The sequence below is a fragment of the Oncorhynchus keta genome, chromosome 2 (assembly GCF_023373465.1).
Source record: "Oncorhynchus keta strain PuntledgeMale-10-30-2019 chromosome 2, Oket_V2, whole genome shotgun sequence".
Lineage (NCBI taxonomy): Eukaryota > Metazoa > Chordata > Actinopteri > Salmoniformes > Salmonidae > Oncorhynchus > Oncorhynchus keta.
In genome coordinates this window covers 74,022,029-74,094,117 of record NC_068422.1, presented here as the reverse complement: position 1 = coordinate 74,094,117, position 72,089 = coordinate 74,022,029, and the positions used below count along the sequence as shown (strand labels likewise).

The 72,089-nt window shown below is 44.4% G+C and overlaps 1 protein-coding gene across 2 annotated transcripts; it reads left to right on the top strand.

Moving 5' to 3' along the window:
* Positions 1 to 14,724: 14,724 nt before the first annotated feature.
* Positions 14,725 to 70,881, top strand: LOC118360028 (synaptotagmin-9-like). Of its 2 annotated transcripts, none has more exons than XR_008083400.1 (7): positions 14,725 to 14,872; positions 37,705 to 38,209; positions 41,142 to 41,700; positions 64,433 to 64,553; positions 64,801 to 64,972; positions 66,586 to 66,710; positions 68,444 to 68,458. XR_008083400.1 is itself a non-coding variant. In XM_035739069.2 (7 exons), exons 1-7 carry the CDS (start codon positions 14,725 to 14,727, stop codon positions 68,510 to 68,512), a joined length of 1,704 nt encoding a protein of 567 aa, XP_035594962.1. In that variant the 3' UTR covers positions 68,513 to 70,881. The 2 variants fall into 2 exon arrangements, 1 of the variants encoding a protein (XP_035594962.1); XM_035739069.2 differs by having other exon boundaries at positions 66,581 to 66,710; positions 68,444 to 70,881.
* The last annotated feature ends 1,208 nt before the right edge of the window (positions 70,882 to 72,089 follow it).

Here is a 72,089-nt window from a genome sequence, read left to right as displayed (position 1 = left end):
CCACATTCCCGTGTTCCCATCCCCTCCCTCTAGCAACCCCATTCTCCTGAAAATCTGATAACGAGGGTTTCATTTGGTGCTTCCACGTTCCCGTGTTCCCATCCTCTCCCTCTAGAAACCCCATTCTCTTGAAAATCTGATAACGAGGGTTTCATTTGGTGCTTCCACGTTCCTGTGTTCCCCTCCCTCTAGAAACCCCATTCTCCTGAAAATCTGATAACGAGGGTTTCATTTGGTGCTTCCACGTTCCCGTGTTCCCATCCCCTCCCTCTAGCAACCCCATTCTCCTGAAAATCTGATAACGAGGGTTTCATTTGAATTTTTTAAGGGGCCTAGTTTTTAGCAGAGAGCCGAGGAATTGTGTGTTGCTCGCTCTAACAAAACTACAGCATGAGAATGATGGGGGAGGGATTCTGTGTGTGTAACTGTGGCGGTAACACTGGGGCATATCCAAACACTTTCTTAGTGTTTAGTGTGGGTCCAGCAAACCCCGGTCTGTTATGAGGGTATTGTGTCTGGTAAATGGCCAGGAGAGGAGCTGGCCTGGGGGACTCATCGATTAAGCCTTACAATACAGTGGTGGTCATCTCAGAAAGGAAATGAGGCAGTTTTCACTCAAGGGACGTGCTCTGTTCACATCCATCTGAAGCCTGGGTTAATTTGAGCCTCTTCTCTGATTTCTCAGCTCTTGTATAGGGTAGTGAAATGCCTGTTGGATATTTCAAGATGGTTGTGTGTGTATAAGCATGGTACGATGCAATTAATATACACATTTCACAATAGATATCTTCATCATTTTGCTATACATTATTAATCAACTTGTTACACATCCATAGTGTATTGAGAGGTATGTATACTTGGTGTAGAAGTGTAAGCCTGATATACAATGGAGTAAACACATAAGCTACTGTGAATGGTGAAGGTTGCGAGATGAGAGAGTGTACCGATCTGACACATCTCAGGAAGATGGGATAACGAGTGGGCTACAGGAAAGCTCAGGCCATCCAGACGATTACCGAAAGATTACAGGATGCTCAGAGTGCTTTACTGTAGAACACAAGGGAGCCATTTTACATCTCTCAGTCTCCTGCTCGCTAAAAAGCCTAGCGCTGAAGATGTGAGTGACATGCAAACAGGTTAGATGAGACGTGAGGTGAGATGCTAGATGATGTTTTATAGAGACATAGTCATCAGTTTCCACCAATGGGGGAGCGACTCATACATGGAGGAATGACTCATACATGGAGGAATGACTCATACATGGAGGAATGACTCATACATGGAGGAATGACTCATACATGGAGGAATGACTCATACATGGAGGAATGTGATGGAGTGATGTTTGGTTTGCTGGAAGTAATAGAGGTTTCATTCAAGATATGAACTCTGAAGCGAAAAGGTTAGCTAAAGCTTTCAGGGATGCAGGTCTCTGTCATGTATATTAACTACAAACAATACAGCACAGTTATCACAAGCCAAATCAGTAACAAACAGGAAACAGCTCTTGATGAAGTCTCAAAGAGAAAGCACTGTCTTTCTTTAGGGCTGAGATACAGAGAGAGGTATCTGCCTACTCATTTGCTTCAGATGTAAATGAAATTCACGATTGTCTGACACATGAGTTCGGATTGCCTCAGAGAAGTGTTTGATGTGGTGTTTTACACAAGGGGATTCAGGCAAACACACAGAGAGGAGGAGGAAGTAGAGCCTGCTGTGCAATGCTCTCTCCTCTGGAGCAGATAGTAAAGTGTTCCTCGTTGCAGCTTCGCTACTCCTTCTCTCGGTCTCTCCAGGGAATACGTTGATGAAAATAAATATGTTTACGGCTAAAGCTCTTTGGTTGTGTGTGTGTATTCCCTGGGGTTCCCCCTTTAGTGTGCTGGCCTTCTGGAGGGAGAGAGCAGACGAGGCAGGTGGCGCCAACACACGCTTGTCAAAACACCCTCAGTGCGACTTCTTAGTCCTAAGCCACAACGCATGTTTCATAAATCCACAAGCACACATACATACATACACGTAAAGACAAACAAACACGCCTTTTGAAATGTATTGGCATATAAAAAGGGCTTTAGCACCTCGGAAGCTGGCATGTCCTGAAGCCTACTGTGTCTTTATCCTTTATCAATGTAACTGATAACAGATGTTTGACGCTGGCCCTATGCATGTGGCATAGAGTGAAGGCTCTGAGACCAGCAGGAATCAATGGTAGACTATATTTGTATGATTTTCCATTCTGAGCTTGGGAGATAGACAGGTGCGATGTCGGCCAGATACTCTGAATGGCGATTGGGAGCAAATCACTCAAATGAACTGCAATTACGGCACTGCCACTGCCAGGTGAAGGTCTCATCTCCCTAGGTAATCAGGAAAGAGGGGTTGTGGCGAAATGACCATAACGCCTCTAGCCAGTGGGCTCTAAGCATGGACATGGTCATGACCAGCTGTGGTCAATGGTTAATGACTGCCTGCTGCCAGATCAGTGGTCCCAGGCTAAGCAGAACAGGTTACCTGTGGAATTCTTCTCCACATATAATTCTTGTGATAGAGAACCTGGTGGTTGTGTAACACCAGCCTTTGTTTTAAGACATGGAGTTAAGAGGCTTGGGCACCGCTTGTGCTCTTCTGCTCCCAATAAACAGTAATGAATCATCTGAGTTATGAGATACAGAACCATCTCTCTCTCTTCTCACTCATCCCCCTCTCCCTCTATCCTCCCTGGATATTGCAGATTGGCAGAGGGTCTATGGGAGGCTTCTAATCATCCTCTCTTTTTTAGACTGAAAGAGAAGAGGAAAGCTCAGTCAAGCTCTGACCGACACATTTTCATGGCATCCAGAGATGCTTCTCTTAGTCTGCCATCCAAAACATTTACATTTCTCCATTTGACATTTCAGAATCCCCTCACTCTGTCCTACCCCTCACTCTGTCCTACTTCTGACAGTGATGGCTTAATTGTGTACTGCACAGAACAGTACAGCCATTTTGGATAAACTTTGTATTTGGAGGGATTTTTTTTATGTATAATTATCCTCTTTCTGCAATTTGCATTTATTTTGGGCACTCATGTTTATTTGATGCGGTGAGCACTTAAAACCATACAGACCAATTGCAACAGAAAAGAGCCAGAGGCACAATTCAGCCTAGCTTCCTAGCATAACACACCTTGAAACGCTTATCGTGCTCAATAGTGCTTAAACCCTATACACCACAGGCCCACAGGATACGAGAGAAGGAAATAGAAAAGGAGACAGATCCATAAAACAAGAGAAAAAGAAAGATCTATAAAACAATATCAAGCACTCATTACAGAACATCGCCATCGCAGAAGAATCAATCAGAAAGTGTTGAGAGATGGGCCTGGGGAGCCAGTCTATTGGATTAATGTTACAATAATCAAAACACATGGTCAAAACACTACAGAAAGAGCCATATATCCTGGTTGTATTGTGGCACTGATTAATTTTGATCTGTACATGTATGTAATTGATACAGTAGGCTGAGCTTTGATCTAAGCTGTAATCATATGATTACAGCTTAGATCATCACTTTCTATATTGGCTGGAGCCATACGCTTCCAGTGCCCAGAGGTATCTCATACAGTATGAGACTACAGTACGAATGTGGGTTTGAGGGTTATTCAGAAAAATACATTCCAGAGACTTTATCCTGTATTACTCCATTTCTTATACCTTCCCCATTGCTGGGGTGGGCTGGAGAGGGTTAAGGGTTGGAGTGAAGCGGTGATGAGGATGGGGATGCAGGCTGTGTGTGCCCAGGGGCTCTGTGATTGTGTGTGTGTGTGTGTGTGTGTGTGTGTGTGTGTGTGTGTGTGTGTGTGTGTGTGTGTGTGTGTGTGTGTGTGTGTGTGGTAAGGCTCTGTCGGTGCATTCCACCAGCCTTTTATCACTGTGATGCCCCATTGAGCTGCTTCTCAGCTACAGACTGTAACACACTGCCATTACTGGAGCAGGAGAGAGGGATGGAGAGTGAGAAATAGAGATATGGATACAGATGGGATTATGGGTAGGAAATAATTGAGGAGGAAAATGAGACAATGTGGATGATTGAGCCATAGAATAACTGGAGGGATGAAGGGAGAAGGTGCATAGGGATAGATTGAATAAAGAGGCAGGGTAGAGGAGGAAAGGTAGATATCGAGAGGAGCAAGAGTAGATATAGAGAGGAGGCAGGGTAGAGGAGTCAGGGTAGATATAGAGAGGAGGCAGGGTAGATATAGAGAGGAGGCAGGGTAGATATAGAGAGGAGGCAGAGTAGAGGAGGCAGGGTAGAGGAGTCAGGGTAGATATAGAGAGGAGGCAGAGTAGAGGAGGCAGGGTAGATATAGAGAGGAGGCAGAGTAGAGGAGGCAGGGTAGATATAGAGAGGAGGCAGAGTAGAGGAGGCAGGGTAGATATAGAGAGGAGGCAGAGTAGAGGAGGCAGGGTAGAGGAGTCAGGGTAGATATAGAGAGGGAGCAGGGTAGATATAGAGAGGAGGCAGAGTAGAGGAGGCAGGGTAGAGGAGCCAGGGTAGATATAGAGAGGAGGCAGGGTAGATATAGAGAGGAGGCAGGGTAGATATAGAGAGGAGGCAGAGTAGAGGAGGCAGGGTAGAGGAGTCAGGGTAGATATAGAGAGGAGGCAGGGTAGATATAGAGAGGAGGCAGAGTAGAGGAGGCAGGGTAGAGGAGTCAGGGTAGATATAGAGAGGAGGCAGGGTAGATATAGAGAGGAGGCAGAGTAGAGGAGGCAGGGTAGAGGAGTCAGGGTAGATATAGAGAGGAGGCAGGGTAGATATAGAGAGGAGGCAGAGTAGAGGAGGCAGGGTAGAGGAGTCAGGGAAGGCCCAACGTCCTGCCTTTATCCTAACACACTTACCACAGTACAATGAATGGGCAAGAAGATGGGGGGAGGCAAGAAGACCTAGAGAGGAACCAGGTTATGAGGGGTGGCCAGTCCTTTTCTGGCTGTACCGGGTGGAGATTATAACAGAACTTGGCCAAGATGTTCAAATGTTCATAAATGACCAGCATGGTCAAATAATAATAATCATAGTAGTTGTCGAGGGTGCAGCAAGTCAGCACCTCAGGAGTAAATGTCAGTTGGCTTGTCATAGCCGATCATTAAGAGTATCTCTACCGCTCCTGCTGTCTCTAGAAAGTTGAAAACAGCAGGTCTGGGACAGGTAGCACGTCCGGTGAACAGGTCAGGGTTCCATAGCCACAGGCAGAACAGTTGAAACTGGAGCAGCAGCACAGCCAGGTGGACTGGGGACAGCAAGGAGTCATCATGCCAGGTAGTCCTGAGGCATGGTCCTAGGGCTCAGGTCCTCCGAGAGAGAGAAAGAAAGAGAGAAAGAGAGAATTAGAGAGAGCATACTTAAATTCACACAGGACACCGGATAAGACAGGAGAAGTACTCCAGATAAAACAAACTGACCCTAGCCCCTCGACACATAAACTACTGCAGCATAAATACTGGAGGCTGAGACCGGAGGGGTCAGGAGACACTGTGGCCCCATCCGATGATACCCCCGGACAGGGCCAAACAGGAAGGATATAACCCCACCCACTTTGCCACAGCACAGCCCTCACACCACTAGAGGGATATCTTCAACCACCAACTTACCATCCTGAGACAAGGCTGAGTATAGCCCACAAAGATCTCCGCCACGGCACAACCCAAGGGGGTGCGCCAACCCAGACAGGAAGATCATGTCAGTGACTCAACCCACTCAAGTGACACACTCCTCCTAGGCATGGTATGAAAGAGCCCCAGTAAGCCAGTGACTAAGCCCCCCTGTAAAAGGGTTAGAGGCAGAGAATCCCAGTGGAGAGAGGGGAGCCGGCCAGGCAGAGACAGCAAGGGTGGTTCGTTGCTCCTGAGCCTTTCCGTTCACCTTCACACTCCTGGGCCAGACTACACTCAATCATATGACCCACTGAAGAGATGAGTCTTCAGTAAAGACTTAAAGGTTGAGACCGAGTCTGCGTCTCTCACATGGGTAAGCAGACCATTCCATAAAAATGGATCTCTATAGGAGAAAGCCCTGACTCCAGCTGTTTGCTTAGAAATTCTAGGGACAATGAGGAGGCCTGCGTCTTGTGACCGTAGCGTACGTGTAGGTATGTACAGCAGGACCAAATCGGAAAGAGAGGTAGGAGCAAGCCCATGTAATGCTTTGTAGGTTAGCAGTAGAACCTTGAAATCAGCCCTTGCTTTGACAGGAAGCCAGTGTAGGGAGGCTAGCACTGGAGTAATATGATCACATTTTTTGGTTCTAGGCAGGATTCTAGCAGCCGTATTTAGCACTAACTGAAGTTTATTTAGTGCTTTATCCGGGTAGCCGGAAAGTAGAGCTTTGCAGTAGTCTAACCTAGAAGTAACAAAAGCATGGATTCATTTTTCTGCATCATTTTTGGACAGAAAGTTTCTGATTTTTGCAATGTTACCTAGATGGAAAAAAGCTTTCCTTGAAACAGTCTTGATATGTTTGTCAAAAGAGAGAATACATCTCAATCAGGTAAATATAAATCATTAAGGTATGTGCTGAATATTTCATCATATACATTAATATTTAACATATTTACACAAACGTACATAGAGCTCTGTACGTTCTGTCTTTTCTATACAAATGTGTCCAAATCGGCTCGAACACAGATAACAGACAGAACAGGTAGAGGGCAGAACACACACAGTTCCCCTACCAAATCAACCCCCCCAAAACCAGACTTAAAGCAGACATGATATACAATGAGTAATATAATCCAATAGTTTAAAAAAATACAAAGGTATTATAAGACAAAACACATTTTTGAAGGCAACTAGTTGTATTTTAAAATAAAAAATATTCTTATTTTGAAATCTCTTTGAAAGTAATTGAAATAAATACCCTAAATAGTATTTGAATTTCTAGAGAGGAAATCACTTTAGACCATTGAGATGATCCCCACCTAGACACTCTTACTTCCTTTCTTTCTTTAACTGATGCCTTCTGTTTTGCCCTCGAGGCAACTATCCTCGGGCACAGATATCTCTCCCCCCGCCTCTCTCTCTCTCTCCATATCTCGGTCCTTCTGTAGCTCAGTTGGTAGAGTATGGCGCTTGTAACGCCAGGGTAGTGGGTTCGATTCCCGGGACCACCCATACGTAGAATGTATGCACACATGACTGTAAGTCGCTTTGGATAAAAGCGTCTGCTAAATGGCATATATTATTATTATTATTATTATATAGAGAGGAGTCAGGGTAGATATAGAGAGGAGGCAGGGTAGATATAGAGAGGAGGCGGGGTAGATATAGAGAGGAGGCAGGGTAGATATAGAGAGGAGGCAGGGTAGATATAGAGAGGAGGCAGAGTAGAGGAGGCAGGGTAGAGGAGGCAGGGTAGATATAGAGAGGGAGCAGGGTAGATATAGAGAGGAGGCAGAGTAGAGGAGGCAGGGTAGAGGAGCCAGGGTAGATATAGAGAGGAGGCAGGGTAGATATAGAGAGGAGGCAGAGTAGAGGAGGCAGGGTAGAGGAGGCAGGGTAGATGGAGGGAGGGTAGATATAGAGAGGAGGCAGGGGAGAGGAAGCAGGGTAGAGGAGGCAGGGGAGAGGAGGGTAGAGGGGGCAGGGTAGATGTAGAGAGGAGGCAGGGGAGAGGAGGCAGGGTAGATATAGAGAGGAAGCAGGGTAGAGGAGACAGGGGAGAGGAGGCAGGGTAGATATAGAGAGGAGGCAGGGGAGAGGAGGCAGGGTAGATATAGAGAGGAAGCAGGGTAGAGGAGGCAGGGGAGAGGAGGGTAGAGGAGGCAGGGTAGATATAGAGAGGAGGCAGGGTTGATATAGAGAGGAAGCAGGGTAGAGGAGGCAGGGTAGATATAGAGAGGAGGCAGGGGAGAGGAGGCAGGGTAGATATAGAGAGGAGGCAGAGTAGAGGAGGCAGGGTAGAGGAGGCAGGGTAGATGGAGGGAGGGTAGATATAGAGAGGAGGCAGGGGAGAGGAAGCAGGGTAGAGGAGGCAGGGGAGAGGAGGAACAGGGAGAGGGGGCAGGGTAGATATAGAGAGGAGGCAGGGGAGAGGAGGCAGGGTAGATATAGAGAGGAAGCAGGGTAGAGAGGAGACAGGAGGGAGAGGAGGCAGGGTAGATATAGAGAGGAGGCAGGGGAGATGGAGGCAGGGTAGATATAGAGAGGAAGCAGGGTATAGAGAGGAAGAGGAGGGTAGAGGAGGCAGGGTAGATATAGAGAGGAGGCAGGGGAGAGGAGGCAGGGTAGATATAGAGAGGAAGCAGGGTAGAGGAGGCAGGGTTGATATAGAGAGGAAGCAGGGTAGAGGAGACAGGGGAGAGGAGGCAGGGGAGAGGAGGCAGGGTAGATATAGAGCGGAAGCAGGGTAGAGGAGACAGGGGAGAGGAGGCAGGGTAGATATAGAGAGGAAGCAGGGTAGAGGAGGCAGGGGAGAGGAGGGTAGAGGAGGCAGGGTAGATATAGAGAGGAGGCAGGGTAGATAATGAGAGGAGGCAGGGAGAGGATGCAGGGTAGATATAGAGAGGAAGCAGGGTAGAGGAGGCAGGGGAGAGGAGGGTAGAGGAGGCAGGGTATATATAGAGAGGAGGGAGATATGGGAGTAAGGGATCATGTGCAGAATATGCTGTAGAGGAAAAGAGGAGGGGGAGGAAGAGAGGGTAATGGAAGATGGAAGGGAGAAGAGCTGGATGAGAGGAGGGAAAACAGAAAGTAAAGTGGGAAGAGGAGTGGGAATGGGAGGGTAATTCCCCACTTGAGCTACCCGATTTCCCTAAACCCAACCATCATATTGTCTGAACAATAAGGGAGGTTAAGTAGATTACTGTAACAGACATGCACATACACATATGTTCAGTGAAAGAGAGAGACAGAGACAGAGAGACACTATAGAAGAAGAGACAGACAGAGATTCACAGAGGCACAAGTGTCTCTTAGTTGCCATGGACACCAATAAAGCTGACTTGAGGCTGTGCAGAAATAATTTTTCACAATTCACACACACTAATAAACACATACACACAGCACCATTGCCACCACCCACTTTTCTCTTCAGCTTTCTCCCTTCCAACTGGGATGGTGGAGTTTAGACACAGAAAAATGCCTGTATGAGAAAGAGAAAATGGTATAGAACTGGTGTGCTTCTAACAGAATGACTTTGGTAATCGGTGCACAGTTTTCTGGTGTTGTTGTGTGATAAGTATGCATTGTAGGATAAAACTGTTCTTTATTGAATGCAGGTGTGAAAGCACAGCACGCAATTCGAGAAGCGGAGGAGGATGAAAGTGGGAACGTGAACATACTGGTTACAGTTGACTGTGAGTCGTGCATGTCTTTGATGGCATGAGTTCAGACTCGAAATTGAGCTCATGATAATCCTTGATGCTTCTACAACTGGATTGGCGTCCACCTGTGGATGAGTTCCAGAGTTATTCTGTGGAGATGGGAGAACCTTCTAGAATGACAACCATCTCTGCAGCACTCCACCAATCAGGAGTTTATGTCAGAGTGGACAGACGGAAGCCATTCCTCAGTAAAAAGCACATGACAGCCCGCTTGGAGTTTGCCAAAAGGCACCTAAAGAACTCATATCATGTGAAACAAGCTTCTCAACTCTTTGGTCTGAATGCCGAGCGTCACGTCTGAAGGAAACCTGGCGCCATCTCTACGGTGAAGCATGATGGTGGCAGCATCATGCTGTGTGGATCTTTTTCAGTGGCGGGGACTGGGAGACGAGTCAGGATCGAGGGAAAGATGAATGGAGCAAAGTACAGTGAGATCCTTGATGAAAGACCGGCTTCAGAGTGCACAGGACCTCAGACTGGGGTGAAGGTTCACCTTCCAACAGGACAAAGACCTTGAGCACACAGTCAAGACAATGCAGGAATGGCTTCGGGACAAGTATCTGAATCTCCTTGAGTGGCCTAACCAGAGCCCGGACTTGAACCCGATCAAACATCTCTGGAGAGACCTGAAAATAGCTGTGCAGCATCACTCCCCATCCAACCTGTCAGAGATTGAGATGATCTGCAGAGAAGAATGGGAGAAACTCCCCAGATACAGGTTTTCCAAGCTTGTAGTGTCAAACCCAAGAAGACTCGAGGCTGCCAAAGGTAGCTTCATCTGTTACGAACCAGCTCGAAGCCCGTAACAAAAAGGGAGACAACGTGGCGTTAAGGAATAACAAAAATATATTTATTAACCGAGGTAAGCTATATATGTACAAATAAACCTATATACAAATGGTGTGTGTAGTCAATAATCAGTAGTGTAAGTGAGTGGTTGCATGTATAGAGGTGATAATGAGGAGTGTTGAAAGATGCCAAAGCACGCAAACAAACCAGTCACAAAAATGCCACAACCAAAATTCAACAGTGTGTCTGCATGGAGAGAGTCTCCTCAATGAATGGGAAAAAGGACTATTTAACCCAGGACACACCCGGGCCCAGGTGTGTCCCATTTCGCTGACGACCCTCCCAGCTCTGCCCACCGACACCAGAGCAAAGAGAAAGAATACGGCAGACAGAGTGGGAGGGTCGTCACACGACAAAGTACTGAGTAAAGTGTCTGAATACTTACGTACATTTTTTATAAAACATGTATAAGCCTGGGGTATTGTATGTAGATTGATGAGGGGAAAAAACAATTTAATACATTTTAAAATAAGTCTGTAACGTTACAAAATGTGGAAAAAGTCAAAGGGTCTGAGTTCTTTCCAAATGCACTGTATATGACAATGTTCCATTGAAATGTTGGGGTGACAAGTGGCCTAGTGGTTAGAGTGCTGGACTAGTAACCAAAAGGTTGCAAGATCAAATCCCTGAACTGACAAGGTCGTTCTGTCATTATGCCCCTGAACAAGGCAGTTAACCCACTGTTTCTAGGCTACCATTGAAAATAAGAATTTATTTTTAACTGACTTGCCCAGATAAATAGAGGTAAAATAAATATATATTAAAATAGACTTGGATCATGGGAATAACCAAACCCTGGTTCCTATTCAAATGAATTATACGAAACAAAGATTTCACTAGATGCCTATTACATACATTTTTTTGCCCTTTGGTGCAATTTTCACTCTTCGTACAAAACTCAAAACAGATCATCAAAAAGGCAGTTGTTTTAAAACTCTGAGCACAATTTCAATTGACAAAGTACAATACACAAAATCATACAGTTACTTTTTTTACCTAGAAATACATGTTTGACATCCCAATACATGTTAATCGAAACTAAATGCTTTTCACAATGCAGTGATCACATTACTTTTGATATGATGATCTTCTCTTTTGTTAAAATACATTTTACTATTACTTAAACCGACTGCTTTTAATTGCTGATCACTTAAACGTTTGGTAAACCTGTAGATTTTTACAGGTAAACTGGTTTGTCTAATACAGATTTTAGAAACTACATAATGAAAATGTCTGTAAAGTAGGGGGGTTATACTGATTTACTAAAATTGCATTGGCCATCTCGTCCAAAAAGCTATACTATTGACTCATCTGTCCATATAACATTCTTCCAAGTGTCTTGATGATCATCCAGGTGCTTCCAGGTGCTTTTTTTTTGAAAACTTGAGTTAACTTTTTGGACGAGATGGAACCATTATGTCTGGTGAAAACCAAACACTGCATTACACAGTAAGAACTTCATACCAACGGTCAAGTATGTGTGGTGGTTTGGAGACGCTTTTCTGCCTTAGGACCTTCACGACTTAAGAATTATGCTCTGTATCAGTGAATTATACAGGAGAATGTCAAGCCATCCGTCTGTGAGCTGAAGCGCAATCAAGACGACATGAAAATTGTTAAAAAGCAACAAATTGGACGTTTTGGAATGGCCTTGTCAAAATCCAGATCTAATTACAATTCTGATGTTGTTGTGGGACTTGAAACGAGCAGTTCATGCTTAAAAACCTCAAAATGCCCGTTTTAAAGCAGTGCGGCATGCATTTCTGGAAGGCACAAAATGTGACATATTGTGACCCCAATGGCCTGAGCCTGATCTAATAGCCCAACCTCCTGCATTTCTCACATGCCCCTGGTTGATGAATGGTTCAAGATGTGGCCCGTAACCCCATCCCCATCCTTTCAGTCAAAACCTCTCTTCACTCTCCCATCTCCTTGCTCCCCTCTCCCTTCTACTCCAGCCTCTTCTCTCCCCTCCACGGTGTTGTGGGAGACTGACCAACAACCACAGGAAGCATTTGGTTGCAGTCATTGCAGTTATAAGTGGCACACACTTTTTTTCCCCTATTTTTTTTATTTCACCTTTATTTAACCAGGTCGGCCAGTTGAGAACAAATTCTCATTTGCAACTGCGACCTGGCCAAGATAAAGCAAAGCAGTGCGACACAAACAACAACACAGAGTTACACATGGAATAAACAAACGTACAGTCAATAACACAGGGGAATTAGATGTTGCATAACTTTGTTAATTAAATAAGTAAAATATGTATCCATTTTTTGTTGTTATTTGTAAACTCAGGTTCCCTTTATTTAATATTAGGTTTTGGTTGAAGCTCTGATAACATTCAGTATAAACAAATATGCAAAAATAGAGAAAAATACTATAGGGAAAATAGGGAAAATACTTTTTCACAGCAATCTATACCATTTACGCAGCAGACATTTTTGACCTTTTGGTATGTGTCCCCAGTGGGAATCTAACCCACAACTCTGGTGGTGCTAATGCCATGCTCTCATCAACTGAGCCACGCACAAGATCACTACAATACATGTTTACAATGGAAAATGTATGATTGCCATCCCCATGAGAGTAACAGCCTCATTCAGGCCATGGATGAGATATGCAATGACTTAAATCCAGACCTACAGTATTTAGGCTTGGATTCACCATGCCAAAAGGTTTTTCCCCAGGTGCATGAACAATGAGGATATTTACTGTGACAACCTATGTCCAAATGCTCAATACAGGCTTGATACAAACGAATGCCTTAAAACACTAGGTTTCTTTAATTTGTTTCATTTGATGACATTGTAAAGAGGTCTTCAATGGTCACACCATTGACACACATGGGGTAGAAATATACATTTTATGTTTAGTCAATTTGAATGAGTAATGGAAGAATTTGTACTGTAATATAGCATATAACATCCAAAGTGCAATTTAACTTAAAAGTTTTGCTTTTGGATGAACTGGTTGTTAAAATAATGACATTGAGAAGATATCATTATGTTGTGTTTTGGTGATTAAACCAATGTACTCATTATATTTCACATTAAACATATATTTTGGATCCATGGTTGTTAAGTGAATATAGTACCAAAGCCACAAAATAATGTTAACGTGTCCAATGGTGCTAAGCTTTATTTAATGTGTTGCTCTTTATGAGGTAACCATGACCTCCGGGATGGAAAGGGTTTGCTCTCATTCGTTATGGAGTCTGATTCGACTCCTGTATAAGGCTCTATGGGGCTGGTAGCTTTAGCTCCATTGTCCTGCTTAAATAACTATTTGGTGAACAGGCTGTTTTCATTCATCTTTACAAAACTGTCTGGACAGGAATGTATTACATACACCTCAAGTCCCCTATAGTTCCATCTTTAGATCAAATACATATTCTGTACACACACACACACACACACACACACACACACACACACACACACACACACACACACACACACACACACACACACACACACACACACACACACACACACACACACACACACACACACACACACACACACACACACACACACACTGAAATGGACTGAGAAATTATTAAATTGACTGCACAATAAAAGAGGTGCTTACTGATCAATTGTGCAAATCTACAATATAATTTGTTATCAACCAGCCTCACCATGCAGCCCTTAATGGCATTTGACATACTGTATATCCCAAGATAAATAGGTAGAACAACAGTCCTACCTGGCCACTATTATGTTGCACTCTCTCTAACATGTCCAAAGTTATAAACAGAACAGCATAGAATATAACTGAGAAAATCAATAAAAAAATAAATGCAGTAGCAGAAAACATGCACAGTCAACACCCCTAATTAGTTCGTTCTCAGGGCCAGTTGAATGGAAAGCCAGTTGGGCGTCAGTCTTTACGTGCATTTAGATGCCAGCCCAGGGGTCTCGGCGCAAAGAGAGCATTGGGGGTTTAGTGTTGACGGCGCGGTTACTCAGCGGAGCGCTTTGAACGGTGGAGAGTCGGGATCGCGCTCGCTCATTGCGTTGATGGTGAGTCGAGAGACCGGCTGCGCGGCACCGGTCATTCACGCATCGAGAGAGCGCAGGCACTTTTTCAACACCAATTGAGTGTGGACAGCGCACGGCGCCTCATACCCTGTGAGTGGTCGGACATTCAACCTGTGGCTAAATTGTACGATAGAATACTTTTGATGGGGAAAACCCCACAATTGCATACTACACACTCGAAAGGGATGCCCGACGTTTGGAAAGAAATAAAGGAATATTATGTTTTTTTGACCTAGTACTTACCTGTTCCTCCTCCGCTACCCTGGTTGGTTTTTCAGACAGCCAGAGTGGTGCTGAGCTGCTGGGTGTTGGTGACTCCGCTTCGGGTGGAGTGGTGCGCTGCTACTGGGGCTTCAGTTGACTCTCTGCCGGGAGGATTAGTGTGATTCTGCGGGGGCTAGTCGACTCTCTGGTGGGCGGGGTGGTGTGGTGGTGCCATAGGAGCCCCTCCATTCAGAAGGATGCTGGTGGGAAATGCCTGGCGACAGAGAGGACGAGATTTGTCAAAAAGCACTAGAACTACTGTCTGATCTGTGCTCTAAAGGGGAAGTACAGAATGAGAACTGTCTGGATTTCATTTACCATTTCCGTGACCTCGCCAGACCACGCTACACGGACTCAGGTATTAATGCACCGGTCAATCGTATCCAATTAATCGGCCCTGAAAGCAGTGTGTATATGCAATGCATGTGCGCTTTTCAGTTTGAATTATACAAAGATGTAACTTTTTTTTAATGTGCTCTGAAATCTACATAACACTTTGATCTGAATATATTTTTCACACATTACGAGATAGGGTTCCATTTCTGCACAGAACTTGTTGCATGGAGATTAGGAGTGGGGGAATTATTTTATGCAGGATTTTGCAGGAACATTTGTTTGATAAAAAACAAAAGTCAGTTGGCTATTTTCAACCTGGCCAATAAATGTAGTGTGGGATATGTGCGCGCCATGGATCTTGTTATATGTGCCTTTATTTCTGGTGCACCTGAGGTGGATGGGGGATTGGGAGTGGAGGGTAGTGACTGGCGCGAGTTTGCGTAGTCCTTGGTCGCATTCATTGAAGCTTGAGCTAGCGTGATTCCCAATGCTATCTCATTTTTTGCATTGGCACATGCGATACAATACTCGGCCACACTAAAGATCTCAGCGGATTCGTTTTGTAATCCCAGACACATTCATCAAGGGTGAGCGGTGAGTGCATGCTTATGTGTGCTAGCCTCAGCAAGAGAGGGAGGCAGTGCTTATAGTGGAGCGAGAATTTTGGGGAACCTAGCACGCCGAGCAAGCGCGTCTGGAGACGAGGGATGAGTACATTCTTAGTAATACAGTATCACACTAACCCACGCGAACTGTTTGTGTGTGAGTGTGTGTGTTCCACTCTACACACTGATCCATGACTGCCTGTTGCAGACCCTGGTGATTACTAGAAGGTTCTCTGGAGGTTTCTGGAAGGCATAACATGTGACATTGTGACCCCAATGGCCTGAGCCTGATCTAATAGTCCAACCTTCTGCATTTCTCACATGCCCCTGTAACAGTATAACTTTACGTCCGTCCCCTCGCCCATACCCGGGCGCGAACCAGGGACCCTCTGCACACATCGACAACAGTCACCCTCGAAGCATCGTTACCCATCGCTCCACAAAAGAACTACTACTTCAAGGTCTCAGAGCAAGTGACGTAACCGATTGAAACGCTATTTAGCGCGCACCGCTAACTAAGCTAGCCGTTTCACATCCGTTACACCCCTGGTTGATGAATGGTTCAAGATGTGGCCAATAACCCCATCCTCATCCTTTCAGTCAAAACATCTTGTCACTCTCCCATCTCCTTGCTCCCCTCTCTCCTCCCCTTCCCCCTATACCCCCTCAACCTTCTACTCTCTGTCAGTCCCTGCTCCTCTCCCCTATGCACAATTATTTCTCCCTTCAGCACTATTCTCTGTGCACTCGCTCTTCTCTCTCCATTCTCCCCTCTCCCCTCTCCTCTCTGAATTGACAGCCAGGTGGAGTGTATGGTGGGGTTATTGAACTGCGATCAGAGGCAGGTTCCCATGAGTCCACAGTCCCTGGTTTTATTTAAATATCCAGCTGAGCCATGTCATCCTGTCCTGGATGACTGGCACCTCAATAAAACCAGAGAGAAATAAGGATGAAAGAGAGAGGAGAAAAAGATATAGGAAAATTGACAAGTCTTTTTGCATTTGTCTCTGGCATTCAAAGATAATATGTGACCCAAACGAAGAGGAGTGTGTGTGTGTGTGGAGGGTTAAAAACCAACCATGGCTAACACATTTGCAGTGTTTGTACAGGCCAAGCGACTCCTTCACACCAGATCAGGTCAAAATGAATGTCTGCACCTTACTCAATGTTATTGCCACTGTTGAAGCTTACTATTTTAAATCATCTGCAGAATGAAAAAAAATATATATAACTTACATCAGATCTCTCACCTTTACCAAAATAACTTCACAGACATCTGCCAGCTGTCTATACATTAATGTAGTGTTGAGCATGTTGCTAAGCACTCAGACCCATTATGCACAATGGTGTGATTCTGGGCTATATGTATAACATATGCCATGTTGAGTCCTCAGTAATAGCAACCCCGGGGGAAATGAAGCTACTCTATCTTAAGCCAGATCATGGCAATACAGAGAGTGGCTGGGGAAAGAGAGTTCCCCTGCTGTGCTCACCTTGTAGACTTGATAGACTGAGAGCAGGACTTGCAGCTACTCAACACTGTGTAAGTGTCTTTGCCACAGTATTATCAAACTCTACTTATAGATAATGTCTGGGATATATGCCTGTGAGGTTTTTGGTTGGCAGCAGCTCACTCACATTCACATACAGGAGCTAATCTACACTGAGTGTACAAAATGTTAAGAACACCTTCCTAATATTGAGTTACAAAGATATGTTGTCTTGCCCATTTACTCTCTGAATGGCACACATCCACAATCCCTGTCTCAATTGTCTCAAGGCTTAAAAATATTCCCCTTCAGCTACACTGATTGAAGTGGATTTAACAAGTGACATCAATAAGGATCATAGTTTTCACCTGGTCAGTCAATCTATGTCTTGGAAAGAGCAGGTGTTCCTAATGTTTTGTAAACTCAGTGTATTTTGACTGCTATTGCTGCTTATGACCTATTGAGGAGAGGTGTAGGTAATGTAGATGATTACATATCAGTTTTTTGAGGGGCACACTAATTAGTGCTTCCTAACTAATCTCTCACTAATTCAACATCAAACAATCTGTAAGGCACCTTAGAGCATCACAAAGGAATACTACTGTAGGTCCAAGGTAATGCTTAACAATTGGCAGTACCCCCCCCTCTCTTTCTGTTGGATGCTTTTGTTAGCTATCGGGTTCATTTGAGTCTTTTCAGATATACTATGAATCTCTACCTCAGGCATCCTGCCAAGTAAACCACCACTAGGCCTCTGGATCAATGTGCTCTCAGGCTATCACCCTCATCTCTGCGCTCAATAGCCACTGTCCAATCAGATGCCACAGTGTGATCTAAACACAACTCACCCCTGGTGTAGCATGTCTTTGGTTGGTTATGCCACACAGGTGACAGGTGTGTCTTTCCACATTTTGTCTTTAGACAGTTGTGCATAATTTTTTACTGTTACTGATGATTGCCAAACAGCTGTCTTCACTATCTTCACCACTGTGGAGGTACAGTATGTAAAAGGCTATGATAAGATTTCATTAAGATGTGGTCACTGAGATCCATAGAAACATGGTATCTCACAAACCCAAACCTTGTTTTAGACAAGATAACATCCCGAGTGTTCTCTTGCATAGCCCCGTCTGTGCTTAGTCATTTAGCATATATATATATATATATATATATATATATATTTTTTTTTTTTTATAACTCCCCCAGTGGATTAATTAGACAAATCATAATTTAATATGCCACAATTGATGTAAACCCACAGGGTTTCATAAACAAACAGGGCAGGAGAATGGGACAGCATATGGAAAAATATGGTGAACTACATGGTACAATACTGTATGATGCACAACAAAACAATGGGTCTGTTTTGTGAATGCCTCTAGAAAATCTGACCATTTTACTCCCATAAAGATAGCTAGGCAAAATGCCTCTGCAGGTGTGTCATTATGTGTAGTAGTGATACGTGCTGATTTACTCTGCAGTTCGGAAGGTGTACGTTAGTTAGGTGTCATGCATTGTGTTACATTGACCCTCCAAGTTCAAGGGGTGACAGCTGTACCCAAATTATGAATTCCCAATGACACTGATTAATCTCTTTGAAGATCTTTGGCGGCACTTCCACCTCTTCAGAAGAATTCCCAGAGAGTGATCTCATCATCACTTCACTTCCTGGGTTTTCTTTGGAGGCGAACTGCAAGATGAATCAGAAGGCACTTTGTGACTGGGAAACCTGTGCCAGTGTGAATAAGCACACTATTATTCATCACAACATCTTGAAATCTTAATCTTTTATTTGTGATATTTCAGGCTGCAGTGATATGGCCAAAACGTGCCTGCAACCGATGTTGCATGGAAACACAGTAAACCCTTAACAGTCTCTCTAGCTCATTCTGAATGTGAGCAGTACTGCGGGGCTCTGTAATTATGATGAAGCTGACACAAATTTCACATTCATAGGACTGACACTGCTTCCTACAAGACCGTTATGGGGACAACAAAGTGCAACGCATCAATAGCATCATCAACATACAACATACAAGTCATGCTCTAAAAGCTGTCACATTAAAATAGATTTACAGGATTACTTGCAGGATTTTCACAACGCTTCTCACACTGTATACATACATGTAGTATCTTAGTTTAAACCGTGTAGAGGATGAGGACCAACCTAGATATAGTTAGATTCTCCATTGGGCACAAGTCCATTCTCTCCTCAACTCCTCCTGACCTGGAAACCGATAAGTCGTTGCCATATGTAGGAGAATATAAGGACACAAGGCGAGACACAAATGCAGACACAGGAAGCAGATGGATTACTAAATAGGAGCTCAACCATGGGGTAGGCAAAAGGTAGGTCGGGGACAGGCAAGAGTTCATAAACCGGGACAGAGTCCAAAACAGTACCAGACGAAGGGCAGTCTCGAGGTCAGGCCAGGCAGGGTTTAGTAACCAGATCCGAGTTCAAACATTGCAAGGGGATGGGCAGGCTTGAAGACAGAACAGGTAGAGTGGTCAGGCAGTCAGGGTCGGAGTCAGAACAGGTAGAGTGGTCAGGCAGTCAGGGTCGGAGTCAGAACAGGTAGAGTGGTCAGGCAGTCAGGGTTGGAGTCAGAACAGGTAGAGTGGTCAGGCAGTCAGGGTCGGAGTCAGAACAGGTAGAGTGGTCAGGCAGTCAGGGTCGGAGTCAGAACAGGTAGAGTGGTCAGGCAGTCAGGGTCGGAGTCAGAACAGGTAGAGTGGTCGGGCAGTCAGGGTCGGAGTCAGAACAGGCAAGTGTCAAAACCAGGAGAACTACACACAAAAGAGACTGGGGAGAAAATAGGAGCAAGGAAAACTGCTGGTTGACTTAGCAAACAAGACAAACTGACACAGAGAGACAGGAAACACAGGGACATATACATCAAATCAAGTTTTATTTGTCACATACACATGGTTAATGCGAGTGTGGCGAAATGCTTGTGCTTCTAGTTCCGACAATGCAGTAATAACCAACAAGTAATCTAACTAACAATTCCAAAACTACTGTCTTATACACAGTGTAAGGGAATAAAGAATATGTACATAAAGATATATGAATGAGTGATGGTACAGAGCAGCATAGGCAAGATACAGTAGATGGTATCGAGTACAGTCTATACATATGAGATGAGTATGTAAACAAAGTGGCATAGTTAAAGTGGCTAGTGATACATGTATTACGTAAGGATACAGTAGATGATATAGAGTACAGTATATACGTATGCATATGAGATGAATAATGTAGGGTATGTAACATTATATTAGGTAGCATTGTTTAAAGTGGCTAGTGATATATTTTACATAATTTCCCATCAATTCCCATTATTAAAGTGGCTGGAGTTGAGTCAGTGTCAGTGTGTTGGCAGCAGCCACTCAGTGTTAGTGGTGGCTGTTTAACAGTCTGATGGCCTTGAGATAGTTTCTGTCTGTAGGCAGGGATCAACAAAATGGAGTCGTGGTCAGCTTTTCTGAAAGGAGGGCGGGGCAGGGCCTTATATGCGTTGCGGAAGTTAGAGTAACAATGATCCAAGATTTTTCCACCCCTGGTTGCGCAATCCATATGCTGATAAAATTTAGGGAGTCTTGTTTTCAGATTAGCCTTGTTAAAATCCCCAGCTACAATGAATGCAGCCTCCGGATAAATGGATTCCAGTTTGCAAAGAGTCAAATAAAGTTTGTTCAGAGCTATCGATGTGTCTGCTTTGGGGTGAATATATACGGCTGTGATTATATTCGAAGAGAATTCTCTTGGTAGATAATGCGGTCGACATTTGATTGTGAGGAATTCTAAATCAGGTAAACAGAAGGATTTGAGTTCCTGTATGTTTCTTTCATCACACCATGTCTCATTAGCCATAAGGCATACGCCCCCGCCCCCGCCCCTCTTCTTCTTACCGGAAAGATGTTTGTTTCTGTCGGCGCGATGCGTGGAGAAACCCGCTGGCTGCACCGCCTCCGATAGCGTCTCTCCAGTGAGCCAAGTTTCCGTGAAGCAAAGAACGTTACAGTCTCTGATGTCCCTCTGGAATGCTACCCTTGCTCGGATTTCATCAACCTTGTCAAGAGACTGGACATTGGCGAGAAGAATGCTAGGGAGTGGTGCACGATGTGCCCGTCTCCGGAGTCTGACCAGAAGACCGCCTCGTTTCCCTCTTGTACGGAGTTGTTTTTTTGGGTCGCCGCATGGGATCCATTCCGTTGACCTGGTTGAAAGGCAGGACACAGGATCCGCGTCGCGTAAATCATATTCTTGGTCGTACTGATGGTGAGTTGACGCTGATCTTATATTCAGTAGTTCTTCTCGACTGTATGTAATGAAACCTAAGATGACCTGGGGTACTAATGTAAGAAATAACATGTAAAAAAAAGCGAGGCGAAGCGAGCCGGCCAACTCTGTCGGCGCCAGGGATAATACGCGACACACGGAGGGGGTGGAGACAATCACAAGGACAGGTGAAACAGATCAGGGTGTGACAGGAGAATATCAATTTGTTAATAGGTGAACAAAGGAGTTTGCTCCTCTCCTCGATAGCTTCTTCCGGCCGAGAATTCTTACGTATATCCTACCGGATTCCTACCAGGAAGAGTTTTGTAATCTGCCACATCCCCTTTGAATCAACAGTTTTTTTCTCAGAGAAGAAATGCATGCACACATTTTAAAAGCCCCAATTTTAATCTATAAAATGTCTGGTACAGCTAGCAAAATGTGTTTGTACCACGTTATAAATAGTTTGCCTAATGACGCACTTGTGGAGGAGAATCTCATTTCATTCAAGCACATTTGTTTCCACTCAGTTACATTGACATTTTTCAAAAGGAGGCAGAAGAGAATGGAGGAGAGGATGCATCCTTGAACAATTCACAATTTCTTCAAAAATAAGTTGAAATTGAAAACATTGGTGTTCACATGTGTATTTCATTGATTTACAACTGCACAGGACCCCTTCAAAGTCCAAAAATGGCATGGACAAATGATTAAAAATTCAAACTGATTTGGTTGGAGGCAAGTGATTCTCAGCAAGTGTAAATTACCCCACCTGTGCCAACGGGGCAAAAATAGCCATTAACCCAGCCATTCAACCAGTTGAGTTGAGATCTAGTGACTGAGACATCCATGGCATATGGTTTACATCATTTTTATGCTCATCAAACCAAATTAACTCAGGATCCCCACTCGTGTGGAAGCTCATGCTTTCAAATCATTTGTATCCCCCATTTACTTAAGTGTTTCCATTATTTTGGCAGTTACCTGTATGCTGTGGTTAGTTGGTACGTAAAATACCTATCCAGGCATACGATCTGGCATGCGTCAGCAACCCCTGGGCAGAGGAGCGTGCCCTTTACCTGCAGCAACAGCTCTCCTTGGATGAGGAGAAGACGTTGGGCATCGGTAAAGGACCTGGCATAAACCATTCAAACCTCTTGTTACGCTCGTTAGATGAATTAGACCAAGGTGCAGCGTCGAAGGCGAACATCTTACTTTATTAAAAATGAACACCGAAAAATAACAAAATACCAAACAAACATAAAGTTCTGCAGACTACACAGCACTGCCTAAGTATGATCCCCAATCAGAGACAACGATAGACAGCTGCCTCTGATTGGGAACCATACCAGGCCAAACAAAGAAATAGGAAACTAGAATGCCCACCCAAATCACACCTCGACCTAACCAAATAGAGAAATAAAAAGGATCTCTAAGGTCAGGGCTTGACACCTCTAAACAGGTATTCTGTTCTCTATGAACATAGCCTTGGTTAGTACAAACCTTTATACTGAATACACGGTCTATGTCTATGGCATAAACATTAGAGTTTCCAATACTAAGGCTAAACATTTCAAATGGAATTATATTTTAAGAAGACATACTTGCCGTTTCTTATTTTATATTACCCTACAAGCATAAGGTTTTATCTTGAATTAGATATAGCTGGTATGTTTGTGGCAAACAATGAGTTCTGTGAGGAGAAATTAACAGAAATGTCCGACGTCGTCACACCATTTTAAACTCTTACAGAGGATCCATCACATACTTTAATCCCCCAAAATAGCTGTTAAATATCACCTGCACGCCAGGTGTATCTAAATATAGATGATTTTAGCATGACGAGGGGCTTAGAACCCAAGATGGGCCAATAGATTACCATAGAATGTCTCCCCACAACACATCATCTTGCTCTATTCTTCTCAGTCAAGGACAGTGGATTACAGCAGCGCCACCATCAGGACCATGGCCTCATATGGGACTCCAGAGGAGATAATTAAACAACTTCGGATAATTCCTAATTAAGTTTGTCACGCTCTCTTTATTTTTGTCATAAGGGAGGATGAGAAAAGTTCCTGGAAGCCATGTTTTTTCAATTAGTGCACAGTGATTTAATTAGTCTTATGCCGTTCCTTGTGGTGTGTCTTTAATGGCACACAGCTAGAGAAGCACACAGGCAAACTATGACTTATACGGTACATGACCAAAAATATGTGGACACCTGCTTGTCGAACATCTCACTCCAAAATCATGGGCATTAATATGGAGTTGGTCCCCACTTCGCTGCTGTAATAGGCTCCACTCTTCTGGGAAGGCTTTCCACTAGATATTTGAACATTGCTGCAGGGACTTGCTTTCATTCAGCCACAAGAGCATTAGTGAGGTCAGGCACTGATGTTTGGCGATAGGCCTGCCTCGCAGTCTGCGCTCCAATTCATCCCAAAGGTGTTCGATGGGGTTGAGGTCAAGGCTCTGTGCAGGCCAGTCAAGTTCTTCTACACCGACCTCGACAAACCATTTCTGTATGGACCTCGCTTTGTGCATTGTCATGCTGAAACAAGAAAGGGCCTTCCCCAAACTGTTGACGCAAAGTTGGAAGCACAGAATCGTCTAGAATGTCATTATGTGCTGCAGTGTTAAGATTTCCTTTCATTGGAACTAAGGGGCTTAGCCCGAAACATGAAAAACAGCGCCAAACCATTATTCCTCCTCCATCAAACTATGAATTGGGGCAGGTAGCGTACACCTGGCATCCGCCAAACCCAGATTTGTCCGTCAAACTGCCAGATGGGGAAGCGTGATTCATCACTCCAGAGAACGCGTATCCAATGCTCCAGCGTCCAATGGTGGCGAGTTAGAAATGTTGTGAAATTATATATACGTTTTTTATTTTTTTACTTGTCCTTTAGTTAACCAGGTAGACCAGTTGAGAACAAGTTCTCATTTATAACTGCGACCTGGCCAAGATAAAGCAAAGCAGTGCGACAAAAACAACACAGAGTTACACATGGGATAAACAAATGCACAGCCAATAACACAATAGAAAAAGTCTACGTACAGTGTGTGCAAATGTAGTAAGATTAGGGAGGTAAAGGCAATAAATAGGCCATAGAGGCGAAATAATTACAATTTAGCATTAACACTGGAGTGATAGATGTGCAGGTGATGATGTGCATGTAGAGATACTGTGGTGCAAAAGAGCAACCAAAAACAAATAAACAATATGGAGATGAGGTAGTTTGGTGTGCTATTTACAGATGGGCTGTATACAGGTAAGCTGCTCTGACAGCTGATGCTTAAAATTAGAGAGGGAGATATAAGTCTCCAGCTTCAGTGATTTTTGCCATTTGTTCCAGTCATTGGCAGCAGAGAACTGGAAGGAAAGGCGGCCAAAGGAGTTGTTGGCTTGGGGATCACCAGTGAAATATACATATCAAATCTTATTTGTCACATACACATGGTTAGCAGATGTCTTTGCGAGTGTAGCGAAATGATAGTGCTTCTAGTTCCGACCATGCAGTAATATCTAACAAGTAATCTAACCAAACAATTTCACAACAACTACCTTATACACACACGTGTAAAAGAATGAATAAGAATATGTACAGAAAAATATATGAATGAGCAATGGCCGAACGGCATAGGCAAGATGCAGTAGATGGTATAGAGTACAGTATATACATATGAGATGATTAATGTAGGGTATGTAAACATTATATAAAGTGGCTAGTGATACGTTTATTACATCAAGTTTCCATTATTAAAGTGGCTAGAGTTGAGTCAGTATTTTGGCAGCAGCCACTCAATGTTATTGATGGCTGTTTAACAGTCTGATGGCCTTGAGATAGAAGGTGTTTTTCAGTCTCTCTGTCCCCGCTTTGATGCACCTCTACCGACCTCGCCATCCGGATGATAGTGGGGTGAACAGGCAGTGGCTCGGGTGGTTGTTATCCTTGATCTTTTTGGCCTTCCTGTGACATCGGGTGGTGTAGGTGTCCTGGAGGTCAGGTAGTTTGCCCCTGGTGATGCGTTGTGCAGACCTCACTACCCTCTGGAGAGCCTTACTGCCGTACCAGGCGGTGATACAGCCCGCCAGGATGCTCTCGATTGTGCATCTGTAGAAGTTTGTGAGTGCTTTTGGTGACAAGCCAAATTTCTTCAGCCTCCTGAGGTTGAAGAGGCGCTGCTGCGCCTTCTTCACGATGCTGTCTGTGTGGGTGGACCAATTCAGTTTGTCTGTGATGTGTATGCCGAGGAACTTAAAACTTTCTACCCTCTCCACTACTGTTCCATCGATGTGGATAGGGGGTGTTCCCTCTGCTGTTTCCTGAAGTCCACAATCATCTCCTTTGTTTTGTTGACATTGAGTGTGAGGTTATTTTCCTGACACCACACTCCGAGGGCCCTCACCTCCTCCCTTTAGGCCTTCTTGTTGTTGTTGGTAATCAAGCTTACCACTTTAGTGTTGTCTGCAAACTTGATGATTGAGTTGGAGCTGTGCATGGCCACACAGTCATGGGTGAACAGGGAGTACAGGAGAGGGCTGAGAATGCACCCTTGTGGGGCCCCAGTGTTGAGGATCAGCCAGGTGGAGATGTTGTTACCTACCCTCACCACCTCGGGGCGGCCCGGAAATCCAGGACCCAGTTGCACAGGGCGGGGTCGAGCTTAATGACGAGTTTGGAGGGTACTATGGTGTTAAATGCTGAGCTGTAGTCGATGAACAGCATTCTCACATAGGTATTCCTCTTGTCCAGATGGGTTAGGGCAGTGTGCAGTGTGATTGCCATTGCATCGTCTGTGGACCTATTGGGGCGGTAAGCAAATTGGAGTGGGTCTAGGGTGTCAGGTAGGGTGGAGGTGATATGGTCATTGTCTAGTCTCTCAAAGCACTTCATGATGACGGAAGTGAGTGCTACGGGGTGGGGCGATAGTCATTTAGCTCAGTTACCTTTGCTTTCTTGGGAACAGGAACAATGGTGGCCCTCTTGAAGCATGTGGGAATAGCAGACTGGGATAAGGATTGATTGAATATGTCTGTAAACACACTAGTCAGCTGGTCTGCGCATGCTTTGAGGACACAGCTGGGGATGCCATCTGGGCCGACAGCCTTGCGAGGGTTAACACGTTTAAATGTTTTACTCACGTTGGCTGCATTGAAGGAGAGCCCGCAGGTTTTGTTAGCGGGCCGTGTCAGTGGCAATGTATTGTCCTCAAAGCGACCAAAGAGGTGTTTAGCTTGTCTGGGAGCAAGACATCGAGGTCCGTGACGGGGCTGGTTTCCTTTTGTAGTCCAACAAAATTGAGTCGTGGTCAGATTTTTTTAAAGGAGGGCAGGAGAGGGCTTTATATGCATCGCGGAAGTTAGAATAACAATAATCCAGAGTTTTGCCAGCCCGGGTCGCGCCTTCGATATGCTGATTTTTTTTTAGGGAGCCTTGTTTTCACATTAGCCTTGTTAAAATCCCCAGCGACAATAAATGCAGCCTCAGGATATGTGGTTTCCAGTTTACACAGTTTACATAGTTTACCTGCTGGAGCACGTGCTACAGGTGGGTGTTGCTATGGTAACCAGTGAGCTATGATAAGGCGGGGCTTTACCGAGCATAGACTTATAAATGACCTGGAGCCAGTGGGTTTGGCGACGAATATGTTGCGAGGGCCAGCCAACGAGAGCATACAAGTCACAATGGTGGGTAGTATATTGGGCTTTGGTGACAAAATGGATGGCACTGTGATAGACTACATCCAATTTGCTGAGTAGGGTGTAGAAGGCTATTTTATAAATGACATCGAAGTCAAGGATTGAGAGGATAGTCAGTTTTACAAGGGTATGTTTGGCAGTATGAGTGAAGGGAGGATTTGTTGCAAATTTTAAATTTTGGATTGGAGATGCTTAACAATCCCGATCGATATGACAACAGCCAGTGAAAGTGCAGGGCACCAAATTCAAAACAACAGAAATCTCATAATTAAAATTCCTCAAACATACATGTATTTTATACCATTTAAAGTTAATCTTGTTGTTAATCCCACCACAGTGTCTGATTTGAAGTAGGCTTTACAACGAAAGCACCACAAGCTATTATGTTAGGTCACCACCAAGCCACAGAAAAACACAGCCATTTTGCCAGCCAAAGATAGGACTCACAAAAAGCTCAAATAGAGATAGAATTAATCACTAACCTTTTATGATCTTCCTCAGATGACACTCAGAGGACTTCATGTTACACAATACATGTATGTTTTGTTTGATAAAGTTCATATTTATATAAAAAAATCTGAGTTTACATTGGCGCGTTACGTTCAGTAGTTCCAAAAACATCCAGTGATTTTGCATAACCACATCAAAAAATACTCATCATAAATGTTAATGAAAATACAAGTGTTACACATGGAATTATAGATATACCTCTCCTTAATGCAACCGCTGTGTCCGATTAAAAAAAAAAAAGCTTCACGGAAAAAGCATGCAATAATCTGAGAATGGCGCTCAGAATTTTTTTTCAATTATCCGCCATGTTGGAGTCAACAGAAATCAGAAATAACATTACAAATATTCCCTTACCTTTGATGATCCTCATCAGAATATACTTCCAGGAATCCTAGTTCCACAATAAATGTTTGATTTGTTTGATAATGTCCATTATTTATGTCCAAGTAGCTACTTTTGTTAGGGCGTTTAGTACACAAATCCAAACGCTCGTGCAGGTCCAGCCGAAAGTCGGACGAAAAGTTCAAAAAGTTATATTACAGGTCGTAGAAACATTTCAAACGATGTATGGAATCAATCTCTAGGATGTTTTTATCATAAAACTTCAATAACGTTCCAACCGGAGAATTCCATTGTCTGTAGAAAAGCCATGGAACGCAGGTCGCTCTCATGTGAAATGTGTGTGACCAGGACCTGGCTCTCTGCCAGACCACTGACTCAAAGAGCTCTCATCCGACCCCACATCACAGTAGAAACCTCATTCAAGTTTCTAAAGATGGTTGACATCTAGTGGAAGCTCTAGGAAGTGCAACTTGAACCATATCCCACTGTGTATTTGATAGGGCTCAGAAGGGTTCAAAAACGACAAACCTCAGATTTCCCACTTCCTGTTTGGATTTTTTTCTCAGGTTTTTGCCTGCATTTTTTTCTCTCAGGTTTTTGCCTGTTCTGTTACACTCACAGACATCATTCAAACAGTTTTAGAAACTTCAGAGTGTTTTCTATCCAAATGAACTAATAATATGCATATATTAGCAACTGGGACTGAGGAGCAGGCCATTTACTCTGGGCACCTCTGGGCACCTTATTCATCCAAGCCACTCAATACTGCCCCTGCAGCTTAATGTGAGTCTGGAAGGAGAGTTTACAGTCTAACCAAACAGCTAGGTATTTGTAATTGTCCACACATTCTAAGTCAGAACCGTCCAGAGTAGTGATGGCTGTGAGGCTGCGGGCAGTGATCGGTTGAAGAGCATGCATTTAGTTTTACTATCATTTAAAATCAGTTGGAGGCCATGGAATTAGTGTTGTATGGCATTGAAGCTCGGTTGGAGGTTTGTTAACCTCTTACCTCCACCCGACACGCAGGCGTCCCATCTAGACATCTGGAAATGCAAATGCGCTACGCTAAATGCTAATAGCACTCGTTAAAACTCAAACGTTCATTAAAATACACATGCAGGGTACTGAATTAAATCTACACTCGTTGTGAATCCAGCCAACAAGTCAGATTTTTAAAATGCTTTTCGGCGAAAGCATGATAAGCTATTATCTGATAGCATGCAACACCCCTAATGAACCGCAGGGGACAAAAACAAAATAATTAGCATAGTCGGCGCTACACAAAATGCAGAAATAAAATATAAAACATTCATTACCTTTCACCATCTTCTTTGTTGGCACTCCTAGATGTCCCATAAACATCACTATTGGGTCTTTTTTTCGATTAAATCGGTCCATATATAGCCTAGATATCGATCTATGAAGGCTGTGTGATCAAGGAAAAAAACAGCGTTTTATAACGCAACGTCATTTTTTAAAATAAAAAAAGTTGACGATAAACTTTCACAAAACACTTCGAAATACTTTTGTAATGCAACTTTAGGTATTAGTAAACGTTAATAATCGATCAAATTGATCACGAGGCGATGTATATTCTATAGCTGTACGTCTTGAAATAATATCCGGGTAAATCTCAACCAAAATATCCGGTCAGAGACCGGAAGAAATGGGTTGTCTCTTGTCCGTTTGACCAAGAAACAAATCCTAGGCAAATGACAAGACTGGTGACATCGTGTGGAAGCTGTAGGTATTGCAACCTCGGCTCCAGGTAATGTGGTTTCTATTCAACAATACATTCAAGTGGCGCATTGATATATTTTCCAGTTTTCAGTGATCAGATTTTCCTGCGCTTTTCGATGAAACGCATGTTCTGTTATAGTCAGAGCTGTGATTTAACCATTTTTAGAAACGTCTGAGTGTTTTCTATCCACACATACTAATCATATGCATATACTATATTCCTGGCATGAGTAGCAGGGCGCTGAAATGTTGCGCGATTTTTAACAGAATGTTCGAAAAAGTAGGGGGTAGGATCAACAGGTTAACTGACTTGCCTAGTTAAATAAAGGTAAAATAAAAAATAAAACCATACAGTCGGGAAGAACTACTGAATATAAGAGCAACGTCAACTCACCATCAGTACGACTGTAACGTTCTTCGTCGGGCGAAAGAGAGGAGGACCAAAATGCAGCATGATGATTATCCATTTTAATAGAATACTTTAACAATGAACAAAAACAATAAACCGACGAAATGAACGAAGACGAATCAGTCCCGTAACGTGAACACACACACAGGAAACAGGAAGAATCACCCACAACCCATAATACAAAACAAGCTACCTAAATATGGTTCCCAATCAGAGACAACGACTAACACCTGCCTCTGATTGATAACCATATCAGGCCAAACACATCGAAACATACAAACTAGACATACAACATAGAATGCCCACTCATATCACACCCTGACCATACATAACATAGCAACAAACAACGCAAGCTATTGCCAGGGCGTGACAACGACCAGGAATATGACTTTCGCGAAGCGGATCCTGTGTTCTGCCTTCCACCCAGGACAACGTAATGGATCCCAGCCTGCGACCCAAACCAACAACGTCATAAAAGAGACAAACGAAGCGGTCTTCTGGTCAGGCTCCGGAGACGGGCACATCACGCACCACTCCCTAGCATACTACTCACCAATGCCCAGTCTCTTGACAACAAGGTTGATGAAATCCGTGCAAGGGTAGCATTCCAGAGAGACATCAGAGACTGTAGTAACGTTCTTTGCTTCACGGAAACATGGCTCACTCGAGAGACGCTAACAGAATCGGTGCAGCCATCTGGTTTCTTCATGCATCGCGCCGACAGAAACAAACATCTTTCTGGTAAGAAGATGGGCGGGGGCATATGCCTTATGATTAACGAGATGTGGTGTGATCATAACAGCATGCAGGAACTCAAGTCCTTCTGTTCACCTGACTTAGAATTCCTCACAATCATGTGTCGGCCGCATTATCTACCAAGGGAATTATCTTTGATTATAATCACAGCCATATATATTCCCCCCCAAGCAGACACATCGATGGCCCTGAACTAACTTTAAGTTTCTGCAGGAGGTGCTGAGCTGTTGGCCGGGGCAGGGGTTTCCAGGTGGAAAACATGGCCAGCCGTGAAGAAATGCCTGTCGTAGATTTATCGGTGGTGACAGTGTTTCCTAGCCTCAGTGCAGTGGGCAGCTGACAGGAGGTGCTCTTATTCTCCATCGACTTTAGTGTCCCAAAACTTTTTTGGAATTAGTGCTACAGGAGGAAAATTTATTTTTGAAAAAGTTAGCCTTAGCTTTCCTAACTGACAGTGTGTATTGGTTCCTGACTTCCCTGAAAAGTTGCATATCGTGGGGGCTATTTGATGCTAATGTAGTACACCACAGGATTCTTTGTGCTGATCAAGGGCATTCAAGTCTAGGATGGACCAAGGGCTATATTTATATATTTAAAAGTTCTACATTTTTTGAATGGGGCATGCTTATTTAAGATGGTGAGGAAAACACTTTTAAAGAGCAACCTGGCATCCTCTACTGACGGGATGAGGTCAATATCCTTCCAGGATACCCGGCCAGGTCGATTAGAAAGGCCTGCTCGCTGAAGTGTTTAAGGGAGCATTTGACAGTGACGAGGGGTGGTCGTTTGACCGCAGACCCATCCGCAGACCCGTTATGGTTGAAGACAGCACGTGTATTTAGAGGGTACATTGGTCAGGATGATATCTATGAGGGTGCCCATGGCTACAGATTTAGGGTTGTACCTGGTAGGTTCCTTGATAATTTGTGTGAGATTGAGGGAGATTGAGCTTAGATTGTAGGATGGCTGGGGTGTTAAGCATATTCCAGTTTAGGTCACCTAACAGTACGAGTGTTGAAGATAGATGGGGGTGAAATCAATTCACATATGGTGTCCAGGGTACAGCTGGGGGCTGAGGGAGGTCTATAACAAGCGGCAACGGTGAGAGACTTATTTCTTGAAAGGTGTATTTTCAAAAGTAGAAGCTTGAATTATTTGGGCACAGACCTCGATAGTATGACAGAACTCTGCAGGCCATCGCTGCAATAGATTACAAATCTGCCACCTTGGCATATCTATCTTGTCGGAAAATGTTGTAGTTGTGGATGGATATTTCAGAATTTTTGGTGACCTTCCTAAATCAGGATTCAGACACGGCTAGGACATTAGGGTTGGCGGAGTGTGCTAAAGTAGTGAATAAAACAAAGTTAGGGGGGGGACTTCTGATGTTAACATGTATGAAACCTAGGCTCTAACAGTTACAGAAGTCAACAAATGAGATCGCCTTGGGAATAGGTGTGGTGCTGGGTGCAACAGGGCGTGAGTTAACCTCTACATCACCAGAGGAACAGAGGTGGAGTAGGATAAGGTTACGGCTAAAGGCTATAAGAACTGGTCGTCTAGTGCGTTGGAGACAGAGAATTAAAGGAGCAGAATTCTGTGTGTGGTAGAATAGATTCAGGGCATAATGTACAGACAAGGGTATGGTGGAAGGTAAGTACAGTGGAGGTAAAGCTGGGCATTGAGTGAAAATGAGAGCGGTTGCATCTCTGGAGGCACCAGTTAACCTGTCTAGGGTAGGGGAGATGCTCACGTCCCACCAGGCCAACATCCGGTGAAACGGCAGAGAGCTAACATTTTAAATACACCATTCATTGTATTATACATTCTTGTAAACATGTATCTTACATCATTTAAAAGATGAACGTCTTATTAATCCAGCCGCTGTGTCAGATTTCAAAAAGGTTTACTGCAAAAGCAAACATGCGATTTTCTGAGGACGGCGCCCCACACACACAAGTATTACTAGCATTTTTCAACCAAGCATTAGCGTTACGAAAGTCAGAAATAACAATAAAATAAATCACTTACCATTGAAGATCTTCCTCTGGTGGCAATGCCAAGTGTCTTAACTACACAGTGAATGTTCATTTTGTTTGATAAAATCAATTTTTATAGCCTAACACGAAACATTTGTAAACCGGTTGCGTCTTGATTTCCGTCTCATTCAACTTTGGACGAAGCGTTTGTGGTAATTACACACTAAACAAACGTTTATCCAGTCATGGTTGGTTTCATTGCAATCCTCTGGTTGTTACTAACACAACCATACATGATGGTTCTTTTCCCGGGACATATTGACCGAAACAAACCGTTTTGAAGACAGCAATCAATGACCTCATTGCGCACCAATGGTAGGACAGGTCAATCGTTGATTGACTGTATTTTGGCCCAATGACCACCGATCATCTTGAACTCTAGCTTGGAAGATAGCCAATGAGCTGAGGTAAACGGGAATATGTAATGGTTATACTGTCACGTCCTTACCTTTATTCCTTTGTTTTGTCTTTATTTAGTATGGTCAGGGCGTAAGTTGGGGTGGGCAGTCTGTTTGTTTTTCTATATTTTCTATTTTCAGTCTTTGTATGTCTGCACCAGATAGAACTGTTTCGGTTGTCACATTGTTGTTTTGTATTTTTGAAGTGTTCAGTTTCTTATTAAAAATATGATCACTAACCATGATCACTATCCTCTCCTTCTTCCACCGACGACAGCCGTTACATATATACTTTCGAAGACCAGCCTTTGTCGTAAACTCTGGCGTTAAAGAGGTTAATTCGCCATTGCAAATCCTACTTGACGGAGCCACGAGTGTTACGCATAGCAGTACATATTCAACAGCATTTTCAACAAGTTTATATATTTAAATTATGGCGAATAAATCAGGAAAAGCTAAAACAAAGTCTAGGTATACAGATTTAACCCAACTTATAGAGGAAATTTACCGAGACAGCGAGACAGAGTTTCTTCAGGAAGATTAATCTTTCAGCGAAGCTTGTCTTGCTAATTTTAACTCCCAGGCGGACGTTTCTGCACAGCGAGGATGCCATGCTGGATTGGTAAATTCTCATGCTAATGTCATTGTTTGAAATTAATATGAAATATTATTCATTTGAGATTTTTTTTTTGATTTTCTTATTTTATTTGCAATATATAAAGATATAATCTGTAATGAAATGTGTAAAGTACACATTGGCAATACTGTGTGTGTGTGATATATTTTTAAAATTAATTTTACATAAACTTGGAATGGAACAGCACTTCACCACAGTGATTATGTTCCCTGTACTCTATATATACAGTATATCTGTTTATTTTACGTGTTAATACAGGTCTCATACTTGAAAGTATTGTTACTGATTTTTAAAATCTTTCACAGTGGCAGTGATTCTGATTATGAGCCGCCAATGTCTAGGTGTCTATCTCCCTCTGAAGCTGGTTCATCCAGCCGGACCCCCGCTGTGTCCGGCTCCACACCTACCTGGCCATCTAGAGTTGGGAAGTCAGTGACAAAGAAGCGGAGGTGGGGAAGAGAGAAACCTGCAGACAGAGGGCCAAAGGGTCGTTGGCACTCTGTGTTAGAAGATGATGTGGAACCAAATCCACCAGTTTATAGACCCAAAAGGCGGCCAGGACCTCAACTAGACATGACTGCAAAGTACAGCCCCCTTCAACTTTTTCAACTGTTTTTCACCTCGTCAGTTATTGATTCCCTGGTGTCGAACACCAATAAGTACGGGGGCTAAGAAGCAGGCAGGAAAGAAAGAGGCATGGAAGACCTTTTTTGCTACTTTTCAATGGTCATTTACATGGGGCTGGTGAAGTTGAAAACTCTAAGGGACTACTGGAAAACGTCAGCTCTCTATCAACTGCTTTTCCCCATGACTGCCATGTCTTGTAAAAGGTTCCTGACTATCTCACGGGCGCTTCATATCAGTGACCCAGAAGTTGATGGGGAGAATGACAAGAAGAGAGGCACACCAAGGTTTGATAGGCTCTGTAAAATAAAACCACTCTACCCCAGCATCGTTGATGCCTGCAAGACTTATTTTCAGCCCGCCCAGAACCTGTCCATCGATGAGAGGATGGTAGCCACAAAGGCCAGAATCAGCCTCAAACAATTCATGCGTAACAAACCAACCAAATGGGGTTACAAGCTGATTGCTTTGGTTGATTCTGTGTGTGCCTACACTTGCAATTTTTTTGTTTATGAGGGGAAAAACAGTTTTGCTACCGGTAATGGACTGAGTTATGATTCCGTTACGGAGTTATTGGATTTTCAACTGCTGGGGAAGGGCTTCAAACTGTTTGTGGACAACTTCTACACAAGTCCTACCCTGTTTACAGAGCTGAGGAAGGGCTACAAACTGTTTGTGGACAACTTCTACACAAGCCCTACCCTGTTTACAGAGCTGAGGAAGCGGGAGGTGTCGGCTTGTGGCACCATTCGTACCAACAGGGTGGGATTTCCAAAGACAAAGGTGAACGACATGCCTAAGCGGGCTGAGCGGGGTACCATGCGATGGATCCGTGAAGATGGCCTGCTGTTTGTGAAGTGGATGGATACCAGAGAGGTGGTCATGTGCTCCAGTATCCCCAAGTCCTTCAGTGGAGATCACGTCGTCAGGCGTGTGAAGGATGGTGCCGGGTCATGGACCACAAAAAAATGTCCCCATTCCAGCTGCTGTGAAGGACTACAACAAGAGCATGGGAGGTGTGGACCTGTCAGATGCGCTGATAGGATACTACAATGTTCTTCACAAGACCATGAAATGGTACAAAACATTTTTCTATCATTTCATTGACATTGCTGTGGTGAATTCCTTCATCCTCCAGAAGGAAATGGCCAAGAGCTGTGGACATTTACATTACATTTAAGTCATTTAGCAGACGCTCTTATCCAGAGCGACTTACAAATTGGTGCATACACCTTATGACATCCAGTGGAACAGCCACTTGCATCTAAATCTTTTTAGATTTTGTCCAGTGGACAGCCCCCCATCTCACAGCAAGCCTTCAGGGAGCTGCTCATCCAGGAGCTTGCTAGCTACAGCAAGTCCACTGCAGCACCTTCTGCTCCAACCAGTGGTGTTCACCTGCAGGCATGAATGTGCCAGAGGGCAAAAGGGGCACAGTAGGGAGACGTCGTTGTGCCCTTTGTCACAGGAAATGTCCCATCTCCTGCACCACCTGTTCAGTAAGCCTCTGCTTTACAGCAGAAAGAGACTGCTATGGGCCATGGCACCAGCAGCACAATATTGTGTAGAGGACTGAGGGTCTTCACAATATTGTAAATAGAAAATGTGTAAATAGTTACCCTTGTTATTTGTTTATTATTATTTTTTATATATTTTTTCATATATATATATATTTATATTTGGGGGGCTGTGTTAGAATAGCATTTATGTATTTTGTATATAGTTCTTTCCTTCAAACTGTACCAATTCGGCCACTTGGGTACTTATGGGTACATTTGTGTGGGACACCTGGGTGACTTCATGCTCAATGTCATGTAGCTCACTCATTGTTGAAGTTATCTGTCTACAACTTTGCTCAGCTATTGTTGCCATCTTATTTTCTTCATTCAAACCATCCCCAGCATCCTTTCTCTATGTTTGGCTGTTCTTGGTCATTTGAAAGATGATGCAGCAACAATAAAAAACAAAAAACGTATGTTTATTTCCTTGTATTGTCTTCTACCAGATATATTGTGTTATATTCTCCTACATTCAATTCACATTTCCACAAAATTCAGAGTGTTTCCTTTCAAATGATACCAAGAATATGCATATCCTTGCCTCTGGGCCAGAGCTACAGGCAGTTAGATTAGGGTATGTCTTTAGGCGGAAATTGAGAAGTACCCCAAAGCCAGGTGAGGTCTCAGCATGTGTGGAGGGTGCGACAAAGAGCTATCTATGGCATTTAGGGTGGGGCTGAGGCTCTATAGTGATATAAAACAATAATAACTAACCTAAACAGCAGTAGACAAGGCATATTGACATTAGGCAGAGGCATGAGTAACCGAGTGATCATAGAGCAATGAGCAGCAATAGGTGAGTTGGGGCCATTTGGTAGTCTCTGCTACGCTAGGCGAGCTGGAGACACGGAGATTCAGAAAGCTAGCGGGCCGTGGCCAGCAGATGGATCTTCGGCGACATTGCAACGGAAAAGCCTGTTGAGACCACCTTGAACGATTACGCCAGCAGACCAGTCGTGATGGATCGGCGAGGCTCTGTGTCGGCAATAAAGGGTCCAGGCCAATTGGCAAAAGAGCCTAATTGTAGCCTAATAAATAGCTGGTGGACCTTTTCGGCTAGCCTGGAGATGGGCCTAGCTTGAGGCTAGCTCAATGATAACTGGTGCTTGCTTCGGGACAGAGACGTTAGCCAGGAGTACCCACTCGGATTGCAGCTAGCTAGCTGCGATGATCCGGTATAAAGGTCCAGAGCTTGCAATAGGAATCCGGAGATGTGGTTGAGAAAAAGCAGTCAGATTTGCTCTGACTTGATATCACGCTGTGCAGACTGGCAGGTATTGACCGAGCTGAGGCTGGCTGGTGTCCGAGTTAACAGTGAAGACCGCTAGCAGTGGCTAACTGACTACTAACTAGTAGCTAGTTAGCTGGCTAGCTTCTAATCGGGGTTGCGGTTCTAAAATATAAAATAGCAGATCTGTACCACATTGGGTGAGACGGGTTGCAGGAGAGTATATTCAGTCCTTAGATGAAAGTGAGATTAAAATATATACTATATATATACGAAAAAATTAGAAAAACTATTATTTACACAGGACAAGACGGGAAAGGACAAAACAGACATCCGACTGCATCTTGGAAAATGTTGATGTGGTGATGATGATTAATTCTCTCCCAATCCTTTGTCTTGTACATGTGTCATTGAGCTTTGTTTGTCTCACTGTGCCTCTCAGCTCCTTATAACAGTAAAATGACCCTAATAACTGTCTCCCTTTCTTTCCTCCCTCTCTCCCTGTTTACCCCCCCTTCCTGCATTCTGTAGATGTGTCAGTGAGCCTGCTGTCCCTGGTGGTGACAGCCTGTGGCCTGGCCCTGTTCGGGGTCTCAATCTTCGTCTCCTGGAAGCTCTGCTGGATCCCATGGAGGGAGCGTGGCCCATCCCCCAGCATCAAGGCGCCCACCCATGGGCACCACGATTCCCCCATGGCACCTTTACAACCCTACGTCCCAGCCAGGGAGTCAGTCTACGCGGCCGTCGACCCCCCCGTCCCCGCCCTCGACCGCCGTGAGTCACATCGCTGCTCCATTGTCCCTGTGGCGTCTGGGACAGTGACGGGGCCGGTGACCCCCGTATCACCGCCCCCCATAGCGGCGATCATTCCCATCCCAGAGGCGGCCATGAAGATTAGCCACACATCTCCAGACATCCCCCTGGAAACCCAGAGTAAAGGCCGCGAGAACGGGATCCACACCAACCATCGTACGCAGAGGCAGACCACTGAGCCCTCACCCTACGTCCGGTCAATGTCTATACACACAGAGATTGGGTGAGTACTATATCACAGTCCTCTACTATGATGAAGTCGCTATTATGCTATGTACTGTGCTTGCATACTGTAGTACTTACTATACCAAGCTCCATTTACAATAAGACTGCTGCTAATACTGCTACTTTGCTTTCATAATACATAGTATTTAATTAGTTCACCACAATGGTTATCACAGTAGGAGTAAAGTTTTCAATACAGTACACCGCCAGTCCATGAGTATTACAGTCCACCAGGATTGGGGTTGATTCCACAAATCTATTATAAATTCAATTAAATTAAAGCCAAATTCCAGGTCAATCTTTCAATTCAGAGATAATTCCCATTCCTCTGAATTCCAATGTTAGGTTTAAATTCCAAGAATTCCACAAATTCTAATTCAAATTCAATTCCTTCAGGCCTTCAGGCTGATCATGTCACCGTTCAGACAGCCTAGCTATACTGGAAATATAGGATTACAGGTTCAAATTATTACAAATAAAATCTACAGTAAATTTGTTATACTATTTGTGTTCAGTCCTTTAACTGGGTAAATGTAAAAATATTGAATTCCAGTTAAATTCCAAAGATAATTTTTTTTTACAATTGCAATTCCATTCAAATTAAACAAGTACAGTCTAATTCCAATTCCATAACTTGAAGATTTTTTTTATATTTCAATGTAATTCAATGTCAATTCTCCACCATGAGTGAATTTATTAATTTAATTGGAATTTCTAGTTAAATTAGAATTTACCCCAACTGTACAAATATTTATACTGTCCTTCTGAAGTAACGACATCATAATTGTTTGCAACTTTGGTTTGCACAATATTTTCCACGAGTAAAATACACCCTTGAGAGCCCATTCACTGTTGTGTCGTCAAGTTTGCGGACGACACAACAGTGGTAGGCTTGATTACCAACAACGACGAGACGGCCTACAGGGAGGAGGTGAGGGCCCTCGGAGTGTGGTGTCAGGAAAATAACCTCACACTCAACGTCAACAAAACTAAGGAGATGATTTTGGACTTCAGGAAACAGCAGAGGGAACACCCCCCTATCCACATCGATGGAACAGTAGTGGAGAGGGTAGCAAGTTTTAAGTTCCTCGGCATACACATCACAGACAAACTGAATTGGTCCACTCACACAGACAGCATCGTGAAGAAGGCGCAGCAGCGCCTCTTCAACCTCAGGAGGCTGAAGAAATTTGGCTTGTCACCAAAACGCACTCACAAACTTCTACAGATGCACAATCGAGAGCATCCTGGCGGGCTGTATCACCGCCTGGTACGGCAACTGCTCCGCCCTCAACCGTAAGGCTCTCCAGAGGGTAGTGAGGTCTGCACAACGCATCACTGGGGGCAAACTACCTGCCCTCCAGGACACCTACACCACCCGATGTTACAGGAAGGCCATAAAGATCATCAAGGACAACAACCACCCGAGCCACTGCCTGTTCACCCCGCTATCATCCAGAAGGCGAGGTCAGTACAGGTGCATCAAAGCTGGGACAGAGAGACTGAAAAACAGCTTCTATCTCAAGGCCATCAGACTGTTAAACAGCCACCACTAACATTGAGTGACTGCTGCCAACACACTGACACTGACTCAACTCCAGCCACTTTAATAATGGGAATTGATGGGAAATTATGTAAATATATCACTAGCCACTTTAAACAAATCTACCTTATATAATGTTACTTACCCTACATTATTCATCTCATATGCATACGTATATACTGTACTCTATATCATCGACTGCATCCTTATGTAATACATGTATCACTAGCCACTTTAACTATGCCACTTTGTTTACATACCCATCTCATATGTATATACTGTACTCGAAACCATCTACTGTATCTTGCCTATGCTGCTCTGTACCATCACTCATTCATATATCCTTATGTACATATTCTTTATCCCCTTACACTGTGTATAAGACAGTAGTTTTGGAATTGTTAGTTAGATTATTAACTTGTTGGTTATTACTGCATTGTCGGAACTAGAAGCACAAGCATTTCGCTACACTCGCATTAACATCTGCTAACCATGTGTATGTGACAAATCAAATTTGATTTATTTGATTTGATTAATTAATTTGAAGAAAATGTCTCCAGATTCTTAATTTCACTTTCAGAACATTGTAAACTTCATCCACACTTAGGTAGAAACCATGACTCACTCCGGAACTGCAATCTGGGAGGTATTCCATTGATATTCCCATAGACAGCGATTTCAATGAGAAAATCTGCATGGATTCTCCTCAGGTTTTTGCCTGCCATATCAGTTCTGTTATACTCACAGACATTATTGTAACAGTTTTGGAAACTGTAGAGTGTTTTCTATCCAATACTACCAATGCATATGCATATCCTAGCTTCTGGGCCTGAGTAACAGGCAGTTTACTTTGGGCACCTCAGTCATCCAAACTTCCGAATACTGCCCCCTATCCCGAAGAAGTTAAAGCCCTGTGTGACACAAAAGAGGCAGTTGGGAAGTTCTAGCATTAACCAGGTTTAGAACATTGAACAGAAGCTCAGACATAGCAACCCAGCAGCTGTAGGGCAGCTATCCCACTGAGTCTTGTGGAGTCACGTCCTCTACAGAAAACAATGTTCTGTGAGTAATTCTAACCCCAGACACTCTTTGTATCAATGAGTTTCACTTTAGTTGTTTGTGTTTGTGTTTGAAGGAAAGTCTATCCACTACTCAGCATGTAACACTTACCCACAACTCATCCCTCTTGAAAAACCGAGTAGAGAGAATTTGTTATTTTTGTCAATTGTTGCTTGAGCCGTAATGTTCATATTTACAGAAATCCTTCATCTATATTATTCAGGTACTCTATTGTTGTATCAAATACACATTTTCTGTCTCTCTGTGTATCTCCTCTCACCTATGCTGACGATGGTAATGTGTCTCTTTCTGTCTGTCCTCTGCACAGGTCTAACTCAATTCGTAGATTATCCGTAAACAGGTCCAACCCGGACTTTAACGTGGCCCAGTTCCAGAGACAGGACTCTCTGACTGGGATGGGCCTGGGTCTGGGCCGTCTCAAACCAGAGCTTTACAAGCAGCGCTCCCTGGAAGGGGATGAGGGGGGCCGGCGGGGCGGAGGCTGTGGACGCCTACACTTCATTCTCAAGTTCGACTGTGACTTGGAGCAACTAATCGTCAAGATCCACAAGGCGCAGGATCTCCCCGCCAAGGATTTATTGGGCACCTCGGACCCCTACGTCAAGATCTACCTACTACCGGACCGGCAGACCAAGCACCAGACCAAGGTTCACCGCAAGACACTCAACCCTGTGTTCGATGAAGTATTCCTGTTTCCCGTGGAGTACGCTGAGCTGCCAACGCGCAAGCTGCACTTCAGTGTCTACGACTTTGATCGCTTCTCGCGCCATGATATCATCGGCCAGGTGGTGGTGGACAACTTCCTGGATCTGGTGGACTTCCCTGCAGAGACAAAGCTTTGCCGGGACATCCAGTACGTCTCCACGGTCAGTCAACTCATCCTGTTTGATCACTTCCTGTTTCCGGCTTTTAGGGGAATGTTTGTTCTGCTTAAACCCTGTTAGATTTACTAAGATAAATGGTAAATTATAGCTATAGCAGGATATTAATTTCAGATTAGCCATTTTTACAGTACTGTCCTCTGGTTGAATGCCTCATATACATTTTTTCAAGATGAGCCACAGTAAGCTGTCAGTGAGTCGCTTCATCTGAAATAGAGACAATAAGCTTTATTTTCGGCTGGCGTTAAGGCGGCTCTAGTGTCAAACCTGCATTAGTTTGCAATTTTGTCATGTAAAAACTGGATCACTGGCATTTTCCAGCCCTAACGCCGGGTTCGGCAATTTACCTGTCTTATACCAGCTCACTTGTGCTCTGATGAGAGGAGTGGAAATATTTTAGGTGTGTCCTTAAAAACATGATACAAAGTGCTCATTTCAGGCAGCACTGGTAGAGATATGTAAGACCAACCAAACGCTGGTTTTAGCATAAACGCAGTTGGTTATGGCATGAATTTTGACAGCAGAAACGCAGCCTATCCAGCCGTGACAGACAACCTAAACCTAATGTGCTTTTGGTGCCTGCATATACTTCGTATTTAGAAACAGAAAAAAACATGAATATATATATATTTGTTTCATTTTATTTGGTTAGAAACCAAACATAGCCCCACCTCGTCTCAAACGAGGCGTAGTCCTGCCCAATGCAATTGCGAAGTAGTCAAGACTCGATAAAGGCTTTGGCTCCTGAGACCGCTTGGAAAACAATCTTCATTACCAGAGCTTTATTCAAATATTAAGTTTGAGTGGATTCAAACAGTGAGCTGACATTTCCCTTTCATCTATGCATTGTAGGCAAGATCACATTATGTTAGCCATGCAGGTCCAGTTTGGACATGTTTTAAAAAACACAAATCATGTTATAGGCTGTGTCAATGCCCATCATGAGTCGAGAGATGAGAACCTTGGTGAATACCGGTGAACCTTGTATTCAGAAGTTATCTGTACCTTAAACAATTGCTTGTTTTCCGTTTAATATGTTCAAAACCCAAGCCCTCCCTTAGGCCGACTATAAGGTTCAACAGCAATATGTGTCTTTTATATCCTGGAGATTTTGCATTGATTTATTGTTGTTGTTTAAAAAAAATGATTGCTGGTTTTTCATTTCATTTTATTACAGCCAATCTTATTAGAATGATTCACCTGCGTGGTTTAATGGTTACAAGGTCCGTGGCGGCGTGCCTGCAATGCAACTTCTGGAGATGTGTGAATGGGACCTGATCTGTAAGATGGTTCCGATTATGTTCATAAAACATATACTTCTCCCAAATCAGCCTAACAGTGAATGGACATCCTCCCTTTCTCTTTATATTGGATCTTTGTCCAGCTACTGTGAAAAGTTATGATGTTCCGTAAAACCCTCCATAGTCTGCATTGTTTTAATACTATATGGCCATGGGGAGAAATGATGGTGCCTGTAAGTGTGACATTGTCACGGCTTCTATGAGTAGTGGGTGGAGAAGTCAGGCGCAGAGAGCAGGGTAGTTCACAAGATGTGGATTTTTATTTTCCAAAGACCCAGAGAGACGGTCGCACTACACACACAAGGGCGCGTCAAGACCCGGTCCAAATAACAGGACGAAACTGACCGCAAAAATAAATACCATAAAATAATCACATATCATAAACAGAAAAACAAGCTCGCACAAAAGCCGGCGGGCCTACTGGGTTTAAATAGCCCACAATCAAAACCTAAACACAAAACAGGTGCAACTAATCAGACACAACTAAATGAAACAGAAAAGGGGATCGGTGGAATCTAGTAGGTCGGCGACGACGATCACCGAGCGCCGCCCGAACAGGAAGAGGCACCATCTTCGGCGGGATTCGTGACAGACATAGCCTATTTAAAACAAGTTGTTATTTCGTTTTGTTTAGAATTTGATTATAATTTTTATTTTTTTAGGCCTTATCAAAAATTCATTTAATCTTGCTTATTGACAAAATGTGGCATATCCCTGCTTAGCCATAATGCAATTTACAGTAAACCTAGACCCTACCCTTAGAACAATGTGGACTGCATATGGGTTCAGGTTAATGTGTTTAGCAAAGATAGGTCTACATTTTGTTATTTAGTTTCTCGTATCCAAGCTATAACGGACTAACATTGAAATTGGAGTTGATTCCAAGGCAATACATAAAATACAGTAAATATTCAACTTGAAGCAATCACACATTTCACCAGGAGCACGTTCTGATTGGCCAGTGAGGGGCCATGCCTCGACACACCCATAACTTGTATATTGATCAAAACACAGCCCTTTCGCACCAACGCCAGCAAGTGATTGTGACAGTGATCACAGCAAAAATATTTTGGACACACAAGTGAACCTATAGTGCTACCGAATGCACTTAGATTTGCCATTGTGTTAGATTTGTTAAAATTGAGCCCAATTGTGTTTCATTTGTGAGAGAAAGAAGTCGGCAGGAGACATCTGATAGTGAAGACCGACCCAAGAAAGAGTGTCTTAACGTGGAGAAAACAGAAATGACTGCTAGCCAGCTCACTGAGCTGACAGTTGGGGAGGAATTAGAGGAGTGAGCTGGTGCGTGGAGCGAATGGATGTCCACTTTTTCAAAGAGGATTTCTCTTAGGATGACTTTGTTCTGTCTTATTGTAGTTCTGGTGCTGGTGAGAAGGACGTTTCTTCAACCTGGAGTATAGTATCAGATCATTGTCACGACACTGAGCATAATGAGAGACTCTGTTGTATTATCCTGACAGTTGTGGGGCAATATGAGGTTCATACTGTTGGGCAGATATGTCAGTACCTACAGTAGTCTTGAAATCCGACAAAGGAAAATAGGGGTCATTAACCCACATATCTAATTTCAGTTAGCCTACCCTTCATTATGTTTCTTCTCAGATTTTGCCTGCGCATACTGTATGTGACTGGTTACAGGATCCTAGGCATTTGACGCTAGTTCCTACTTCAAAAGGGAGCCGTTTGAAAAAAATGTAATGTCGGGAGAAATACAGGATTCTTCCAGGCTAGCCATGATTGGCTGAGATAGTGGAGGGGCTGGAAATGTCGAGAGATGAGTCCTTATTGTTGTGTCACATCACAAGCCTCTGTGTAAAAAAGGAATGGGTGTTCCCCTGGTCAGTAAATAGATAATATTTTCTACCATAGAGTTTTGGAACAATATAGGTTTGGACAACTGCAAAAGTGTTGCTAAAGCTCTCAACAACATTGCTGCCCTGAATTTCACTGGTGATATCAATAAAGCTCAGTGGCAGAAAGTTGTGAGAGACTACTTTCTGGAGGACAATGTCATGCTGACTCCCAGGTGTTACATTTGAATTATTAAAGAGATGGGTGGGGCTAAGGCTTAAGAGGGTGTGAATGATGCTGAATAGCCATAAACAAAGAGGAGCTCACTAGCAAATGTTAAAATAACATCAAAAACCTTTCTCAAAAGTGGGTAAACAAGTATATCAACTTTTCATAGCAGCATTACTTTCCCATTACTTTCTCCAATTATGGTGTGTGATACACCATTTTGAAGATCAAGTCTGTACTGTTATAAACTGTATAAAATAAACGTTTTAGTGAAAAATTACAATAAGCCTAGGATCATGTTGCCAGTCACATATAGTATGGTAAAGTGCAAGGTAATGATGGAGTATATGTTCCAGGGCTGTGCACAGAACAGACCTCTGGTGGGGCAGGTGCTCAAAGTGAAAAAAGGGCACCCCCTCCCCCCAACAAAAAACAAAACATGTACCGCAATGATCTGCCACACTCACAGTGGCAGAAAGGCAGGGGAGGGGACTTTTTTTCAAGTTTCTTAAGTTTATGAGAAATTATATAATTTGTATAGGCAGTTGATTTTATTTACAGTTACAATTGTATTTTTATTTAACCTTCATTTAACTAGGCAAGTCAGTAAATAAGTACAAATTCTTATTTACAATGACTGCTTGTGCAAACCCTAAACCGGACCACGCTAGGCCAATTCTGCACTGCCCTATGGGACTCCCAATCACAGCCAGTTGTCATACAGCCAGGAATCGAACCAGGGTCTGTAGTGAAGCCTCTAGCACTGAGATACAGTGCCTTAGACCGGTGCGCCACATGGGAGAAGAGAATAGGAAAAGAGACAAAAAATAAAAAGCAATTTGTTAAAAAAAACACCACCAAAACGGGCAGGTGCCCCAGCACCCCTAAGGCTCTAACTATCTCATCTCTCAGTAGTGAAGCATTGTATCCTTCAGGAAGATAACTCATAATCACTTTCTCTGCATTGTTCCATCAAAGTGGATCCTTCACCCCATCTCAGCTCCTTTCCACCAGGTCCTAACCTCAGTCAGCAGAGCTAAATGGGACCATGGTGATGATGCCTGAGGTCATCAGGAAGGAGTGCTCATCACAGTGCCACGCAAATTAGACAACTGACAGCACTGTGTGTGTTTGTGTGATGTAAAAATCAGTGTGTGTGTGTGTGTGTGTGTGTGTGTGTGTGCATATGTGAGAACTCCTTCAAGACTGTTGGAAATGCATTCCAGGTTAAGCTGGTTAAGAGAATGCCAAGAGTGTGCAAAGCTGTCATTAAGTCAAAGGGTGGCTACTTTGAAGAATCTCAAATATAAAATATATTTTGATTTGTTTAACACTTTTTGGTTACTATGTGATTCCATATGTGTTATTTCATAATTGTTATGTTCATGTCATCGCATTGATGGCCCAGCGCCTTTCTCAGTGTGTCAGTGTGTGAGCTACAGTAGCTGTGATGTGACCATTGATCCTGTCTGTGTTTTTCATGTCACATGGAACTGGCATTTATCAGAGCTCTGCCCTCCCATTGATTATAAAATATGATTCATATTATTCCAGGGAGGTCAGTGCTGAATCAATGAGGCGTAGCTGATGAAGAGAACACCCTCACACACACTGATATATGATGACATTTGTCACAGAGGATTTAACACCCACTCAGAGCATTCCTGTACACACAGGTTTGCGATACAGTCACAGAGCAAGGACAACATGCAAATGTTGAGTTATGAATAATTCATGAGCTGGTTATTCTGTACTCTGTGTTGGGGTTCAGGTGATTACATACCTTTAATAGTGATACAAGTCTTTGTAGTTTGTCTGAACAGCAACCATTTTGACTTTCATGAGTTTGGAACCCAGGTGACCTGACCATTATTCCTTCAGGATGACTGTGTTAGAGCCATGTGCCCTCTTGCCTGGAGAAAAATAAGGATAGCTAATGACCTGTCTTTCCCTTCAACCCATATCAATGGAACTCAAAGACACTTAGACCAGGGGTGGTCAATCCTACTCTGTCCCTGGCTGTAGACTTTTGTTCCAGCCAATGTGTCTAGTTCCATAGTGTAAGTCAGGGCTGGCCAGCCCTACTCCTGCGAAGCTATATAGAGGGTGAGCGGACTTTTTTTCCAGCGCTGATTCAACCAATGCCCTGCTGAGTGGTAGAATCCTGTGTTAGTGCTGGGCTACATTCAAATAGGGATTTGTTTTATTGCGGCCCTTGGTTTTTGGATGTAAAGGTTGGGCCTCAGAGTGTACTCAGTGGTAATTATCTGAATGCAAGCCCTCTGCTGCCTTGTTAACATCAGCCGTCCTCTCCTCTCCCCTCTCCTACTCTGCTCTCTCTCTTCACTGCTCTCCTCTCCTCTCCCCTCTCCTACTCCGCTCTCTATCTTCACTGCTCTCCTCTCCTTTCTCCTACTCTGCTCTCTATCTTTCACTGCTCTCCTCTCCCCTCTCCTATCTTCTGCTCTCCTCTCCCCTCTTCACTGCTCTCTCTTTTCACTGCTCTCTTTCCCTCTCCTCCTCTCTCTTTTCACTGCTCTACTTTTCTCTCCCCTCTCCTCCTCTCTCTCTTCACTGCTCTACTTTCCTCTCCCCTCTCCTCCTCTCTCTTTTCACTGCTCTACTTTCCTCTCCCCTCTCCTCCTCTCTCTTTTCACTGCTCTACTTTCCTCTCCTCCTCCCCTCTCCTACTCTGCTCTCTCTCTTCACTGCTCTACTTTCCTCTCCCCTCTCCTCCTCTCTCTTTTCACTGCTCTACTTTCCTCTCCCCTCTCCTCCTCTCTCTCTTCACTGCTCTACTTTCCTCTCCCCTCTCCTCTCTCTTTTCACTGCTCTACTTTCCTCTCCCCTCTCCTCCTCTCTCTTTTCACTGCTCTACTTTCCTCTCCCCTCTCCTCCTCTCTCTCTTCACTGCTCTACTTTCCTCTCCCCTCTCCTCCTCTCTCTCTTCACTGCTCTACTTTCCTCTCCCCTCTCCTCTTCTCTCTTTTCACTGCTCCACTTTCCTCTCCCCTCTCCTCTTCTCTCTTTTCACTGCTCTACTTTCCTCTCCCCTCTCCTCTTCTCTCTTTTCACTGCTCTACTTTCCTCTCCCCTCTCCTCCTCTCTCTCTTCACTGCTTTACTTTCCTCTCCCCTCTCCTCCTCTCTCTCTTCACTGCTCTACTTTCCTCTCCCCTCTCCTCTTCTCTCTTTTCACTGCTCTACTTTCATCTCCCCTCTCTTTTCACTGCTCTACTTTCCTCTCCTCCTCTCTCTCTTCACTGCTCTACTTTCCTCTCCCCTCTCCTCCTCTCTCTTTTCACTGCTTTTACTTTCCTCTCTCCTCCTGTTTCTCTCTTCACTGCTCTGACTTTCCTCTCCCCTCTCCTCCCTCTCTTTTCACTGCTCTACTTTCCTCTCCCTTCTCCTCCTCTCTCTTTTCACTGCTCTACTTTCCTCTCCTCCTCTCCTCCTACTCTGCTCTCTCTTCACTGCTCTACTTTCCTCTCCTCTCCTCCTCTCTCTTTTCACTGCTCTACTTTCCTCTCCTCCTCTCCTCTCCTACTCTGCTCTCTCTTTTCACTGCTCTACACCTCTCCTCCTCTCTCTCTTCACTGCTCTACTTTCCTCTCCCCTCTCCTCCTCTCTCTCTTCACTGCTCTACTTTCCTCTCCCCTCTCCTCCTCTCTCTCTTCACTGCTCTACTTTCCCTCCTCCTCTCCTCTCTACTCTGCTCTCTCTCTTCACTGACTTTCCTCTCCTCCTCTCCTCCTCTCTCTTTTCACTGCTCTACTTTCCTCTCCCCTCTCCTCCTTACTCTTTTCACTGCTCTACTTTCCTCTCCTCTGCTCTCTCTCTTCACTGCTCTATTCTCCTCTCCCCTCTCCTCCTCTGCTCTCTCTCTTCACTGCTTTACTTTCCTATCTTCCTCCTCCTCTCTCTCTTCACTCATCTATTCTCCTCTCCCCTCTCCTCCTTTGCTCTCTCTCTTCACTGCTTTACTTTCCTCTCCCCTCTCCTCCTCTGCTCTCTCTCTTCACTGCTTTACTTTCCTCTCCCCTCTCCTCTGCTCTCTCTCTCTTCACTGCTTTACTTTCCTCTCTCCTCCTCTCTCTCTCTCCACTGATCTATTCTCCTCTCCCCTCTCCTCCTTTGCTCTCTCTCTTCACAGCTTTACTTTCCTCTCCCCTCTCCTCCTCTGCTCTCTCTCTTCACTGCTCTATTCTCCTCTCCCCTCTCCTCCTCTGCTCTCTCTCTTCACTGCTTTACTTTCCTCTCCCCTCTCCTCCTCTGCTCTCTCTCTTCACTGCTTTACTTTCCTCTCCCCTCTCCTCCTCTGCTCTCTCTCTCTTCACTGCTTTACCTTCCTCTCCCCTCTCCTCCTCTGCCCTCTCTCTTCACTGCTTTACTTTCCTCTCTCCTCCTCTGCTCTCTCTCTTCACTGATCTATTCTCCTCTCCCCTCTCCTCCTTTGCTCTCTCTCTTCACTGCTTTTACTTTCCTCTCCCCTCTCCTCCTCTGCTCTCTCTCTTCACTGCTTTACTTTCCTCTTCACTCTTCTGCTCTCTCTCTTCACTGCTTTACTTTCCTCTCCCTCTCCTCCTCTGCTCTCTCTTTACTGCTTTACTTTCCTCTCTCCTCCTCTGCTCTCTCTCTCTTCACTGCTCTATTCTCCTCTCCCCTCTCCTCCTCTGCTCTCTCTTCACTGCTTTACTTTCCTCTCCCCTCTCCTCCTCTGCTCTCTCTTTACTGCTTTACGTTCTCTCTCCTCCTCTGCTCTCTCTCTCTTCACTGCTCTATTCTCCTCTCCCCTCTCCTCCTCTGCTCTCTCTCTTCACTGCTTTACTTTCCTCTCCCTCTCCTCCTCTTCTCTCTTTTCACTGCTCTACTTTCCTCTCCCCTCCTCTTCTCTCTTTTTGCTCTCTCTCTTCACTGCTTTACTTTCCTCTCCCTCTCCTCTCTCTCTCTTCACTGCTCTACTTTCCTCTCCCCTCTCCTCTTCTCTCTTTTCACTGCTCTACTTTCATCTCCCCTCTCTTTTCACTGCTCTACTTTCCTCTCCTCCTCTCTCTCTTCACTGCTCTACTTTCCTCTCCCTCTCCTCCTCTCTCTTTTCACTGCTTTTACTTCTCTCTCTCTCTCTTCACTGCTCTACTTTCCTCTCCCTCTCCTCCTCTCTCTTTTCACTGCTCTACTTTCCTCTCCTTCTCCTCTCTCTCTTTTCACTGCTCTACTTTCCTCTCCTCCTCTCCTCCTACTCTGCTCTCTCTTCACTGCTCTACTTTCCTCTCCCCTCTCCTCCTCTCTTTTCACTGCTCTACTTTCCTCTCCTCCTCTCCTCTCCTACTTTCTCTCTTTTCCTGCTCTACTTTCCTCTCCTCTCTCTCTCTTCACTGCTCTACTTTCCTCTCCCCTCTCCTCCTCTCTCTCTTCACTGCTCTACTTTCCTCTCCCTCTCCTCCTCTCTCTCTTCACTGCTCTACTTTCCTCTCCTCCTCTCCTCTCTACTCTGCTCTCTCTCTTCACTGCTCTACTTTCCTCTCCTCCTCTCCTCTCTCTCTTTTCACTGCTCTACTTTCCTCTCCCTCTCCTCCTTACTCTTTTCACTGCTCTACTTTCCTCTCCTCTGCTCTCTCTCTTCACTGCTCTATTCTCCTCTCCCTCTCCTCCTCTCTCTCTCTCTTCACTGCTTTACTTTCCTCTCCCCTCTCCTCCTCTGCTCTCTCTTTACTCTTTACTTTCCTCTCTCCTCCTCTGCTCTCTCTCTCTTCACTGCTCTATTCTCCTCTCCCTCTCCTCCTCTGCTCTCTCTCTTCACTGCTTTACTTTCCTCTCCCCCTCCTCCTCTTCTCTCTTTTCACTGCTCTACTTTCCTCTCCCCTCTCCTCTTCTCTCTTTTCACTGCTCTACTTTCCTCTCCCCTCTCCTCCTCTCTCTCTTCACTGCTTTACTTTCCTCTCCCCTCTCCTCCTCTCTCTCTTCACTGCTCTACTTTCCTCTCCCCTCTCCTCTTCTCTCTTTTCACTGCTCTACTTTCATCTCCCCTCTCTTTTCACTGCTCTACTTTCCTCTCCTCCTCTCTCTCTTCACTGCTCTACTTTCCTCTCCCCTCTCCTCCTCTCTCTTTTCACTGCTCTACTTTCCTCTCCTCCTCTCTCTCTTCACTGCTCTACTTTCCTCTCCCCTCTCCTCCTCTCTCTTTTCACTGCTCTACTTTCCTCTCCCTTCTCCTCCTCTCTCTTTTCACTGCTCTACTTTCCTCTCCTCCTCTCCTCCTACTCTGCTCTCTCTTCACTGCTCTACTTTCCTCTCCCCTCTCCTCCTCTCTCTTTTCACTGCTCTACTTTCCTCTCCTCCTCTCCTCTCCTACTCTGCTCTCTCTTTTCACTGCTCTACTTTCCTCTCCTCCTCTCTCTCTTCACTGCTCTACTTTCCTCTCCCCTCTCCTCCTCTCTCTCTTCACTGCTCTACTTTCCTCTCCCCTCTCCTCCTCTCTCTCTTCACTGCTCTACTTTCCTCTCCTCCTCTCCTCTCCTACTCTGCTCTCTCTCTTCACTGCTCTACTTTCCTCTCCTCCTCTCCTCCTCTCTCTTTTCACTGCTCTACTTTCCTCTCCCCTCTCCTCCTTACTCTTTTCACTGCTCTACTTTCCTCTCCTCTGCTCTCTCTCTTCACTGCTCTATTCTCCTCTCCCCTCTCCTCCTCTGCTCTCTCTCTTCACTGCTTTACTTTCCTATCTTCCTCCTCCTCTCTCTCTTCACTCATCTATTCTCCTCTCCCCTCTCCTCCTTTGCTCTCTCTCTTCACTGCTTTACTTTCCTCTCCCCTCTCCTCCTCTGCTCTCTCTCTTCACTGCTTTACTTTCCTCTCCCCTCTCCTCTGCTCTCTCTCTCTTCACTGCTTTACTTTCTCTCTCCTCCTCTCTCTCTCTCCACTGATCTATTCTCCTCTCCCTCTCCTCCTTTGCTCTCTCTCTTCACAGCTTTACTTTCCTCCCCTCCTCCTCTCTCTCTCTTCACTGCTCTATTCTCCTCTCCCCTCTCCTCCTCTGCTCTCTCTCTTCACTGCTTTACTTTCCTCTCCCCTCTCCTCCTCTGCTCTCTCTCTTCACTGCTTTACTTTCCTCTCCCCTCTCCTCCTCTGCTCTCTCTCTCTTCACTGCTTTACCTTCCTCTCCCCTCTCCTCCTCTGCCCTCTCTCTTCACTGCTTTACTTTCCTCTCTCCTCCTCTGCTCTCTCTCTTCACTGATCTATTCTCCTCTCCCCTCTCCTCCTTTGCTCTCTCTCTTCACTGCTTTTACTTTCCTCTCCCCTCTCCTCTTCTGCTCTCTCTCTTCACTGCTTTACTTTCCTCTCCCCTCTCCTCCTCTGCTCTCTCTTTACTGCTTTACTTTCCCTCTCTCCTCCTCTGCTCTCTCTCTCTTCACTGCTCTATTCTCCTCTCCCCTCTCCTCCTCTGCTCTCTCTCTTCACTGCTTTACTTTCCTCTCCCCTCTCCTCCTCTGCTCTCTCTTTACTGCTTTACTTTCCTCTCTCCTCCTCTGCTCTCTCTCTTCACTGCTCTATTCTCCTCTCCCCTCTCCTCCTTTGCTCTCTCTCTTCACTGCTTTTACTTTCCTCTCCCCTCTCCTCCTCTGCTCTCTTTCTTCACTGCTTTACGTTCCTCTCCCCTCTCCTCCTCTGCTCTCTCTCTTCACTGCTTTACTTTCCTCTCCCCTCTCCTTCTCTGCTCTCTCTTTACTGCTTTACTTTCCTCTCTCCTCCTCTGCTCTCTCTCTTCACTGCTCTATTCTCCTCTCCCCTCTCCTCCTCTGCTCTCTCTCTTCACTGCTTTACTTTCCTCTCCCCTCTCCTCCTCTGCTCTGCTCTCTCTCTTCACTGCTTTACTTTCCTCTCCCCTCTCCTCCTCTGCTCTCTCTTTACTGCTTTACCTTCCTCTCTCCTCCTCTGCTCTCTCTCTTCACTGCTCTATTCTCCTCTCCCCTCTCCTCCTCTGCTCTCTCTCTTCACTGCTTTACTTTCCTCTCCCCTCTCCTCCTCTGCTCTCTCTTTACTGCTTTACTTTCCTCTCTCCTCTCTCTCTCTCTTCACTGATCTATTCTCCTCTCCCCTCTCCTCCTCTGCTCTCTCTTTACTGCTTTACTTTCCTCTCTCCTCCCTCTCTCTCTCTTCACTGCTTTACTTTCCTCTCCACTCTCCTCCTCTGCTCTGCTCTCTCTCTTCACTGCTTTACTTTCCTCTCCCCTCTCCTCCTCTGCTCTCTCTTTACTGCTTTACTTTCCTCTCTCCTCCTCTGCTCTCTCTCTTCACTGCTCTATTCTCCTCTCCCCTCTCCTCCTCTGCTCTCTCTCTTCACTGCTTTACTTTCCTCTCTCCTCCTCTGCTCTCTCTTTACTGCTTTACTTTCCTCTCTCCTCCTCTGCTCTCTCTCTTCACTGCTCTATTCTCCTCTCCCTCTCCTCCTCTGCTCTCTCTCCACTGCTTTACTTTCCTCTCCCTCTCCTCCTCTGCTCTCTCTTTACTGCTTTACTTTCCTCTCTCCTCCTCTCTCTCTCTCTTCACTGATCTATTCTCCTCTCCCCTCTCCTCCTTTGCTCTCTCTCTTCACTGCTTTACTTTCCTCTCCCCTCTCCTCCTCTGCTCTCTCCCTTCACTGCTCTATTCTCCTCTCCCCTCTCCTCCTCTGCTCTCTCTCTTCACTGCTTTACTTTCCTCTCCCCTCTCCTCCTCTGCTCTGCTCTCTCTCTTCACTGCTTTACTTTCCTCTCCCCTCTCCTCCTCTGCTCTCTCTTTACTGCTTTACTTTCCTCTCTCTCCTCTGCTCTCTCTCTTCACTGCTCTATTCTCCTCTCCCCTCTCCTCCTCTGCTCTCTCTCTTCACTGCTTTACTTTCCTCTCCCCTCTCCTCCTCTGCTCTCTCTTTACTGCTTTACTTTCCTCTCTCCTCCTCTGCTCTCTCTCTTCACTGCTCTATTCTCCTCTCCCCTCTCCTCCTCTGCTCTCTCTCTTCACTGCTTTACTTTCCTCTCCCCTCTCCTCCTCTGCTCTGCTCTCTCTCTTCACTGCTTTACTTTCCTCTCCCCTCTCCTCCTCTGCTCTCTCTTTACTGCTTTACTTTCCTCTCTCCTCCTCTGCTCTCTCTCTTCACTGCTCTATTCTCCTCTCCCCTCTCCTCCTCTGCTCTCTCTCTTCACTGCTTTACTTTCCTCTCCCCTCTCCTCCTCTGCTCTCTTTACTGCTTTACTTTCCTCTCTCCTTCTCTCTCTCTCTCTTCACTGCTCTATTCTCCTCTCCCCTCTCCTCCTTTGCTCTCTCTCTTCACTGCTTTTACTTTCCTCTCCCCTCTCCTCTTCTGCTCTCTCTCTTCACTGCTTTACTTTCCTCTCCCCTCTCCTCCTCTGCTCTCTCTTTACTGCTTTACTTTCCTCTCTCCTCCTCTGCTCTCTCTCTCTTCACTGCTCTATTCTCCTCTCCCCTCTCCTCCTCTGCTCTCTCTCTTCACTGCTTTACTTTCCTCTCCCCTCTCCTCCTCTGCTCTCTCTTTACTGATTTACTTTCCTCTCTCCTCCTCTCTCTCTCATCACTGCTCTATTCTCCTCTCTCCTCTCCTACTCTGCTCTCTCTCTTCACTGCTCTACTTTCCTCTCCCTCTCATCTTCTCTCTTTTCACTGCTCTACTTTCCTCTCCTCCTCTCTCTCTTCACTGCTCTACTTTCCTCTCCCCTCTCCTCCTCTCTCTCTTCACTGCTCTACTTTCCTCTCCCCTCTCCTCCTCTCTCTCTTCACTGCTCTACTTTCCTATCCTCCTCTCCTCTCCTACTCTGCCCTCTCTCTTCACTGCTCTACTTTCCTCTCCTCCTCTCCTCCCTCTCTTTTCACTGCTCTACTTTCCTCTCCCTCTCCTCCTTACTCTTTTCACTGCTCTACTTTCCTCTCCTCTGCTCTCTCTCTTCACTGCTCTATTCTCCTCTCCCCTCTCCTCCTCTGCTCTCTCTCTTCACTGCTTTACTTTCCTCTCTCCTCCTCTCTCTCTCTCTTCACTGATCTATTCTCCTCTCCCCTCTCCTCCTTTGCTCTCTCTCTTCACTGCTTTACTTTCCTCTCCCCTCTCCTCCTCTGCTCTCTCTCTTCACTGCTTTACTTTCCTCTCTCCTCTCTCTCTCTCTCTTCACTGATCTATTCTCCTCTCCCCTCTCCTCCTTTGCTCTCTCTCTTCACTGCTTTACTTTCCTCTCCCCTCTCCTCCTCTGCTCTCTCTCTTCACTGCTCTATTCTCCTCTCCCCTCTCCTCCTCTGCTCTCTCTCTTCACTGCTTTACTTTCCTCTCCCCTCTCCTCCTCTGCTCTCTCTCTTCACTGCTTTACTTTCCTCTCCCCTCTCCTCCTCTGCTCTCTCTTTACTGCTTTACCTTCCTCTCTCCTCCTCTGCTCTCTCTCTTCACTGCTCTATTCTCCTCTCCCCTCTCCTCCTCTGCTCTCTCTCTTCACTGCTTTACTTTCCTCTCCCCTCTCCTCCTCTGCTCTCTCTCTTCACTGCTTTACTTTCCTCTCCCCTCTCCTCCTCTGCTCTCTCTCTTCACTGCTTTACTTTCCTCTCCCCTCTCCTTCTCTGCTCTCTCTTTACTGCTTTACTTTCCTCTCTCCTCCTCTGCTCTCTCTCTTCACTGCTCTATTCTACTCTCCCCTCTCCTCCTCTGCTCTCTCTCTTCACTGCTTTACTTTCCTCTCCCCTCTCCTCCTCTGCTCTCTCTTTACTGCTTTACTTTACTCTCTCCTCCTCTCTCTCTCTCTCTCTTCACTGATCTATTCTCCTCTCCCCTCTCCTCCTTTGCTCTGCTCTCTCTCTTCACTGCTTTACTTTCCTCTCCCCTCTCCTCCTCTGCTCTGCTCTCTCTCTTCACTGCTTTACTTTCCTCTCCCCTCTCCTCCTCTGCTCTCTCTTTACTGCTTTACCTTCCTCTCTCCTCCTCTGCTCTCTCTCTTCACTGCTCTATTCTCCTCTCCCCTCTCCTCCTCTGCTCTCTCTCTTCACTGCTTTACTTTCCTCTCCCCTCTCCTCCTCTGCTCTCTCTTTACTGCTTTACTTTCCTCTCTCCTCCTCTCTCTCTCTCTTCACTGATCTATTCTCCTCTCCCCTCTCCTCCTCTGCTCTCTCTTTACTGCTTTACTTTCCTCTCTCCTCCTCTCTCTCTCTCTTCACTGCTCTATTCTCCTCTCCCCTCTCCTCCTCTGCTCTCTCTCTTCACTGCTTTACTTTCCTCTCCACTCTCCTCCTCTGCTCTGCTCTCTCTCTTCACTGCTTTACTTTCCTCTCCCCTCTCCTCCTCTGCTCTCTCTTTACTGCTTTACTTTCCTCTCTCCTCCTCTGCTCTCTCTCTTCACTGCTCTATTCTCCTCTCCCCTCTCCTCCTCTGCTCTCTCTCTTCACTGCTTTACTTTCCTCTCCCCTCTCCTCCTCTGCTCTCTCTTTACTGATTTACTTTCCTCTCTCCTCCTCTCTCTCTCTTCACTGCTCTATTCTCCTCTCCCCTCTCCTCCTCTGCTCTCTCTCTTCACTGCTTTACTTTCCTCTTCCCCCCTCTGCCATCTTTTAGTCTCACATAATTGGTTGTCTAAGATATTGACCACATGTGTGTGTGTGTCTGACTGTCTCAATGGGGTTTAATTGGATGCTCTGTGACACAACTGAACCCTACCTCCATCCCCTCACCTCCTTCCTCCCCTCAGCTCTGCCTCCTCCGCCTCCACCTCACCTGTCTGGTAATCGGTTTTCTCTCTCTCTCTGGGTGATTACAGTGAGATGCCGCTGTACCCACCATCTCTGATGAGCTCTAATATAATCTGCATGCTAATGTTAGACGAAATAATAATATGAATACACTCTTCGAAAAAATGGTTCTACCTGGAACCAAACATTTTTTTACTAGGAGTGTACAGTGGGACACAATGAGGGTGGTAGTAGGCTGGGCAGATAAATAAAAGTATATAGTGGAGGGCAGACTCAGTGTAGGTAGTAATTAATAAATGGCCATTCATATTGGGTCTTTGATAAGTTTAACTGGACTTTGAAATGTCTTTTCCACTTTGATCCAGCCATTATTTAGGAAGATTACCTAAATAATGTGCCAGTGAGGGGTTGTCTGGTAACATGGGTCATTAGCTCTGAGTGTATCTATATTTGGGAAGGACAAAAAAATTAGTCTCAAGCTCATGGTATTTCATTTAACCGCAGGCACAAGATTGAGAGTAGTGGTATTTGGATGTGCGCGTGTGTGTGTGCGGGAATGTGAGTCTGCATGCATATGACACGTGCTTCTATGGATGTTTATGTTTGCATACACATAGCAGGATGGAGGGTTTCATTTCAGAGTGGAGTGACCGAAATCTTGGCTGTCAGTGAGAGGGAGGCAGCTTTGACAGGTTGACATAGAGATGGTGATGGCATCCATTAATCACTAGAGCCTGTCTAGTGCTGGACTGGGCTTCTCACTAAGTCTGGAGCCCCAGCAACAACAGGGAGCAGCCCTAACCAAGACCATGAAATCATACATCCCTCATGACTAAGACTAGGAGTTTTCCTAACCATGTACCCTGACCAGGAAATACTCTGGGCCTAATTATAGCCTGTAAGTCATACATGTAAAGTTTTTGCTCTTTATATTTTATTTTCACAAAGATATAACAATTGGATTGCAATAGTGTTGTTTGTGTTGCGCTGTCTGTGGTTAGCATTCCATAGCCTGAGGGCTTGAAGCTCTCTGGAACAGTTCAAAACCAATCCAAACCACACGAGATCTGTCTAAGATGCTCTGTCAGAACAGTTCATAGACCCAGCCCAGTGAAATGACTTTCATAAGCAGGCACATGGCACCAAACACAACAATTTACTGCAAATGACAACCCGCGCATACAGAGTGTAGCTACAGTATATTATGTACATGTTAACCCCTCACTGTGTACTGTGACATGAATACACATGCATATCGGAGGAGGTTGTTAGGGTCTTGAAGGTAAAACTGTTGTGGCTGATGAGTGGGCTTGAACCTGAGATCCTCCAGTTCTAAGTGACCCATTACCTCCAAAGCTTATCATGTAGCCAGCCAGAGTCTGGACCCAGTGAAAAAGGTCAGAACACACTTATATTAGCATATATCAGAAGAAACAAAGAAACCTGACAGGACTACTCTCTAGTGTCTATAACACTCGGTGTCCACCCAATATCTTCCCTCTCTCTGAACCACTAGTCAAGGGGAAAATAGAAAGAACAAAAAACAGAGTGAGATGAAGGGTGAGATAGTATGAAACAACCCCGCTGAAGTGTTACTGAGAAAGAGGGAGGAGGGTGTCTCATAGAGCTGACAAGATCATCTCTCCCTTCTTTCACAACCTGAGGCAATCAGATCCACATCTCCTCACATAGCTGACAGAATCACACAGGCGGATCCTCACTGACCAGCTGTATCAGTGCTCGGTATGATGGGGAAGATATACATGGAAATGGAATGTTATTCTTTACAACATTCCAGTTGCTCTGAAATCTCACGGTTATTGTAAGATAACAACACGCCTCGATTACTTTGAAATTGTAGCAGTTTCTCTGAAATGGCATAGTTATTATTATGGAGTTTTAGTTTTCTCAACATATCAGTTTTTCTGAAATGGAACAGTTAATGTAAGATAACAACTTGCCTTGAATGACAAAATAACTCCTCATCCCTTTCATCGTTAGCTAGACACAGGCAGAAACCTGACAAAACAGTTGTATTGTTCAGTGATGTCACAGCCTTTCGGATCTGTTGTAAGCTGCGGTTATCTTTGCCAGCAGCGTGTCCAGTTGAGAACAAGTTCTCATTTACAACTGCGACCTCACCAAGATAAAGCAAAGCAGTGTGGCAAAACAACAACAGAGTTACACATAAACAAACGTACAGTTAATAACACAATAGAAAAATCTATATACAGTGTGTGCAAATGTAGACGATTAGGGAGGTAAGGCAATAAATAGGCCGCAGAGGCAAAATAATTACAATTTAGCATTAACACTGGAATGACAGATGTGCAGATGATGATGTGCAAGTAGAAAATAGAGATACTGGGGTGCAAAAGAGAAAGAGGATAAGTAACAATATGGGGATGACGTTGGATGGGCTGTTTACAGATGGGCTGTGTACAAGTACAGTGATCGGTGAGCTGCTCTGACAGCTGATGCTTAAAGTTAGAGAGGGAGATATAAGACTCCAGATTCAGTGATTTTTGCAATTCGTTCCAGTCATTGGCAGCAGAGAACTGTAAGGAGAGGCGGCCAAAGGAAGTGTTGGCTTTGTGGATGACCAGTGAAATATATCTGCTGGAGCGCGTGCTACAGGTGGATGTTGCTATGGTGACCAGTGAGCTGAGATAATGTGGGGCTTTACCTAGCATAGACTTATAGATGACCTGGAGCCAGTGGGTTTGACCTGTTATTTGTGTTGTTGTAGATGAGTGGTCACCATTAACTCTCAGATTAAGGTGGGGTAGCGTGCTGTATCTGTCTGCCTGACAACCAATCAGAGGGAAGGATTCCTGATGGAAGAGGGTAGGAGGGAAATTCAGGGATACAAATACAATAAGCCCATTCTCCTATAGCTCCTCCCACCATCCTCTATTTCAGTCTTTAGCACATTCTCTCTTCCTTATTCCCTCCTTCAGGTTCTCTACAATCCTTTGGGGAATGTCTAATCCAAGTATGGCCTTCTGTTGTTAGCCAATGCATACACACGCTTATTTGTACATTTTAGTCATTGAGCAGACACTTATCCAGTGCGACTTACACGAGCAATTACGGTAAAGGGACAGATTTTTCACCTCGTCGGCTCAGGGATTCGATCCAGAGACCTATCGGTTACTGGCCGAAAGCTCTTAACCGCTAGGCTACTTGCCGTCCAGCACATACATTTTTTTATTTTTTTTTATTTCACCTTTATTTAACCAGGTAGGCTAGTTGAGAACAAGTTCTCATTTGCAACTGCGACCTGGCCAAGATAAAGCATAGCAGTGTGAACAGACAACACAGAGTTACACATGGAGTAAACAATTAACAAGTCAATAACACAGTAGAAAAAAAGGGGAGTCTATATACAATGTGTGCAAAAGGCATGAGGAGGTAGGCGAATAATTACAATATTGCAGATTAACACTGGAGTGATAAATGATCAGATGATCATGTACAGGTAGAGATATTGGTGTGCAAAAGAGCAGAAAAGTAAATAAATAAAAACTGTGGGGATGAGGTAGGTGAAAATGGGTGGGCTATTTACCAATAGATTATGTACAGCTGCAGCGATCGGTTAGCTGCTCAGATAGCTGATGTTTGAAGTTGGTGAGGGAGATAAAAGTCTCCAACTTCAGCGATTTTTGCAATTCGTTCCAGTCACAGGCAGCAGAGTACTGGAACGAAAGGCGGCCGAATGAGGTGTTGGCTTTAGGGATGATCAGTGAGATACACCTGCTGGAGCGCGTGCTACGGATGGGTGTTGCCATCGTGACCAGTGAACTGAGATAAGGCGGAGCTTTACCTAGCATGGCCTTGTAGATGACCTGGAGCCAGTGGGTCTGGCGACGAAGATGTAGCGAGGGCCAGCCGACTAGAGCATACAAGTCGCAGTGGTGGGTAGTATAAGGTGCTTTAGTGACAAAACGGATGGCACTGTGATAAACTGCATCCAGTTTGCTGAGTAGAGTGTTGGAAGCAATTTTGTAGATGACATCGCTGAAGTCGAGGATCGGTAGGATAGTCAGCTTTACTAGGGTAAGTTTGGCAGCGTGAGTGAAGGAGGCTTTGTTGCGGAATAGAAAGCCGACTCTTGATTTGATTTTCGATTGGAGATGTTTGATATGGGTCTGGAAGGAGAGTTTGCAGTCTAGCCAGACACCTAGGTACTTATAGGTGTCCACATATTCAAGGTCGGAACCATCCAGTGTGGTGATGCTAGTCGGGCATGCGGGTGCAGGCAGCGATCGGTTGAAAAGCATGCATTTGGTTTTACTAGCGTTTAAGAGCAGTTGGAGGCCACGGAAGGAGTGTTGTATGGCATTGAAGCTCGTTTGGAGGTTAGATAGCACAGTGTCCAATGACGGGCCGAATGTATATAGAATGGTGTCGTCTGCGTAGAGGTGGATCAGGGAATCGCCCGCAGCAAGAGCAACATCATTGATATACACAGAGAAAAGAGTCGGCCCGAGAATTGAACCCTGTGGCACCCCCATAGAGACTGCCAGAGGACCGGACAGCATGCCCTCCGATTTGACACACTGAACTCTGTCTGCAAAGTAATTGGTGAACCAGGCAAGGCAGTCATCCGAAAAACCGAGTACACTGAGTCTGCCGATAAGAATATGGTGATTGACAGAGTCGAAAGCCTTGGCAAGGTCGATGAAGACGGCTGCACAGTACTGTCTTTTATCGATGGCGGTTATGATGTCGTGACCGGCTCGGAAACCAGATTGCATAGCGGAGAAGGTACGGTGGGATTCGAGGTGGTCAGTGACCTGTTTGTTGACTTGGCTTTCGAAGACCTTAGATAGGCAGGGCAGAATGGAAATAGGTCTGTAACAGTTTGGGTCCAGGGTGTCTCCCCCTTTGAATAGGGGGATGACTGCGGCAGCTTTCCAATCCTTGGGGATCTCAGACGATACATACACGCACGCTCACAGGCACACACTCACACACACACACACACACACACACACACACACACACACACACACACACACACATTGGGTTACACACACACACACACACACACACACACACACACACACACACACACACACACACACACACACACACACACACACACACACACACACACACACACACATGGATGCAGAGTCATTGTTATAAATGAAGCAGAGACAGCTTGCCTGTATAACTGACTGGGTGCTATTTCATGTTTCTGTTCCTCTGCTCAGGGAAGATGCAGCACCAAGGAGGCAGCAGAATTTTTGCATTTTAATGATTTAGAGCTATGAGCACACAATAAGAAGACGTCTCTGACAAACACAGGATCCAGTACACTTGTTGTTTGTCTCTAGTGTGAAGGGCCTATACAGTTCAACGGAAGTGCAGCTGTATTCCGCATCTGTGCTGAGGCCATGACCATAGAAGACTCCTTGTATATGTAATTATGCGGTACTGAAACAAAGAGGCATGACTGCACAACTGTAGGGCTCGTTTAGCTTCTCCTAGGTAGAGTTGTAGCTTCTGTAAGTAGATTGTGTTACCTGAAACCATGGTGCCAGCATTTGGAGCCGTGAGGCGACGTGATGACCAGAGACTCAGAGGAGCACAGTCGTCACCTTCTCCTGCACCCGCTGTTGCCTCCTATACCTACTGCCTCCCCCCCCCCACACACACTCTTAAAATGCTATATCCTGCTGGTGAAGGCCCTTCGGGGGGTCCCTGGATGCCTGGAACACGGATCTAGCCCTTCTCATCCTGCTTTCACGCCTGAGCAACCTGATAGGAAGACGATTAGGGAGAGTTGTGTAAATGTCACAGGACGCAGGGACCTCATCACGGAACACCGCGGGGGGTTCTGGGAGAAAACAAAAACGCCCCCTCCCCCCCATCAGGCATGGTAGACGGCAGAGAGAGACCTGCAGAACGCACTGCTATTAACAGTCTGAGGGGCATTCTGTTTGTGTTCGCTAATCTAGTTTGGGAAGGAGAAAGTAACGGTAAAAAAAAGAACTGCACAGCTGCATACGCATCAATATGCCTTAGGAATGTCTAGAGGTATTTATTAGTAGGACTACATTACTATATAGTAGCAAAACATTTTGTGTTAAGTTTGGTAGCGTTTTTATGAAACCTTCCATTGGGTTAATCAATTAAAATCTTGCATAGAAAGTTATTGCTCTCCCATTAAAATGTTCCAGTGGAATTCTCAGTGTGTCAGAGGAGATCTCACTAACTCTACGGAGTTATTTTCAGAACAGGGTGATAATTGAGCTGTTGCTTTTTACAGCCGAACAGAATTCTTCTCTCTCGTGTAGCATCCATGTTTATTATTGGAAATATGAGAGGGAGTTTTCCAGACCAATGACTGGGAAGCGTTTCAGATACATCTAGCCTGACACCTTTGCTACAGCACCGTTACCTGTGAGTGAGCTAGTGATGATACTTATGAGGACATGTCAGTAATGAGTTCTCCTATAAATTAGCAACATATTAGTTATAAAGGGAGCGAGGGAATTTGCCATTGTTAATCTCATAATAAAAAGCTCTGCCTACCCTTCAGCGAAACCAACTAGAGAGTTGCCATGATGGGGTTTTTGGTCAACATGTTTGCTCAAGTCCTTGTAAAAAAAAGGCACTGGTTTGAGCTTGATATGGTCAGAGCTGGTTGTGATAGTGTTCTATTCCATCCTTATTCTAATGATATTGGGGTAAGAACAATAAGGATCTTGTCCTTAACCGATCCTGACCGTATAGTGATTATTTTGAGATTATTTATTTAGTGGTTGATATAGTGGTGTTGTGTTTCCACCCTGCAGGATAGAGTTGTTGATATTGTTAGGTTGGGCTTCCACCCTGCAGGATAATGTGGTTGATATTGTGGTGTTGTATTGTGTTTCCACCCTGCAGGATAATGTGTTTTATATTGTGGTGTTGTATTGTGTTTCCACCCTGCAGGATAATGTGGTTGATATTGTGGTGTTGTATTGTGTTTCCACCCTGCAGGATAATGTGGTTGATATTGTGGTGTTGTATTGTGTTTCCACCCTGCAGGATAATGTGGTTGATATTGTGGTGTTGTATTGTGTTTCCACCCTGCAGGATAATGTGGTTTATATTGTGGTGTTGTATTGTGTTTCCACCCTTCAGGATAATGTGGTTGATATTGTGGTGTTGTATTGTGTTTCCACCCTACAGGATAATGTGGTTTATATTGTGGTGTTGTATTGTGTTTCCACCCTGCAGGATAATGTGGTTTATATTGTGGTGTTGTATTGTGTTTCCACCCTGCAGGATAATGTGGTTTATATTGTGGTGTTGTATTGTGTTTCCACCCTGCAGGATAATGTGGTTTATATTGTGGTGTTGTATTGTGTTTCCACCCTGCAGGATAATGTGGTTGATATTGTGGTGTTGTATTGTGTTTCCACCCTGCAGGATAATGTGGTTTATATTGTGGTGTTGTATTGTGTTTCCACCCTGCAGGATAATGTGGTTGATATTGTGGTGTTGTATTGTGTTTCCACCCTGCAGGATAATGTGGTTTATATTGTGGTGTTGTATTGTGTTTCCACCCTGCAGGATAATGAGGTTGATATTGTGGTGTTGTATTGTGTTTCCACCCTGCAGGATAATGAGGTTGATATTGTGGTGTTGTATTGTGTTTCCACCCTGCAGGATAATGTGGATCTGGGAGACCTGATGTTCTCTCTGTGCTACCTGCCCACCGCCGGCAGACTGACCATCACCATGATCAAGGCCAGGAACCTTAAGGCCATGGACATCACTGGGGCATCAGGTAGAAGTCAACACTACCTCACACCATAACAACACTACCACAAAAAGACATAATATCTCACTGTGTATTTCTATTCAGAACATCACTATAACACTGTGTGTTTCTATTCAATACTACCTAACATCAAAATATGCTGTATACAACACAAATAGCACAGCAGACTCAGTCTCAGTCTCAATGTCTCAATGTCTCAGTCTCAATGTCTCAATGTCTCAGTTTGTCACTCTCTATGTCTCTATCTCTCTAGACCCGTATGTGAAGGTCTCTCTAATGTGTGATGGTCGGAGATTAAAAAAGAGGAAAACCTCAACTAAGAGGAACACTCTGAACCCTGTCTACAATGAAGCCATAGTCTTTGATGTCCCACCAGAGAACATTGACCAGATCGGCCTTATGATCGCAGTCATGGACTACGACCGGTGAGTAAATTTAACTCAGAGATCCAGTAGTTTTTAACTCAGTGACTCAGTAGCTTTTAACTCAGTGACTCAGTAGCTTTTAACTCAGTGACTCAGTAGCTTTTGAAATCGCTAGCTACTGCCCTCATTCAACACCCTTTTGACTATGCTAGTACTTCCTGGTTTGTGGGCTTATCTAAACTTATGAAGGGGAAGCTCCAGATAGCCCAGAATAAGCTGCTCAGGGTGGTATTGAAGGTGAGTCCACGTACTCACATAGGCAGGAGCTGCATTCAGGAACTAAACTGGCTGCCTGTTGAGGCTAGGGTGTCCCAGATTAGAATAGGTTTGGTTTACAGGAGTATTTATGGTCCTGCGCCCAGATATCTGATTATATGCATCGCTAACACAAGGAAATCAATCACAGCACCAGATCAGGTGTTGCTGATGTGTGCTTATACAGGTTCAGGAGTAATGCCAGGAAAGATACTTTCTTATGTACTGGAGCCTCAGAATGGAATGAGTTGCCTCTGCCCATAAAAACAACTTCCTCTCTGGGCAGCTTTAAACATAAAGTAAAAATATGTTTGATGTCTTCTGTGCCCATATGAATAACCCCTATGATGTAACTGGAATGATGAGATAATGTTTTTCTTCTCTGTTTTAGTTTTATTATTTCATTGCCATACTGTGTCTGATCTTGTTTAGCCATCTTGTCTCAAGAGGAGCCAAATGGAAATAAGTCCCAGACTTTATTGTGTGTTATCCTCAATGATTTTATTCATGTGCACGTATGGCTTTTTCAAGTTTTACGTGTGCTTGTTTTTTAAAATGGTCGAATGAATAAATTAAACTAAAAGCTAAACTCAGTGACTCAGTATCTTTTAAATCAGTGACACAGTCGTTTTTAAATTGTGGTTCTCATGCAGTATATACCCATGTGCTACTTGTCAGTCTCTCAGGTTTCTTGTAGCCCCTTGAGCGTGTAGATGCCTCCAGTCAAGACAACACTGATTCAGAATTGATGCGAGGCATATAGAGGGTTAAAAAGCTTTCAATGCAGAAGGGAGGGAATTAGAGAAGGTTACATTACCCCGGAGCCTCCTATCTTGTGGGTAGCAGTCCAACATCTCCTCGCCTTTATCTTCCTTCTATTCTTTCTCTTATCAACTCTCATCTTTAGTAACGCTATGTTTTTCTACCATGGAAAATGTATCATCATTACTGTGAAGGCAGACATATTCACATGATCACCTAGCTTTGAATGACTGTTCTGTCACACCATGATTGAAAAGATACTCTCATTCTGTCGCAGCATTTAGTTCTGTCACACCATTCATACAGACGCAATATGAATGTTCTTTCGTGAGATTTCACATCCCATCATACATTTTGGTTGATGCCTTATTTTTCGATGAATTCACACATTTTCAATGATTAATGTGATTCACTTTTAGATCCACACAGGGTTACTGTAATGTTACTTTAATGTTCTGTCTAAAGTTAGGATTAAACTTGTAGGTTTATCTTACTACCCAAATAAACGTTAAGTTTAGGCCGAGACAGTACTCCTTCATCTCCAATCCAAAGTCAGGAGTAATGAAGGCCTCTGTGTGTTTTCCTATCCAGTGTAGGCCATAATGAGGTCATCGGGGTGTGTAAAGTGGGCACCGATGCAGAGCACCTGGGCCGAGACCACTGGAGCGAAATGCTGTCGTACCCACGAAAACCCATCGCCCACTGGCACCCGCTCATAGAGGTAAAGCCGGTGTTCGTGTGTGTGTCCACATATGTGTCTTGTTTCCAAGTGCAACATTTCCAAGGTTTGCCTCAGCCTAAATAGGTTTGTATTGCATACTGTCAAAATGACTCAAATACCCGACATCTTTGAGCAGACTAGTTTGACCTATGTCTGGTGGTTTCAGACTTCAGACGGTAGAGTGTCGTTACCTGCCACAGTAACTCATTCATCAAAATGATCCTCCTCTTTTCTAAGGCCTCATTCTTCTCAATAATCAATACCCTAAGAGGCTCTCAACCTCTCTACCTCCTAGCGCAAAAAAATCCTCCATTGTTAAAAACAACCACAGCTGAGAATGCAAAAGGCTTTCAGCGAGTAGGTGTATCTTGATGGCAGCAAGAAGCATGGCAGCAAGTATACTGATTCTTCTGAAGAAGAATCAAGGCCTTTCTACGTCTCATGTTTACATTGCATTGTATAAGATGTTGCTATATACAAGGTAGCTGAACAACGGTATACATAAAATAGCTGACATTAATTGGAAATATATAATAATACTATCTATCTATTATTATGGCGGATAGATTGAGTGGAGAGGAGTGTTGAGGAGTTGAATGTTGAGGAGTGTTGAGGAGTTGAAGGAGAGAGTGTGTGACCTGTGCACTCAGCCTTACATAATGGCTTTATTGTGTTGGCATCAAAGGAGACTGTCTTCCTTTTAGAACACAGCTGAGTGAACCACCAATGTTTAGAGAGGGAGCGAGGGAGAGAAAGAGAGAGTGAGACAGACAGATAGGGAGAGACATACTGTAGATTAAGTGAAAGAGACAGCACGAGAGCAAGACAAGAGATAGACAGACAGAGCAGGATTTGAGAAAAGGAACAATTAAGTGGACTATTCTGTTTGCTTCAGGGTTACTTAGTTACATGTACATTATGTGACAATGCTTTGAAATCCTAATTTGAGCCCCCATCTATTATTTAGCAGTCTGCCTCACCAGCCATTTGAATCAATGTTGTTCTGCCTTCACAAGGCCCTCCCCCCCAAAAAAATCACATAGTCAAAACACACCCGGGACACACCCATCATTCTCTCCCTCCCACTCTCTTTCTGTAATGGCTTCTGTCTTTTTGCTTTTAAGCCAGCAAACAAAACAATTACTGTCAAGAAGAACTGAACCTTTCACTGCAAAATACATCTGACTTTGATGAGATGAAAAGAGAGGAAGACATTTTGCTGCTTGCTTAACTAACCGATTCTGAGCGGCTAGATTTCTGCAAGCGAAAGAAGAGTATCAATCAAGTGCATTCATGTTGAAGTGCTGGGAGTTTGAGAGAATCTCTGTTTTCACTATGGGTGTTTTAGAGAGTAGTTATGTTTGGCAGTCCTCTAAGGAGGATTCAGAGGCAATAAAGATAATTTCCAAAACATATTTTAGTTTGGCACAGCTTGTTGCTTATCACCTACAATTCGTGAGAGATCCTTGAATTAGTGAGCTCTTATTAATGTCTTTAGGTCACAATTGCTGCTATTAAGCTTTAACTAAAGTGCAGTGAACGTCACTTTCTAACATAACTTACAATTTAATTGGTTTATTGAAGTAGCAGATTTGGTCAATACACTGACCCGAAGTGATCTGTTATCTTCTTCCCCTCTACAGAATGTCTCTAGGACTACTAATCTACATGTACACAGCTATCTTTATTGGAGGTTTATCTCTCTTTCGTCTCTCTCTCTCTTTCTCCCACAGTACCAAGGCACCACAGGTGGGAGCCAGGCAGGGTCCTGTAATTCTCTGAAGACTCCTCCGTCTCCGTAAACCCGTAAGCTTAACCGCGGGTCCCTCCTGGAATACTACCACAAGGAGAAGAGCCAGGCGGTCCAGCCCAACCGTAGGAACACCGTCCTGCTTGGTGGTCGACATACTGTTATACTTCACGACCGTGTGCGGTCGATCTCATGGTTATCAGAGACCAATCATTGTCAGCTCTGTGTCTCTGGGACAGGGCGTTTGCATGGGGAGTTGGATTGATTCAGTTGCATGTTGAGTGGCCACATAATACGGTTGTTGTCTTCTTTATTCAGTTCTAAAAAGAAAATGGATGACAAAAACAAACCGGAGGTTTTAACAGTTTGGTCTAAGCCTGAGTTTGAAGTAACCGTTTTATACATTAGTCTTGCTCTACCTGTTTTTAATGGGGTGTGTCTGTATTGCACAGTGTACTTAAAAACAACCAGTCGAACTGACATACATATTTCATTTGGAAACGGTGCATGAGGTCATGGTCTTTGGTGGAATATCTTCTCCTCAGTTTCTTTCGGTTTCTGTTCTTGGAATATAATGTTCTGTCGGATGATCACATGACATGTGCAGTGGCAATTCATTTCTTAGACTTAGTACCTGTACGTAAAAATGTCCTTTCAATTGTTATCAATAAATATTTATTAATAAAAACACAGCTGGGTGGTCAATGTTATAATCCTCATCTGTTGCTAGGACAACTACAGATTGTCTTGAGGCGATAAAAGGCATGCGTGTGAGTCTAAGTGTTTTCTGAGAGATGGAGATGGGGTCTAGTCATTTGTTTTGTACCTTGTCGAAGACCAGTTGTTTATTTTTGCAAATTACAAATCCAATCAATGAGATTGCAGCCGAGTGGATTACCATGACAGGAAGAAACGCCTGTATTTGTGAGAAGGTTACTAATGAATCCACATAGAAACCAATGCCAAATGAACATCTACTCGGAACATTCACAGATGATTTATCATTATGGTTTAGAATAATCTGGACACATGCCTAGTTGCTAACTACTGTTTCACTTTATCAGCTGGGTTCAGTGAATAATACTGTTGCTATGCATACCTCTTGGGGATACATGTACTTGTACATTTGAGGCTTTGACAGAATATTGATTCCACTGTTTCCTACAGTGTCATACAGGCTCGTCAATTCTAGATCAAGCTGATTGGCTATCGAACCATGTGTCTCCTCATTGCGTAGGCTGCATGTGCTGGGGCTAAATTGGTCCTCCGTTGCTCTCCATGGATTAGCTGCCTCCACCGTTGCTCTCCATGGATTAGCTGCCTCCACCGTTGCTCTCCATGGATTAGCTGCCTCCACCGTTGCTCTCCATGGATTAGCTGCCTCCACCGTTGCTCTCCATGGATTAGCTGCCTCCACCGTTGCTCTCCATGGATTAGCTGCCTCCAGTGATGATGAGCTGTGATTTGTCACTGTCAGAGAGAGTGTTTTCAATCAGACATGCCTGCCCCTCACAAAGTGCCAGAAATCAGAGTGTGAGGAAGTTGTACCTACTCCATATGCTGTTCTCAGGTCAATTTAGCATGTTCCTCCTAATGGTAAAGTTATTAGATTATGAGGGTAAACTGATCCTAGATCTGTGCCTACTACCCGCAGCACTAGAAGTGTGGTGTTCTATTCTAATCAATTGTACCTTGTGTATTGAGCCAGTTTATCAGATATACTTTAGATCAGAAGAGGTCTACCGTGACTGTCTGTTGAATATCCATGTTTCATTATCTGATGCTTTTAGTGATTAATGACTTTGCATGTTGAACTCTACCTGAATGATGGCGCCATTGTATTGACTAGTCATGGGAATCATGTAACATTTGTTGTACTCTGGACTTTTAACATTTCTGGAAATCACTCTTATGGCTACTGTGAAGGTTAACCACATTTACCAGCACTACTTCATAGCTCCATACACATCTATAACAAGCCAACATTGTGTACGTTTTGAATATGACAAGAGAGAACATTAGGAACTGGAGCCATCCATTTCTTTTTTTGCTGAGTATGTCATCAGCCGTGGTGTAAAGTATTTAAGTACAATAATAATTGAAATTGAAATTACTACTTAAGCAGTTTTCTTTTGGTATCTGTACTTTACTATTACTTCACTACATTCCATAAGAAAATAATGTACTTTTTACTTTTTACTCCATACATTTTCCCTGACACCCAAAATACTCATTACACCCAAAATACTCATTACATTTTGAGTGCTTTGCTGGACAGGAAAACAGTCTAATTCACTCACTTATCTAGAGAACCTCACTGGCCATCCCTACTGCCTCTGATCTGGCAGACTCACTAAACATACATGCTTGGTTTGTTAATTATGTCTGAGTGTTGGATTGTGCACTGGCTATCCGTAAATAAAATACAAAACTATAAAATTGTGCCGTCTGGTTTGCTTAACATAAGGATTTTTTTTATTTTGATAGTTAGGTATATTTGAGCAATTACATGTACATTTGGTGCTTCAGTATATTTAAAACCAAATAGAATTTAACTGAAGTAGTATTTTCCGTGTGACTTTCACTTTTACTTGAGTAATTTTCATGAAGTTATCTTTACTTTTCATATGACAACTGGGTGCTTTTTCCTCCACTGGTCATCAGCCGATACATTCTCTCCCTGCATATGGGACACTTCAGAAGATGACGCGTGACACCGTTTAGATGATGATGATGATGATGATGATGCAACGTTCGCTATAAACAGGGCAACTTCCCCGTTCTGTGTAGCCTACATGATGCTTTGGAAATAGAATTAGGAATTAGAACTCTAGAATGGATATGAACCTTCTTATGATGGTCTAAAGCACATATGTCAGAGTCAAGGCCCGCGGGCCACATCCGGCCCGCGAGAAGGTTTTTTACGGCCCCTGGGATGATCTTGATTTATTATTAGAACCGGCCCGCAGACCGCAGCAAGCCGGCAGCCCGCAGATCTTTTACACGCACCAATACTACATTTCCCACAATGCAACGGTGACGCACCGAGCAGTAGGCTGCTTCATTTCAATATTTATTGGCACAGCAGTTGTCAGCATCACAGTAAAATTAACTTTCAGATACCCATCAAAAATGGCAAAACGGAAGGTGGACACTGAGGACCGGGGGTTTCAAACAAGGTGGGAGTCGGAGTATTTGTTCACGGAGGTAGCTGGAAAACCTGTGTGTCTTCTGTGTGGAGAAAGTGTGGCGGTACTGAAAGAGTATAATCTGAGACGACATTATGAAACGAAACACGCGGACAAAAACAAGAATATGGACATGGAACAAAGGCTACAAAAGGCAGAGGAATTAAAACGAGGCCTCAAATCTCGACAGGCTCTGTTCAAAAAAGCCAAATCACAAGGCCAGGCTGCTGTCAAGGCCAGTTTTATTTTGGCAGAAGAGATCGCTAAATCAGCCCGGCCATTTACGGAGGGGATTTCATCAAAAACTGCATGATTAAAGTTTGTGACGAAGTTTGCCCAGAAAAAAGGCAACTCTTTTTAAATGTGAGTCTGAGCAGAAACACCATTGCCGAGAGAGTAGACCAGTTGTCCATCAATCTAAAAGAGCAGCTTGTGAAAAAG

What these genes read in the sequence shown, in the direction of transcription:
- LOC118360028 (XM_035739069.2), top strand. Translation starts at nt 14,725, where the DNA reads ATGCCTGGCGACAGAGAGGACGAGATTTGTCAAAAAGCACTAGAACTA. An exon ending in GCAGTCATGGACTACGACCG is followed by an intron (nt 64,973 to 66,580) that starts GTGAGTAAATTT and finishes TTTCCTATCCAG; the next exon opens with TGTAGGCCATAATGAGGTCA. An exon ending in ACTGGCACCCGCTCATAGAG is followed by an intron (nt 66,711 to 68,443) that starts GTAAAGCCGGTG and finishes TTTCTCCCACAG; the next exon opens with TACCAAGGCACCACAGGTGG.